This window comes from Eleutherodactylus coqui, chromosome 5, assembly GCF_035609145.1.
Source record: "Eleutherodactylus coqui strain aEleCoq1 chromosome 5, aEleCoq1.hap1, whole genome shotgun sequence".
Taxonomy (NCBI): Eukaryota; Metazoa; Chordata; class Amphibia; order Anura; family Eleutherodactylidae; genus Eleutherodactylus; species Eleutherodactylus coqui.
Genome location: NC_089841.1, coordinates 37,663,886 through 37,735,974, shown reverse-complemented (window position 1 = coordinate 37,735,974; position 72,089 = coordinate 37,663,886). Strand labels below are relative to the sequence as shown.

General features: G+C 44.7%; 2 protein-coding genes across 4 annotated transcripts in view; one reads left to right on the top strand and one right to left on the bottom strand.

Annotated features, from left to right (window-relative positions):
• Window positions 1-7,293, bottom strand: part of LOC136629089 (zinc finger protein 585A-like) — a 130,067-nt gene extending 122,774 nt beyond the window's left edge. For all 3 annotated transcript variants that reach the window (XM_066605209.1, XM_066605208.1, XM_066605207.1), the window contains exon 1: window positions 7,217-7,293. The gene's annotated coding sequence lies outside the window, so the exon portion shown is untranslated. The remainder of the gene's footprint in view (window positions 1-7,216) is intronic.
• A 19,395-nt stretch (window positions 7,294-26,688) lies between these two features.
• LOC136629092 (zinc finger protein 585A-like) lies at window positions 26,689-64,638 on the top strand. The gene is made up of 12 exons (XM_066605213.1): window positions 26,689-26,745; window positions 34,547-34,697; window positions 34,825-35,004; window positions 35,087-35,210; window positions 35,287-35,351; window positions 35,871-35,961; window positions 45,989-46,089; window positions 46,288-46,467; window positions 46,550-46,673; window positions 46,802-46,866; window positions 50,088-50,190; window positions 61,209-64,638. Exons 2-12 carry the CDS (start codon window positions 34,620-34,622, stop codon window positions 63,683-63,685), a joined length of 3,588 nt encoding a protein of 1,195 aa, XP_066461310.1. The 5' UTR covers window positions 26,689-26,745; window positions 34,547-34,619; the 3' UTR covers window positions 63,686-64,638.
• Window positions 64,639-72,089: the final 7,451 nt, after the last annotated feature.

Sequence of the window (72,089 nt, the reverse complement as noted above, 5' to 3'; positions counted from 1 at the left end):
GGCTGAGGCAGAATAAAAGTTGCGCTGTGATTGGTTGTTATTTCTCTTACTGCTGAGGTAACATGAAAGCTGCGCTGTGATTGGTTGTTATCTAGATATATAAAAACGAATGAATGTATGTCTGTCTGCCTTCGCAGCAACGCGCGACGGGCAAGCTAGTATACTATATATATACACTGCAGAGTGCATCATATACTATATATATATACACTGCAGAGTTCGTCATATACTATATATATACGGCAGAGTTCATCATATACTATATATGTACTGAATAGTACATCATATTATATATATACTGCATAGTACATCATATACTATATATATATATACACACACACACACACTGCAAAGTTCATCATATACTATATATATATATATATATATATACTAGCTTGCCCGTCGCGCGTTGCTGCGAAGACAGACAGACATACATTAATTCGTTTTTATATATCTAGATAACAACCAATCACAGCGCAGCTTTCGTGTTACCTCAGCAGTAAGAGAAATAACAACCAATCACAGCGCAACTTTTATTCTGCCTCAGCCATATAAAAAATAGCAACCAATCACAGCGCAGCTTTCATGTTACCTCTGCGGTATTATATATAGCAACCAATCACAGCGCAGCTTTCATGTTACCTCAGTGGTATAATATATAACAACCAATCACAGCACAGCTTTCATGTTACCTCAGCATTCTCAATATCCAGCAATTGTCTTGCGAAACGTTCGGCGGATGCATCATTTTCTGGTTGAACACTCATCCCGTTGGTCGTAATGCTTTTGCTTTCGTGCTTGAGATGGAAATCAAACGATCTTTGTCTGGGGGGCATAACTGTCGACGATGCTCGTACGCGCGCCACCTATCGTAGGATAGTTGTACTATGCCTATAATCTTCCCAGGAGTGTACTCAGCAACTTCCCAAAGTCTCATGGCAATTGGATGAATGGTGTAGTAATGCATAAAGGACCGACAGACAAACATACATTTATTTATATATATCAGGAAGTGAGAGAATTAGATTCCGTACGTAAAATTTGGACGCTAATTGTGTTGCGCTTAGAATTGAATAACGGAGTTGGGACCCATTAACTTTTCCTATTTATGGCATAATCAATGCCCGTGCCAAATTTCAAGTTTCTATGTGAGAAAATGACATTCCGTATGTAAAATGTGGACGCTAATTCTTTTGCGCATAGAATTGAATAATCGACTTGGGACCCATTAGCTTTTCCTATTTATAACATAATGAATGCCCTTGCCAAATTTCAAGTTTTTATGTGAGAAAATTACATTCCGTACGTAAAATTTGGACGCTAATTCTTTTGTGCATAGAATCGAATAATCGAGTTGGGACCCATTAGCGTTTCCTATTTATGACATATTCAATGCCCGTGCCAAATTTCATGTTTCTATGTGAGAAAATTACATTCCGTACGTAAAATTTGGACGCTAATTCTTTGGCGCATAGAATTGAATAATGGAGTTGGGACCCATTAACTTTTCCTATTCATGACATAATCAATGCTCGTGCCAAATTTCACGTTTGTATGACACCGGAAAGTGAGAAAATTACATTTTGTACGTAAAATTTGGACGCTTATTCTTTTGCGCATAGAATTAAATAATGGAGTTGGGACCCATTATCTTTTCCTATTTATGACATAATCAATGCTCGTGCCAAATTTTAAGTTTCTATGACATTGGGAAGCGAGAAAATTAGATTCCGTACGTAAAATTTGGACGCTAATTCTTTGGCGCATAGAATTGAATAATCGAGTTGGGACCCATTAGCTTTTCCTATTTATGACATAATCAATGCTCCTGCCAAATTTCACGTTTCTATTACATTGGGAAGCGAGAGAATTCGATTCCGTACGTAAAATTTGGACGCTAATTCTTTGGCGCATAGAATTGAATAATCGAGTTGGGACCGATTAACGTTTCCTATTTATGACATATTCAATGCCCGTGCCAAATTTCACGTTTCTATGACATTGGGAAGCGAGAAAATTAGTTTCCGTACGTAAAATTTGGACGCTAATTCTTTGGCGCATAGAATTGAATAATCGAGTTGGGACCCATTAGTGTTTCCTATTTATGACATAATCAATGCTCGTGCCAAATTTCAAGTTTCTATGACATTGGGAAGCGAGAAAATTAGATTCCGTACGTAAAATTTGGACGCTAATTCTTTGGCGCTTAGAATTGAATAATCGAGTTGGGACCCATTAGCTTTTCGTATTTATGACATAATCAATACTCGTGCCAAATTTCATGTTTCTACGACATTGGGAAGTGAGAGAATTAGTGGCAGCGATGGAAATCGAACGATCTACGTGGGGGGGGCGTAACTGTCGACGACGCTCGCACGCGCGCCATTTATCGTAGGATATTTGTACTATGCCTATAATCTTCCCAGGAGTGTACTTAACAACTTCCCAAAGTTTCATGGCGATCGGATGAATGGTGTAGTAGCGCATAAAGGACAAACAGACAGACACGCACGCACGCACGCACGCACACAGACATACATTCAATTTTATATATATAGATATATATATACACATACACACACACACTGCTGAGTTCATCATATACTATATATATACTGCAGAGTTTATCATGTACTATATATACGCTGCAGAGTTCATCATATACTATATATACGCTGCAGAGTTCATCATATACTATATATATACTGCAGAGTTCATCAGATACTATATATATACTGCAGAGTACATCAGATACTATATATATATATATACTGCAGAGTTCATCAGATACTATATATATACTGCAGAGTACATCAGATACTATATATATACTGCAGAGTACACCATATACTATATATATACTGCAGAGTTCATCATATACTATATATATACACTGCAGAGTTCATCATATTCTATATATACACTGCAGAGTTCATCATATACTATATATATACTGCATAGTACATAATATACTATATATATACAGCATAGTTCATCATATACTATGTATATATACACTGCAGTGTTCATCATATACAATATATATATATATATATATATATATATATACACACACTGCAGAGTTCATCATATACTATATATATATACACACTGCAGAGTGCATCATATACTATATATATATATATATATATATATACACTGCAGAGTTCATCATATACTATATATATACTGTATAGTACATAATATAACATATATATATATATATACACACTGCATAGTACATCATATACTATACATATACTGCAGAGATCATATACTATATATATACTGCATAGTACATAATATACTATATATATACAGCATAGTTCATCATATACTATGTATATACACACTGCAGAGTTCATCATATACTATATATATACACTGCAGAGTGCATCATATACTATATATATATATATATATATACACACTGCAGAGTTCGTCATATACTATATATATACTGCAGAGTTCATCATATACTATATATATACTGCAGAGTTCATCATATACTATATATATACACTGCAGAGCTCATCAGATACTAGATATACACTGCAGAGTTCATCATATACTAGATATATACTGCAGAGTTCATCATATATATATATACACTGCAGAGTACATCAGATACTATATATATATACTGCAGAGTTCATCAGATACTATATATACACTGCAGAGTTCATCAGATACTATATATATACTGCAGAGTTCATCATATACTATATATATATATATATATATATATATATATATATATACTACAGAGTACATCAGATACTATATATATATATACACTGCAAAGTTCATCATATACTATATACAGTATGTACTGCAGAGTTCATCATGTACTACCCTGTTTCCCCGAAAATAAGACGCGTCTTATATTAATTTTCGATCCCAAATATGCGCTACGTCTTATTTTCAGGGGGTGTCTTATTTCGCCGCGGCAAATCCGTCTGTGGCCGCTAATCCCTCAATTGGCCAGCTTTGTGGACGAAATTTCTCGGAAATCTCGTCCACATGGGACAGCGAATCTGTCACGGCAAAGCTGGGAGAAGCCGGTGTTGTGGTGCGGATTCACCGGCCACAGAAACGGAAAAGCGTGCAGCCAGGTCGCTTCAAAACAAGCGGCTGAGTGCCGTGGGTTTTGAAGCAGCGCTTTCCCAGCAGAAATCTCGCTGTTTATCGCTGTGGCCAAACTGCGAGATTTCCGCTGGAAATACGATCTGTGAGAACCCAGCCTTAAGAATCACACAGGGTGCCTGACTCACACACAGGGACATAAAAAAATAAGGGCTGTAAAGTAACATACCTGTCTGCAGACAGAAGTTCCTGTACCACTTGTAAGCAGGGATGGTATGGCAGCTTCTGGCCACCAGGGGGAGCTCATCACAGCAGACATGTACAGCAGGAACAGAACATACAGTATGGACTTTTCCAGCCAGCAAGGGGAGCTCACAACAGCACACTCGTACAGCACAGCAGGGACAGGATAACAGCAGACTGTCTGCAGATCTACCTATACATCTGGAGGTAGGAGACAACAGGGATGGCAGCAGGGGACGGGCCTCTCGACTTGCCTGCACATTTTACTATGCCTTACTATCGAGGGGTGCCTTATATTTGGGACTTCTGCAAATTTCAGGGGGTGCCTTATTTTCGGGGAAACACGGTATATATACGCTGCAGAGTTCATCATATACTATATATACGCTGCAGAGTTCATCATATACTATATATATACTGCAGAGTTCATCATATACTAGATATACACTGCAGAGTTCATCATATACTAGATATATACTGCAGAGTTCATCATATACTATATATACACTGCAGAGTACATCAGATACTATATATATATATACTGCAGAGTTCATCAGATACTATATATATACTGCAGAGTACATCAGATACTATATATATACACTGCAGAGTTCATCAGATACTATATATATACTGCAGAGTTCATCATATACTATATATATATATATATATATACACTGCAGAGTTCATCAGATACTATATATATACTGCAGAGTTCATCAGATACTATATATATACTGCAGAGCTCATCAGATACTATATATATATATATACTGCATAGTACATCATATACTATATATAGTGCAGTTCATCAGATACTAGATATACACTGCATAGTTCATCATATACTATATATATACTGCAGAGTTCATCATATACTATATATATATATATATACTGCAGAGTTCATCAGATACTATATATATATATACATACTGCAGAGTTCATCAGATACTATATATACACTGCAGAGTTCATCAGATACTATATATATACTGCAGAGTTCATCATATACTATATATATATATACTGCAGAGCTCATTAGATACTATATTTATACTGCAGTGTTCATCATATACTATATATATACTGCAGAGTTCATCATATACTATATATATACTGCAGAGTTCATCATATACTATATATATACTGCATAGTACATTATATAATATATATATACTGCATAGTAAATAATATACTATATATATATACTGCTGAGCTCATCATATACTATATATATATATATATATATATATATATATATACTGCAGAGTCCATCATATACTATATATACGCTGCAGAGTTTATCATATACTAGATATACACTGCAGAGTTCATCATATACTATATATACGCTGCAGGGTTTATCATATACTATATATATACTGCATAGTACATCATATACTAGATATACACTGCAGAGTTCATCATATACTATATACACGCTGCAGGGTTTATCATATACTATATATATACTGCATAGTACATCATATACTAGATATACACTGCAGAGTTCATCATATACTATATATATATATATATATATATATACACTGCAGAGTTCATCAGATACTATATATATATACTGCAGAGTTCATCATATACTATATATATATATACTGCAGAGCTCATTAGATACTATATTTATACTGCAGTGTTCATCATATACTATATATATACACTGCAGAGTTCATCATATACTATATATATACTGCAGAGTTCATCATATACTATATATATATATACTGCAGAGCTCATCATATACTATATATATACTGCAGAGTTCATCATATACTATATATATACTGCAGAGTTCATCATATACTATATATATACTGCATAGTACATTATATAATATATATATATACACTGCATAGTAAATATACTATATATATATATATATATACTGCTGAGTTCATCATATACTATATATATATATACTGCTGAGTTCATCATATACTATATATATATATATACTGCAGAGTTCATCAGATACTATATATATATACTGCAGAGTTCATCATATACTATATATATATATACTGCAGAGCTCATTAGATACTATATTTATACTGCAGTGTTCATCATATACTATATATATACTGCAGAGTTCATCATATACTATATATATACTGCAGAGTTCATCATATACTATATATATACTGCATAGTACATTATATAATATATATATATATACTGCATAGTAAATAATATACTATATATATATATATATATATATATATATACTGCAGAGTCCATCATATACTATATATACGCTGCAGAGTTTATCATATACTAGATATACGCTGCAGGGTTTATCATATACTATATATATACTGCATAGTACATCATATACTAGATATACACTGCAGAGTTCATCATATACTATATATACGCTGCAGGGTTTATCATATACTATATATATATACTGCATAGTACATCATATACTAGATATACACTGCAGAGTTCATCATATACTATATATATACTGCAGAGCTCATCAGATACTATATATATATACTGCAGAGTTCATCAGATACTATATATATATATATATATATATATATATACTGCAGAGTTCATCATATACTAGATATACACTGCAGAGTTCATCATATACTATATATATACTGCAGAGCTCATCAGATAGTATATATATATATATATACTGCAGAGTTCATCAGATACTATATATATATACTGCAGAGTTCATCAGATACTATATATATATACTGCAGAGTTCCAGGTTGTATTTTGTTGGGATTGAAAGAATGTTCAGAAGACAATAGAGATTTAATTAGTGCATCTTAAAAGGAGCCAACTGATGTGTATGAAAGGGTTAAAGACACGGGGCTTCACACAATAATAAGATACGTTCAGCTCTTACCTCGTGGGGTTTGTTTGTCTGGGATGTGAAGGGTCTAACGGGTGCTGATAACACGTGGGGAGGAGAAGGAGGGAAGCCCTACTCATTCCAGGAAGGGAAGTGACGTTTGCGTTCCACCTGCGGCAGTCATGCGTGTCACAGACCGGAAGTAGCCTGTATGGAGTACAGAGAAGACGCTTATGGATGTGAGGAGGGAATTCTAATCAGATTTGATGGGGAAATGAAGGACTGATCGGGCAGCACCACGAATATAGTATAAATCCATCAGATAGAACCTCTAGTGATATGCAGACACAGGAGTATTTTGTTCACATACATGTTCTGATTGTCCTGAATTTGGCTTTACCTCCACATGGTAAATGCCGGTCAGTCTTTGGAATATAAAGTAAAAGCAAGAATAAACAAAAACAAGAGGGGAATGGTATAAAGGACGAGGGATGAGGCAGGGCCTCTCATGGCTGTATAGGTCTTATGATGGGTGTTTACTCAGGTGGCCTCTGTAGGGAGTAGTAAGTAGTGTCTGCCTGTGCTCAGTGGGGTCTGCGTTGTGTGGGCGCCCTGTAAGACATCCTCACAACTTCCCAAACTAACCCATGTAGACCCTCTGGTACATTTGATGCGTATTTCCTGCGGCCGCGGGGTCTGCCCATCTGGGCTGTATTTCCTGCGGCCGCGGGGTCTGCCCATCTGGGCTGTATTTCCTGCGGCCGCGGGGTCTGCCCATCTGGGCTGTATTTCCTGCGGCCGCAGGGTCTGCCCATCTGGGCTGTATTTCCTGCGGCCGCGGGGTCTGCCCATCTGGGCTGTATTTCCTGCGGCCGCGGGGTCTGCCCACCTGGGCTGTATTTCCTGCGGCCGCGGGGTCTGCCCACCTGGGCTGTATTTCCTGCGGCCGCGGGGTCTGCCCATCTGGGCTGTATTTCTTGCGGCCGTGGGGTCTGCCCACCTGGGCTGGACAGTCTTTTTAATTGTTTTTATTTGTTTGCCCTTTCCCTCCTTCTTCTCTTCAATTGTAGCCTATGGCCCAGGTCGGGAGTGAACTCCAAATCCTGGCACTTTCCTGGCAGTCTCAACCTCCTTAACCCCTTAATGACATGGCCTATTTTGGTGTTGAGGACCAAGTGATTTTTTGGTATTTTTCCATCTCCATTTTTACAAAAACCATAACTTTTTTATTTTTCCATCGACGCGGCCGTATAAGGTCTTGTTTTTTGCGTGGCGAACTGTAGTTTTAATCGGTACCACTTTTGGGTACATAGACTATATCGTAAAACTTTTATTATTTTTTTTTATGATAACAGGGAGAGAAAACGCATCAATTCTGCCATAGATTTTTTTTTTACAGCGTAAGGCTGCATTTAGACGAACGTATATCGGCTCGGTTTTCACACCGAGCCGATATACGTTGTCCTCATGTGCAGGGGGGGGAGAATGGAAGAGCCAGGAGCAGGAACTGTGCTCCCGCCCCCTCTCTGCCTCCTCTCCGCCCCTCTGCACTATTTGCAATGGGGAGAGGCGGGCTGGGGGCGGGGCTATTTCACAGAACGTAGCCCCGCCCCCGGCCCGCCTCTCCCCATTGCAAATAGTGCAGAGGGGCGGAGAGGAGGCAGCGAGAGGGCGGGAGCTCAGTTCCTGCTCCTGGGCTCTTCCAGCCTCCCCCCCCCCCCCCCCCCCCCTGCACATGAGGACAACGTATATCGGCTCGGTGTGAAAACCGAGCCGATATATGTTCATGTGAATGCAGCCTTAATCATGCAGCATAAATGACACACTAAATTTTTTCTGCGAGTCAGTACGGTAACAACGATACCAAAATTGTTATATTTTTCATCAGATACTATATATATATATATATATATATATACTGCAGAGTTCATCATATACCAATATATATATATTGCAGAGTTAATCATATACCATATATATATATATATATATATATATATATATATATATATATATATATACACACTGCAGAGATCATCAGATACTATATATATACTGCAGAGTTCATCAGATACTAATATATATATATATATATTGCAGAGTTAATCATATACCATATATATATATATATATATATATATATATATATATATATATATATATACACACTGCACAGTTCATCAGATACTAATATATATATACTGCAGAGTTAATCAGATACTATATATATACACTGCAGAGTTAATCAGATTTTATATATATATATATATATACACACACTAGCTGATATACCCGGCTTCGTCCGACTTATTTTTGGTATTGGTGTTTACACGGAAAATCTTATGAAGTTGTGGTTACTTTAGAGATACTGAGGAAAAACATATGTTCACCATTTTGCATAGTTCTCTGCGTTAGCCAGGAAACACCACATGGAGGTAATCATGCGATGTTTTCTTTATATAACATGACATCGGGAAGTGAGAGAATTAGATTACGTACATAAAATTTAGACACTAATTCTTTTGCGCTTAGAATTGAATAACTGAGTTGGGACCCATTAGCTTTTCATACTTATGACACAATCAATGCTTGTGCCAAATTTCATGTTTCTATGACATTGGGAAGTGAGAGATTTAGATTATGTACGTAAAATTTGGACGCTAATTCTTTTGCGCATAGAATTGAATAATCGAGTTGGGACCCATTAGCGTTTCCTATTTATGACATAATCAATGCTCGTGCCAAATTTCCCGTTTCTATGACACCGGAAAGTGAAGAAATTACATTCCGCACGTAAAATTTCGACGCCAATTCTTTTGCACTAGAATTGAATAATCGAGCTGGGACCCAGTCGCTTTTCCTATTTATGACATAATCAATGCTCGTGCCAAATTTAAAGTTTCTATGACACCGGAAAGTGAGAAAATTAGATTCCGTGCGTAAAATTTCGGCGCTAATTCTTTTGCGCATAGAATTGAATAATGGAGTTGGGACCCATTAGCTTTTCCTATTTATGACATAATCAATGCTCCTGCCAAATTTCGAGTTTCTATGACACCGGGAAGTGAGAGAATTAGATTCCGTACGTAAAATTCTGACGCTAATTCTTTTGCGCTAGAATTGAATAATCGAGTTGGGACCCATTAGCTTTTCTTATTTTGGAGATAATCTATGCTTGTGCCAAAATTCATGTCTCTACTACATCGGGAAGTTGGAGAACTTTTGGCAAGTCAGTGAGTGAGTGAGTGAGTCAGTGAGTGAGTCAGTCAGTGAGTGAGTGAGTCAGTCAGTCAGTCAGTCAGTCAGTCAGTGAGTCAGTCAGTGAGTCAGTGAGTCAGTCAGTGAGTCAGTGAGTCAGTCAGTCAGTCAGTCAGTCAGTCAGTGAGTCAGTCAGTCAGTCAGTCAGTCAGTGAGTCAGTCAGTGAGTCAGTCAGTCAGTCAGTCAGTCAGTCAGTCAGTGAGTCAGTGAGTCAGTCAGTGAGTCAGTCAGTGAGTCAGTCAGTGAGTCAGTCAGTGAGTCAGTCAGTCAGTCAGTCAGTCAGTCAGTCAGTCAGTCAGTCAGTCAGTGATGGCTTTCGTCTTTATATATATAATTTATTACACTGCAGAGTTAATCAGATACTATATATATATATATATATATATATATATATATATATATATATATATATATATATATATATATATATACTGCAGAGTTCATCAGATACTATATATATAATGCAGAGTTCATCATAAACTATATATATATATATATATATATATATATACTGCAGAGTTCATCATATATATATATATATATACACACTGCAGAGTTCTTCATATACTATATATATACACTGCAGAGTTCATCATATACTATATATATATACTGCAGAGTTCATCATATACTTTTGTGAGGGTATATGTATATATTGCCATATATTTTTTATGCTTTTATACCTGTATGCAAGTTCTATTCAAAGCTAAAATGAGAAAAACTTGATATGTCACCTTACATCAGATATTCCAAAGGTTTGCAAGGCTGAGAGAGATGTGTCCAGAAATTCAGAGATGATACAGAACCGGATACGAAGGCCGCGTGCTTGGCTGTTTTCCCAGAGGCGCCGTATCAAGATAACGACTGTTTAACTACGTATATAACTATCACTGCCTCAGGCGGAAATGCGGACTTCACATATATGGTTATGCGGTGAATTTGAGCCAATGAGCCCATCACCCATTCCTAGTGACGTGACCAAAGGGTATAAGACCCCATGTAACCTGTAATAAAGTGCGCAGTTATGTCCCCGTGTGAGGAACTATACCAGACCTCCGTGTGTGGTGTCTCTTCTTTACCGCCGGCAGCGGGGCATTGGGGTGGGCCTGATTGGTGCTGTACGCAGAATTTTCCCTGACACTGCAGAGTTCATCATATACTATATATATACACTGCAGAGTACATCAGATACTATATATATATATATATATATATATATATATATACACACACACACACACACTGCAGAGTTCTTCATATACTGCAGAGTTCATCATATACTATATATATATATATATACACACACTGCAGAGTTCATCATATACTATATATATATATATACATACTGCAGAGTTCATCAAATACTATATATATACTGCAGAGTTTATCAGATACTATATGTATAGTGCAGAGTTCATCAGATACTCTATATATATATATATATACACACACACACTGCAGAGTTCATCAGATACTATATATATACTGCAGAGTTCATCATATACTATATATATATATATATATATACTGCAGAGCTCATCATATACTATATATATATATATATATATATATATATATATATATATATACTGCAGAGCTCATCAGATACTATATATATACTGCAGAGTTCATCATATAGTATATATATACACTGCAGAGTACATCAGATACTATATATATATACTGCAGAGTTCATCAGATACTATATATACACTGCAGAGTTCATCATATACTATATATATACTGCAGAGTTCATCATATACAATATATATATACTGCAGAGTTCATCATATACTTTATATATATATATATATATATATATATATATATATATATACACTGCAGAGTTCATCAGATACTATATATATACTGCAGAGTTCATCAGATACTATATATATACTGCAGAGTTCATCATATACTATATATATACTGCAGAGCTCATCAGATACTATATATATACTGCAGAGCTCATCATATACTATATATATATACTGCAGAGCTCATCAGATACTATATATATATATACACACTGCAGAGCTCATCATATACTATATATATACTGCAGAGCTCATCATATACTATATATATACTGCAGAGCTCATCATATACTATATATATACTGCAGAGCTCATCAGATACTATATATATACTGCAGAGTTCATCATATAGTATATATATACACTGCAGAGTACATCAGATACTATATATATATATATATATATACACTGCAGAGTTCATCATATACTATATATATACTGCAGAGTTCATCATATACTATATATATATATATATATATATATATACTGCAGAGTTCATCAGATACTATATATATACTGCAGAGCTCATCAGATAGTATATATACTGCAGAGTTCATCAGATACTATATGTATACTGCAGAGTTCATCAGATATTATTTATATACGGCAGAGTTCATCAGATACTATATATATATATATATATATATATATATATATATATATACACACATATATTCACACACACTGCAGAGTTCATCAGATACTATATATATACTGCAGAGTTCATCAGATACTATTTATATACGGCAGAGTTCATCAGATACTATATATATATATATATATATATATATATATATATATACACACACACTGCAGAGTTCATCAGATACTATATATACTGCAGAGTTCATCACATACTATATATATATATATATATATATATATATACTGCAGAGTTCATCAGATACTATATATATACATATATACACACACACTGCAGAGTTCATCAGATGCTATACATACACTGCAGAGTTCATCATATACTATATATATATATATATATATATATATATATATATATATATACTGCAGAGTTCATCAGATTCTATATATATACATATATACACACACACTGCAGAGTTCATCAGATACTATATATACTGCAGAGGTCATCACATACTATATATATACTGCAGAGTACATCAGATGCTATACATATACTGCAGAGTTCCTCAGATACTATATATATACTGTAGAGTTCATCAGATGATATATATATACTGCAGAGTTCATCAGATACTATATATATATATATATATATATACACTGCAGAGTTCATCAGATACTATATATATACACTGCAGAGTTCATGAGATACTATATATATATATATATATATATATACTGCAGAGTTCATCAAGTACTATATATATACTGCAGAGTTCATCATATACTATATATATATACTGCAGAGTTCATCAGATACTAGATGTACACTGCAGAGTTCATCATATACTATATATATATACTGCAGAGTTCATCATCTACTATATATATATATATATACTGCAGAGTTCATCATATACTATATATATACTGCAGAGTTCATCATATACTATATATATATATATATATATATATATATATACACTGCAGAGTTCATCATCTACTATATATATATATATACTGCAGAGTTCATCATATACTATATATATATATACTGCAGAGTTCATCATATACTATATATATATATATATATATATACACTGCAGAGTTCATCATCTACTATATATATATATATATATATATATACTGCAGAGTTCATAATCTACTATATATATATATATATATATATATACTGCAGAGTTCATCAAATACTATATATATACTGCAGAGTTCATCATATACTATATATATATACTGCAGAGTTCATCAGATACTATATATATATATATATATACTGCAGAGCTCATCAGATACTATATATATACTGCAGAGCTTATCAGATACTATATATATATACTGCAGAGTTCCAGGTTCTATTTTGTTGGGATTGAAAGAATGTTCAGAAGACAATAGACAATGATGAGATGTTCAGCTCTTACCTCGTGGCGTTTTTCTTCTGGGATGTGAAGAGTCTAACAGGTGCTGATAACACGTGGGGAGGAGGAGGAGGTAAGCCCTAGTCATTCAGGGGAGGGAACTGACGTGCACGCCTATTTGGGCGTTGAGGACCAAGCGATTTTTTTTTTTTTTGTGGTATTTTTCCATGTCCATTTTTCAAAAGCCATAACCTTCCCACAATGTACTTTGGTGGGGACATGTTATATCTGGTACAATGTACTTTGGTGGGGACATGTTATATCTGGTACAATGTACTTTGGTGGGGACATGTTATATCTGGTACAATGTACTTTGGTGGGGACATGTTATATCTGGTACAATGTACTTTTGTGGGGACATGGTATATCTGGTACAATGTACTTTTGTGGGGACATGTTATATCTGGTACAATGTACTTTGGTGGGGACATGTTATATCTGGTACAATGTACTTTGGTGGGGACATGTTATATCTGGTACAATGTACTTTGGTGGGGACATGTTATATCTGGTACAATGTACTTTGGTGGGGACATGTTATATCTGGTACAATGTACTTTTGTGGGGACATGGTATATCTGGTACAATGTACTTTTGTGGGGACATGTTATATCTGGTACAATGTACTTTTGTGGGGACATGTTAGATCTGGTACAATGTACTTTGGTGGGGACATGTCATATCTGGTACAATGTACTTTTGTGGGGACATGGTATATCTGGTACAATGTACTTTTGTGGGGACGTTATATCTGGTACAATGTACTTTTGTGGGGACATGTTAGATCTGGTACAATGTACTTTGGTGGGGACATGTCAGATCTGGTACAATGTACTTTGGTGGGGACATGTTATATCTGGTACAATGTACTTTTGTGGGGACGTTATATCTGGTACAATGTACTTTTGTGGGGACATGTTAGATCTGGTACAATGTACTTTGGTGGGGACATGTCAGATCTGGTACAATGTACTTTGGTGGGGACATGTCATATCTGGTACAATGTACTTTGGTGGGGACATGTCATATCTGGTACAATGTACTTTGGTGGGGACATGTCATATCTGGTACAATGTACTTTGGTGGGGACATGTCATATCTGGTACAATGTACTTTGGTGGGGACATGTCATATCTGGTACAATGTACTTTGGTGGGGACATGTCATATCTGGTACAATGTACTTTGGTGGGGACATGTCATATCTGGTACAATGTACTTTGGTGGGGACATGTTATATCTGGTACAATGTACTTTGGTGGGGACATGTTATATCTGGTACAATGTACTTTTGTCCAGATGCTTGAATATGGTTAGAATGACTTATAGTCACGGGTTGTGCATGATCTCATCAGGTGACCATGCACTACAATGTATTTTTGTGAAGACATGGTATGTCCTGTCAGATGTTATACAATATGCGTGTGCGTGATCATTTATATAACTGATCATGATTTATATAACAAATTACGTGTTTTATCATACTGCGCAGAAGCGGATATATTATATAATCACAAAGTAGTATATAAGGAGGGGAATCTCCAGGGGAATTCTGGGACTCAACTTGTGGCCTAGCAGACGTGCTGTCGTGTTCCCGGATTCCTCCTACCAATCGTACCTGGAGATCCCCCTATTGCGGAGTGATGCTACAATATCCGGTGATGTATTGATGCTTATCTTTGTTACCCATGTGATCTGTATGCTTTATAAGTTAATTAACCGTTTCACTTACATTTATATACTAAAGAGTAAATAAACTCATGTTTTATATCTGTTTTACCTCAAAACTGTCTCAGTTTTCTTAGTTTGTATGCTAATGAGGTTGTAGAATTGCTAAATCTTGAGCAGGTAAGACATGATCCCCCCACAGTCCCCCACTACAGCGCCACAAACAGTGCCCTCCACAGTACCCGCTCCACATGCCCCCCCACAGTGCCCCCCAGTCTCACCCCTACAGTGCCCTCCAAAGTAGCCCCCCTCCACAGCATTTTTCACAGTGCCCCCCCACAGTGCCCTCCACAGTACCCCCCCACAGTGCCCTCCACATGCCCCCCACAGTCCCCTCACCCACAGCGTCCCTATACAGTGCCCCCCCACAGTAACCCCCCCAGTGACCTCCCCTACAGTACCCTCCCACAGAGTCCCCCTTCACAGTGCCCCCCCCCTACAAGTACAGTGATACCTATATATAGATAACACAGGATCCACCATTCACAACAGACACAGCTCACCTCCTCCCCTCACTGCACAGGCAGGATTACACCGTGTGTGAAAAATTACTGTGACAGCACCACGCCAACCCCCCCAGCGCGGCAAATTACTGTCACAATCCCCCTCCAACCCTACGTGACAAATTACTGTGACAACACCACGCCAACCCCCCCAGCGCGGCAAATTACTGTCACAATCCCCCTCCAACCCTACGTGACAAATTACTGTGACAACCCCCCCCCCCCCAGCGACAAGTCTATGGGACAGCGCACCCCACCGCGACAAGTCTATGGGACAGCGCACCCCACCGCGACAAGTCTATGGGACAGCGCACCCCACCGCGACAAGTCTATGGGACAGCGCACCCCACCGCGACAAGTCTATGGGACAGCGCACCCCACCGCGACAAGTCTATGGGACAGCGCACCCCACCGCGACAAGTCTATGGGATAGCGCACCCCACCGCGACAAGTCTATGGGACAGCGCACCCCACCGCGACAAGTCTATGGGACAGCACCTCTACCCCCACGACAAGTCTATGGGACAGCACCTCTACCCCCACGACAAGTCTATGGGACAGCACCTCTACCCCCACGACAAGTCTATGGGACAGCACCTCTACCCCCGCGACAAGTCGATGTGACAGCACCCCTACCCCCGCGACAAGTCGATGTGACAGCACCCCTACCCCCGCGACAAGTCGATGCGACAGCACCCGCCAGCACCCCCCCCCGACTAGTAACAGCTCGCCCCCCCTCCGACTAGTAACAGCTCCGCGCCCGCACCCCCCACTAGTGACAGCTCGGTGACCGCCCCCCACTAGTGACAGCTTGCATCCCCCCTTCCCACGCGACAACTGACAGCTCGCGCTCGCACCGCCCCCCCCCCCCCCGCGACAACTGACAGCTCGCATAGGGGAGACTTGTCGTATCCAGGGACGACCGGAGGAGCAACACGGGGGGTGGGGGGGGGGGGGGAATAACTTCTGCATGGTAATGGGCAAACAGAAGTAATGACACTCATTCTTTATGGCCGGACAACCCCTTTAACAGGTTACTCCCTGTTCTACCCATCTTTTAAGGTCAGCCGAGTCTCTGAACGCCACCCAAGGCTGCCATGCTTTAGGTTCATCCGCCCCCAGTTCGTCACATCGCATGAGAGTATGGAGTTCCTCCACCCACATTCCCCTAGTGGGAACGGACGTGGAGCGCCAGAGCTTAGGGATGATCCTCCTCATTGCGGTTATGAAGAATTTTAAGAGGCCTGCCTGCCTACCTGGAAACAACGAGAGCAGGGCCAACTGTGGTGTCATCTTCACCCTTGCGTGGTTGATATGGTTAAAGAGAGTTGTCGCCTCCCTCCACAAGGTCGTGACTGGCGAACAGTCCCACCATATGTGGGTCATTGTGCCTCTGCTCTCGCTGCACCTCCAGCACGTAGGTGAGGTCTGAGGAAAAATCCTCTGGAGCTGATCAGGGGTCCTATACCACCTTGATACTATCTTAACCCCTTAGTGACCAAGCCTGTTTGCACCTTAATGACCAGGCCAAATTTTGCAAATCTGACACGTGTCACTTTAGCATGGAAAAACACCAGAAAACGTTTTGCATATCCAAGCGATTCTGACATTGTTTTTTCGCCACATGTTGTACTTCATCTAGGTGGAAAAAAAAGACCGATAGAATTTGTGTTTATTTATTAAAAGTGCCAAACTTGGGAACATTTTGAAAAAATCGTCATTTTTTCACATTTCCAACTGCAATATCTCAAATATGTGCAAAAATAATATAGAAATTTTTGCTAAGATATATATTTCCATCCGTTTACTTTATTTTTGGCAGACATTGGAAAAACCGATGTTTTTTACTAACCATTTAGGAGACGTACAAATTTAACATTACTTTTCAGCATTTTGAGGAACACTTTGTTTTCCTACACCAAGCCAAGATTGGAAAGGCTCATAGGCGTCAAAATGATAGATACCCCCACAAGTGACCCCATTTTAAAAACTACACCCTTTAAGGTATTCACTGAGGGGTGTCATGAGTATTTTAACCCCACAGTTTTTTTTAGGAGTCAATGCAATTTAGAAGAGAAAAACTAAAATTTCATATTTTTGCAAATATGTCATTTTAAAGACAGGACTTTTTTCTATAGTACACATGAAAATTAGGATTTGCACCCCAAATATGGATAACGGTGATCATATGACTGGAAACCGCATACAGCGGTCCCCAGTCATATCTCCCTGCACTCAGCTATCTGTGACAGCCGGGTGCAGGGAGATTTTGAATTTGCCGGGCTCGCCGGCCTTCTGCGCATGCGCGCCACATCGGCGCATGCGCAGAAGCCAGCGGGGGTCCCGACACTGGCCGGAGGACATCGGCGGACCTGAGGTGAAACTTTTCTTTTTTTACACTTTTTAGCACTTTTCCGCGATCGTCGTTATCCGTTGGATAACGGCGATTGCGGTATCGGGGACCGCTCACCGCGGTCCCTGCTGACATCTCCTGCCTCCCGGCTACCTACAGGAGCCGGGAGCCAGGAGATTTTAAGTCTCCCGCGCCGCCGGGCCTTCTGCGCATGCGGATGACGTAATGACAGCTACGGCGCCCGGAGCATCGGGACAGCGGGGAGCCGTGCGGCGGACCTCGGTGAGTAATTTCAGCTGCCCTGATGGATCCGATCCTTCAGGGCAGCTGAATCTTTAACTTTTTTTGCAGTTTTATTTACTTTTTTGCTATCGACGCTATCCATTGGATTGCGCCGATCGCAATGCCGGGGGGGGGGGGTCCGCACAGCCCGGGATGACAGCTCCATGCTGTCGGCTATCTGCGGACACCGACAGCATGGAGCTGTCATGTCCACAGCCCGAGGGGCTTTATTCTCTGTAGGACGCATGTTTTTACGCCCTCAGAGAATAAAGCCCACTTCGGGAGGACTTAAAAAGGCTATGGCGCGGTCGTTAAGGGGTTAAAGTTGGGGTCTTGAATCTTACCCGCAGAGGAGAGTTTATGAGTTAAGGTCCAAACCTTGGACCAGTCATCTTCCGTGAGATTCTCGCCTGGTTCTTCTTCCCAGGCCTCTATGTATCTCGCTGCCTCATCCCCCGTCTCTCGAGCCAGCAACATCTTGTATATCCTGGAGGTCGTGTGTGTCAGGTTTACGTGTGAGAAACAAAGCTGCTCAAATGCCGTGAGTGGCGCCGTCAGATTTTCCCTGGGTGTCAGCGAGCTCATAAATTCCCTAAGTTGTAAGTATTGAAGCCAGGACCCTGGCCGGGGTGTATTCTGTCCCAAGATTTCAGTCATGGATTTTAACCCCACCTGCGTCACGACATCTCTCAGTCTGGGGATCGGTTCATCCGGTAGGGCCAGGAGCCCCTGTTGTCTTAGTGTGATTTCAAATTGTGGGTTTGCTGTTAATGGCGTGAGGGGACCTGGTACAGAGACCAGACCGAATCTAGTAGCGAAGCCTGCCCAAGTCTTGACCAAATCAAGGCTCTGCTGCGGGAAGGGATAACCTCTATTAACTGCGTTAAACGCTTCCAGAGCTATTGGCGAAAGCTCATCATTGAATAGTTTGTAGAATCTGGATGTATAGCAATCTGGCCCAGGGCTTTTGCTCACCTTTAAGTTTTTAACGATGTCTGTCAGTTCCTGAGGGGCAAAATCTAGTTCCAAATCTCGCGCTTCCGTGGGTGTCAAGCTCTTGGGGGCATGATCAGTTAGATAAGAGTCTACCTCATTTTTGTGGTTCGTCGCGGTGGCTTGAGGGTGTACCTCGATGTTATATAACTTGTCATAATATCTCCTAAATTCTTGTAGTATGTCCATGGTGTTATGCACCATGTGTCCTGTACTAGACTGGATCTTGGTGATATATGTGAGCGGTGTCCTGGAGTGCAATGTCCTGGCTAGGTGTCTAACACACTTGTCCCCGTACTCAAAGGACCCTCTCTTTAATTTATCTCTAAGGGCCAGCGAGCGCTGGTCTAGAATCTCCAGGATTTGCTGTCGAGTAGCTGAGATGTCAGCTCATAGGACATCATTTTGTTGGCATTTATTGGCTGCCTCTTTAGTCCTCAACGTAGCCAGTAGGCTCAGAAGAGCCGCTGCTCTCTCTTTTTTAATTCTAGCCCCCTGAGATATCAATACTCCCTCAGCACACACTTCAGTGTTTCCCATTTTACTGGAACGGGGGTTTGGTCGTCCTGGTGGTTCAATTTGAACTCTTCGATTGTTTTCCTAATCTCCCCTACACAAATGGGATTTCTAAGGAGGTTATAGTTGAGTCTCCATTGGTGGCATCTAGGTGCCCCATCCCCCATCTCGCAAGGCCCCCAAAAACGGGCGAGTGGTCACTCCACAGAAGGTCCCCATGTGAGCTACTCGGGGTGCAATCCAGTAGACCATGTGAAACCATGAGATAGTCAATTCTGCTATAGGAATTGTGAGCCGCTGAGTGGAAGGTGTAATCTCGGACCTCTGGGTGCAAGATTCTCCAGAGGTCCACCAGGTGTAGGGCATCTAGTTTTTTCCTGAGTGCCCGAGTTGCCGTTCGAGAGACGGAGGACTTAGCCGAAGACGTGTCTATGCTAGGGTCCATTACCATGTTGAGGTCCCCCCCCCCCCCCCCCCCCTCCCCGGATGATTTTCGAGCCTTCTGCAAAGTCGGCCAGGATGTTCAGAGCTCTCGAAAGATATATATTAGCAAAAGTAATCACGATACCAGCTAGTTTAAGAAAAACGTATCTGCCCCCGAGTCTGTTAGGGAATCAATAGTCTGATTCTGAAGGGATCTGTGTAAGGCAATGGAGACTCCACCCGCCTTTCTTGAGGCACCGGGTCCATAAAACCAAAAAGGATAGTATGGGGAGGTGCATGTCGGCACACACCCTTTTTTTTTAAATGAGTCTCCTGGAGTAGAGCCACCATTACCTTCTTCCTAGGTAGGTGATACAGGAGTTGTCATCTTTTCTGCGGGCTGTTTAAGCCTTTGGTGTTATACGTGCAGAAAGTTAAGTTTGCTATTAAAACATTCTTATCAGGTGGATATGTGTGGGCCTCTTGTTTCTCCCCGGGAGAGTTGGCAGAGGGGGGGGGGGGGGGAGGAACACACATGAGGAGAGGGAGGGAGGGGGGAGATAGTACTTTCTAATAACATGAAACACATGTAATAAACAAAACAATTCAAAAAGAAAAGAGGAAAAACTTTTACGCACAAAGGAGAGCGGAGAGTCCTTAGGGGACTCCCGTTTAATAATGAGCTGCCCAAAGTTGGCAGTGGACAACAGCTTAACTAGCTGTTAACCCTAGGTGGGAAGGTGGAGGCTTAAAGGATGTACGCTCCCTCCCGCTCCCCGACCCACTATATACTTTAGCTTCCAACTAGCGGAATCATGGAACTAATATTATAACCTATGGACATTCCCAGACCCAACCCGAAACCGTCTTCTTTTTTCAAGTTAGGGCGAACGATCGCCGTCGTGCGGAGAAGGGAGGAAAGGATGAAGATGAGGCAAGAGAGAGGCAGACAGGATAAACGCAGAATGGAGCATGAAATGGAGATGTTTCAGCAAGCTCATTCCCCAGGCTCGCTTCTATTTCCTCTTTTCTCTCCTTGGTGTGACTCTCTGCGGCGGCTGGATCTTCTCATAGCCGTCTGCCAGGTGTTTCGGGGGGGCAGCAGCGGCAGGGAGCCCGCGGACGGCCAGTCCGGCAGCTGGACGGATGGCAGTTCAAGGGATCCCAGGAAATTCGGGAGGTCCCCTAGGCCTCTGAAGGTCGCAGACTTGCCGTTTTTGGAGGCGTGTAGCTGAAGTTGGAAGCCCCAGCGATACAGGTTTCCCCTCTCTTGAAGGAGCGTCAGCAAAGGCCTCAAGGCTCTACGCAGCTGCAGGGTACGGCGCGAAAGGTCTGGTAGGATCTGGATCTGAGCTCCTTTAAACGATAGGTCTTTCAAAGCACGTGTTTTTTGTAGGATCAAGTCCTTATCTTTGTAAAAGTGTATTCTACAGACTACATCTCTGGGTCTACTGGGTCGGTTGGTTTCGGGCCCAGCGACCTATGAATTCTGTCTATTTCTAGGGAGGTATCTGCAGGCCTTTTAAGTATGTTGTTGAAGGAGGTCTGAGCCCATGGTTCCAGTTGTGGCGGTTCGATTTCCTCTGTAAGTCCTCTGATTAGTAAATTATTTCTCCAATAGCGGTTTTCCAGATCGTCTATGAGGGTAAACAACTCCGAAATCTGTTGGGAGTGCGCATGTAGTTCCTGAGTGTGGGAGTCAAGGGTTTCGACGACCTTCTCATGTGCTTCTTCTACAGTCTCCACTCTCTGGCCCACCTGCCGAATTTCTTGTTGTAGGGCCGCGACATCTTTTTTGCGAGCAGACTCAAGCTGCTGGAACAATGTGTCAATGTAATTCTGAGTCGGCATGGCCCTTAGATGTTTCTTCCAGTCCCATTTGTCTTCATCTTCAGATGTGGTGTAGGGGCCAGGGGAAGGGCCCTGGTTAGCTTGTCTTGTGGTGGGTGTTTTCCCCACGTGGCTGTTGGATGCTTTGGCAAAAGCTTGCGCCTGATCAGTCGAGTCGATATATGGTCTCTGGCCTTTAGGCCCTGCTGCAGCCTGTGAGTTTGAGGGTTTGGCTCTCCGAGTGTGGTCGTCTCTTTGCGGGAGAGGAGTGGGTGGCTGCTTTGGGAGCATTGGAGCGGTATGCTCGTTATCGTGGGGACTATTTACTGTACACTGAAGTAAAGAGTCTTTTTCTGCGTTATGTGTTGAGGTCCTGCAGGGTGGAGGGGGATGGGTCTTTCCTGGGGGTGCATCATGCAGCTGTATTACACTCCATGACTCCTGCGTCTCTGGGCTGTCTATGATTGAACGATCTCTTGAAGTGGTGCCGTGGCGACTGCTGCTCGCGATCGTCGCCCTCTGTACTGTTGGGGGTCTTCCCCCTTGAGAACTGTTGCGGGGGTTCTCTAGGTGGGCTCATGTTGCTGAGGTCTGGGTTCACAGTCCTGCGACTCTCAGTCTTACTCTGTGGGGGAGGGTATCGGGGTTCTCCCTGTGAGTCTTGTGTCTCTGTTTCTGGCTCCTGGGGGTCGCCCCTCTCTTCTGGCTCTGCCTCTCCATTATCCCCCGCCATTTCGTCCCCCTCAGATGCAGCTGCCGGGTCCCGCCACACTTCCTCCCTCCGCTCCTCCGGCGGCCTTCCTTTACCTCGCTCTCTGCTGGTGTTCCCTCTCTGTCTCCTCCGCTTAGCCGATCCCCGCTACCGTGATCTTGGGTGTCAGCAGGTTCACCACCAGCTCTCCTCGGCAGCTTTCCCCTCAGCGGCCGCTCCTGTTCTGAATCGGAGCCCACGTGATCTGCCGGCGCCATCTTGTGTGTGGCAGTGCGGGACTCTTCTCCGGCAGATCTCCGGAGGAACGCCGCAATACCTCTCCTGGAGTCTTCTGCTGCTGACCGCGGGGTGCCTCTTTGCTTCCCCCTCGCCATGGGGTTTAGTAGCTGGGTCTGGGTCATCCAAAAGGCTGGGTTTTATGGGTCAGTAGCGGGAGCCAAGCCGCCACACGTCTAACTCCCTCATCAGCTGGCCACGCCCCCCGACAAAGGATTATTTTAACAAAAAACAAACAAACAAGGCATATATATTGGCCCTGTGGTCTTAAAAATGGAAGATGCTTTCGGTATTATTGTACCTGGATGCCACCGGAAGCTAGAGATTGGACACGACTTGCATGGAAGAATGCCCCTGTCACGCCCCTGGCTTCCGATGGGCTGCATAGATGTTCGGGGGGGCAGCCGGGAAGAAACTTCTTTGGCCAGGGACCATACCCCCCGCCGCGCCGTCCCTCACTTCCCCGCTGCGGGCGGGAGCGCCGTCCCTCACTTCCCCGCTGCGGGCGGGAGCGCCGTCGTTCACATCTTCGCTGCGGGCGGGAGCGCCGTCCCTCACTTCCCCGCTGCGGGCGGGAGCGCCGTCCCTCACCTCCCCGCTGCGGGCGGGAGCGCCGTCCCTCACCTCCCCGCTGCGGGCGGGAGCGCCGTCCCTCACCTCCCCGCTGCGGGCGGGAGCGCCGTCCCTCACCTCCCCGCTGCGGGCGGGAGCGCCGTCCCTCACCTCCCCGCTGCGGGCGGGAGCGCCGTCCCTCACCTCCCCGCTGCGAGCGGGAGCGCCGTCCCTCACCTCCCCGCTGCGGGCGGGAGCGCCGTCCCTCACCTCCCCGCTGCGGGCGGGAGCGCCGTCCCTCACCTCCCCGCTGCGGGCGGGAGCGCCGTCCCTCACCTCCCGGCTGCGGGCGGGAGCGCCGTCCCTCACCTCCCCGCTGCGGGCGGCAGCGCCGTCCCTCACCTCCCCGCTGCGGGCGGGAGCGCCGTCCCTCACCTCCCCGCTGCGGGCGGGAGCGCCGTCCCTCACCTCCCTGCTTCTTTCCCCCTGTGGCTCCCGCCCTGTGCAACCTGTGACCGCTGTCACTCGCCTCACTGCTGCTCTCCCGGCAGACTGGCACCCGAACTCTTGTTCCCTAATTGTCTGACGAGGCTCTGGCGATGCAGAACTGCCCCGTGTACATTGTCAGCGGCAGAGGCGCAGCAATGCAGGTGCCAGTCCACTAGCAACAGCTGCAGGAGCTGAGTGGCAGCGCTCCCGACTGCAGCGGCCAAGGGCTGAATGTGGCCGCACATGGCAGTACAGCGGCGGGGAGAGCAAATAAGCTGATCCCCCTCAGTGTCCTTCCTGCCGCACTACAGCCAAAGGGAAGCTAGGGGGCGTTCACTTTACCGAAAACTCTCAGCCCTTAGCTTCTGGTGGCATCAACGTACAACAGTACTGGAGCTATCTATATAATGTGTACAGTGTGGCAAAGCTGTGTATATAATGTGTACGGTGTAGTAGAGCTGTGTATATAATGTGTACGGTGTAGTAGAGCTGTGTATATAATGTGTACGGTGTAGCAGAGCTGTGTATATAATGTGTACGGTGTAGTAGAGCTGTGTATATAATGTGTACGGTGTAGCAAAGCTGTGTATATAATGTGTATGGTGTAGCAGAGCTGTGTGTGTAATGTGTGAGGTGTAGCAGACCTATCTATATAATGTGTACGGTGTAGTAGAGCTGTGTATATAATGTGTACGGTGTAGTAGAGCTGTGTATATAATGTGTACGGTGTAGTAGAGCTGTGTATATAATGTGTACGGTGTAGCAGAGCTGTGTATATAATGTGTACGGTGTAGCAGAGCTGTGTATATAATGTGTACGGTGTAGCAGAGCTGTGTATATAATGTGTACGGTGTAGCAGAGCTGTGTATATAATGTGTATGGTGTAGCAGAGCTGTGTATATAATGTGTACGGTGTAGCAGAGCTGTGTATATAATGTGTACGGTGTAGCAAAGCTGTGTATATAATGTGTACGGTGTAGCAGAGCTGTGTATATAATGTATACGGTGTAGTAGAGCTGTGCATATAATGTGTACGGTGTAGCAGAGCTGTGTATATAATGTGTACGGTGTAGTAGAGCTGTGTATATAATGTGTACGGTGTAGTAGAGCTGTGTATATAATGTGTATGGTGTAGCAGTGCTGTGTATATAATGTGTACGGTGTAGGTGAGCTGTGTATATAATGTGTACGGTGTAGCAGAGCTGTGTATGTAATGTGTAGTCTGGTAAGTTGTATACAGCAGGCAGCAGAGGGTTTTCCTCTCATTCGGCCGCCTGCAGACGAGCGGGTCGGATCCGGCAGCGAGAAATCTCGCCGCGCGATCCGACCCCAGAGCCTGCAGGGGCGAGCGCGTACTCACCCGCGCCTGGCGGCCCCGGCTCTTTGATGTGCCGGCTGCCGCGCAGCCGGCGCATGCGCAGACCGGAGCCGGCGGCCAGGTGAGTGCGTGCTCCGCACAAAATTAGAACATGCCGCGGTTTGTTTGCCGCGCGAGATTTCGCGCGGCCAAACCGCGGCCGTCTGCATAGGAGTGCGTATTGTAATGCACTCCTATGCAGACTTTCAGCGGCGGAAATCCCGCGGGAAATCCCGCGGCGGGATTTCCGCTCGTCTGCAGGCGGCCGAAGGGTCACATCTCTATTAGCGGCTCATGTGGAGCTCAGCAGAGTCCTGTGTACACTGATCACCCCCTGGTCATGTGACCCCTGACTCCTCCCACACAGATGACTGATCACATGACCGTGACATCATCGCAGGTCCTGGAAGCTGCTGTTTGCTCTGCAGGTGGAGGTCTGTGTGTCCCTCATGGTAGGTTATTATTAACTCTTCACTCCCTGTGTGAGATAAGCTCCCATAGGCACCACATGATTGCAGGGCGGCCAATGGGGTGACAGATGGAGCCTCTCCCTCTTTTATCTGGCACGGTCCATATAGCGCAGCATCCAAAGTGTTAAATGACTGGGATCTGAGTTCTTGCTGATCTCGGCCATTAGTATGGGGGGTCATCTGTACAATACAGCTTCCAGCCAGAAGGGACGGTGCGGGAATAGTTACTGGGAGCGACCATTACTACACGGAACAACATGGCGGCTTACAGGAGCTATATAGCTTCCCGGGGCCAACTATTAGAGCGCAGGGGGGAGCGGGACGTACTATTATGGGGCAGGGGGGAGTGGTACATACTATTATGGCGCAGGGTGGAGCAGTACATACTATTATGGGGCAGGGTGGAGCGGTACATACTATTATGGGGCAGGGGGGAGCGGTACATACTATTATGGGGCAGGGTGGAGCGGTACATCCTATTATGGGGCAGGGTGGAGCGGTACATACTATTATGGGGCAGGGTGGAGCGGTACATACTATTATGGGGCAGGGTGGAGCGGTACATACTATTATGGGGCAGGGCGGAGCGGGACATACTATTATGGGGCAGGGTGGAGCGGCACATACTATTATGGTACAGGGTGGTGCGGTACATACTATTATGGGGCAGGGGGGAGTGGTACATACTATTATGGGGCAGGGTGGAGCGGTACATACTATTATGGGGCAGGGGGGAGTGGTACATACTATTATGGGGCAGGGGGGAGTGGTACATACTATTATGGGGCAGGGGGGAGTGGTACATACTATTATGGGGCAGGGGGGAGCGGTACATACTATTATGGGGCAGGGGGGAGTGGTACATACTATTATGGGGCAGGGGGGAGTGGTACATACTATAATGGGGCAGGGGGGAGTGGTACATACTATTATGGTGCAGGGGGGAGTGGTACATACTATTATGGGGCAGGGTGGAGGGGGAAATACTATTATGGGGCAGGGGGAGTGGTACATACTATTATGGTGCAGGGGGGAGTGGTACATACTATTATGGGGCAGGGTGGAGGGGGAAATACTATTATGGTGCATGGGGGAGCGGTACATACTATTATGGGGCAGGGCGGAGCGGTACATACTATTATGGGGCAGGGTGGAGGGGGAAATACTATTATGGTGCATGGGGGAGCGGTACATACTATTATGGTGCAGGGGGGAGTGGTACATACTATTATGGGGCAGGGGGGAGTGGTACATACTATTATGGGGCAGGGGGGAGCGGTACATACTATTATGGGGCAGGGGGGAGTGGTACATACTATTATGGGGCAGGGTGGAGCGGTACATACTATTATGGAGCGGTACATACTATTATGGGGCAGGGTGGAGCGGTACATACTATTATGGGGCAGGGTGGAGCGGTACATACTATTATGGGGCAGGGTGGAGCGGTACATACTATTATGGGGCAGGGTGGAGCGGTACATACTAATATGGGGCAGGGTGGAGCGGTACATACTATTATAGTGCAGGGTGGAGCGGTACATACTATTATGGTGCAGGGTGGAGCCGTACATACTATTATGGTGCAGGTTGGAGCCGTATATACTATTATGGGGCAGGGTGGAGCGGTACATACTATTATGGGGCAGGGTGGAGCGGTACATACTATTATGGGGCAGGGTGGAGCAATACATACTATTATGGAGCAGTACATACTATTATGGGGCAGGGCGGAGCGGTACATACTATTATGGGGCAGGGGGGAATGATACATACTATTATGGGGCAGGGGGGAGTGGTACATAGTATTATGGTGCAGAGGGGAGTGGTACATACTATTAGGGGGCAGTGTGGAGCGGTACATACTAATATGGTGCATGAGGGAGCGGTACATACTATTATGGGGCAGGGCGGAGCGGTACATACTATTATGGGGCAGGGTGGAGTGGTATATACTATTATGGGGCAGGGGGAGCGGTACATACTATTATGGGGCAGGGGTACATACTATTATGGTGCATGGGGGAGCGGTACATACTATTATGGGGCAGGGTGGAGCGGTACATACTATTATGGGGCAGGGTGGAGCGGTACATACTATTATGGGGCAGGGTGGAGCGGTACATACTATTATGGGGCAGGGCGGAGCGGGACATACTATTATGGGGCAGGGTGGAGCGGTACATACTATTATAGTGCAGGGTGGAGCGGTACATACTATTATGGTGCAGGGTGGAGCCGTACATACTATTATGGGGCAGGGGGGAGCGGTACATAATATTATGGGGCAGGGTGGAGCGGTACATAATATTATGGGGCAGGGTGGAGCAGTACATACTATTATGGGGCAGGGTGGAGCGGTACATACTATTATGGCGCAGGGTGGAGCGGTACATACTATTATGGTGCAGGATGGAGTGGTACATACTATTATGGGGCAGGGTGGAGCGGTACATACTATTATGGGGCAGGGTGGAGCGGTACATACTGTTATGGTGCAGGGTGGAGCGGTACATACTATTATGGGGCAGGGTAACATAGTAACATAGTATGTAAGGCCGAATGAAGACATTGTCCATCTAGTCCAGCCTGTCTATCCTACTGTGTTGATCCAGAGGAAGGCAAAAAACCCCAAGGCCAGAAGTCAATTAGCCCTTTTGGGGAAAAAATTCCTTCCCGACTCCCTAATGGCAATCAGACTGTTCCCTGGATCAACCCCTAATAGTTCCTACCTGCCTATATACCAGGATTGACACTTAACCTAAAATTTATATCCTGTAATATCCTTCTCCAGAAAGACATCAAGTCCCCTTTTAAACTCCTCTATGGATTTTGCCATCACCACTTCCTCCGGTAGAGAGTTCCACAGTCTAACTGCTCTTACAGTAAAGAACCCCTTTCTGTGTTGGTGATGAAACCTACTTTCCTCTAATCGTAGCGGATGTCCTCTTGTTACCGTCATGGTCCTGGGTGTAAACAGATCGCGGGAGAGATCCATGTGTTGTCCCCTCATGTACTTATACATGGTTATTTGGTCGCCTCTTAACCTCCTTTTTTCTAGAGTAAATAGTCCCAATTTGGATAGCCTCTCTGGGTATTCCAGTCCCGTCATTCCATGTATTAGTTTAGTCGCTCTTCTTTGAACCCCCTCAAGCACTGTGACATCTTTCCTGAGCACCGGTGTCCAGAATTGTACGCAGTATTCCATGTGAGGCCTGACAAGTGCCTTATATAGTGGGAGGATAATGTTCTCGTCCTTCGCCCCTATACCTCTTTTGATGCACCCCAAGACTTTATTTGCCTTTGCAGCAGCTGACTGGCATTGGTTACTCCAGTTTAGTCTATTATCCACTAATACCCCCAGATCCTTTTCCATATCACTTTTCCCTAGTGGTACCCCATTAAGTGAATATTTGTGACATCCGTTCCTCCTGCCCATGTGCATAACCTTACATTTATCAACATTGAACTTCATTTGCCATTTTTCTGCCCAATCCCCCAGCTTATCCAGGTCCGTTTGTAGCCGCACATTGTCCTCCGTTGCATTAATTATATTGTATAATTTTGTGTCATCTGCAAATATTGATATTTTGCTGTGCAGCCCCTCTATCAGGTCATTAATAAATATGTTGAACAGAGTGGGGCCTAATACTGAACCCTGTGGCACCCCGCTAGCGACTGTGGTCCAATCAGAGTACGAACCATTTATTACCACCCTCTGCTTTCTATCGTTGAGCCAATTTTTTACCCACTTACACACGTTTTCGCCCAGTCCGAGCTGCCTCATTTTGTATATTAGCCTATTATGTGGCACGGTGTCAAAGGCTTTAGAGAAGTCCAGATATACAAGATCAATAGATTCTCCCTGATCCAGCTTAGAGCTTACTTCATCGTAGAAACTGATCAGATTTGTCTGACATGAGCGACCCTTCATGAATCCATGCTGGTGAGGAGTTATTCCCTTAATCTCCTTGAGGTACTCATCGATGGCGTCTCTCAGAATCCCCTCGAAAATTTTTCCCGTTACTGAAGTGAGACTTACTGGCCTGTAGTTACCAGGCTCACTTTTGCTCCCTTTTTTGTAAATTGGAACCACGTTGGCAATGCGCCAGTCCAATGGTACTACTCCGGTCTTGATAGTGTCTAGAAATATTAGGTATAGCGGCCTAGCTATCTCGTCACTTAGTTCCTTTAGTATCCTTGGGTGTAATCCATCTGGGCCCGGTGATTTATCAATTTTAGTTTTCTTTAGACGCTTCCGCACCTCCTCCTGCGTTAGGTATGAGATATTTTGTGAGGGGTTCGTTTTATTCCCCTGCATCTCGTGTGGCATTTCCTTTTCTTTGGTGAACACACTTGAGAAGAAGCTGTTTAGTAGATTTGCTTTCCCTTCGTCATCATCAATGATTTCTCCTGCATTGTTTTTTAAAGGGCCAGCGCTCTCCCTGCAAATCCTTTTGCTGTTTATGTAGTTGAAAAATAGCTTCGGGTTGTTTCTGCTCTCTTTTGCGATCCGTCTTTCTGCTTCCTCCTTGGCAGTTTTAATCGTATCTTTGCATATTTTATTTTTTTCCCTGTATGATTTTAGCGCTTCTTCGCTGCCTTGTTGCGGTACATACTATTATGGGGCAGGGTGGAGCGGTACATACTATTATGGGGCAGGGTGGAGCGGTACATACTATTATGGGGCAGGGCGGAGCGGTACATACTATTATGGGGCAGGGCGGAGCGGTACATACTATTATGGGGCAGGGGGGAGTGGTACATAGTATTATGGTGCAGAGGGGAGTGGTACATACTATTAGGGGGCAGTGTGGAGCGGTACATACTAATATGGTGCATGAGGGAGCGGTACATACTATTATGGGGCAGGGCGGAGCGGTACATACTATTATGGGGCAGGGTGGAGTGGTATATACTATTATGGGGCAGGGGGAGCGGTACATACTATTATGGGGCAGGGGTACATACTATTATGGTGCATGGGGGAGCGGTACATACTATTATGGGGCAGGGTGGAGCGGTACATACTATTATGGGGCAGGGTGGAGCGGTACATACTATTATGGGGCAGGGTGGAGCGGGACATACTATTATGGGGCAGGGTGGAGCGGTACATACTATTATGGTGCAGGGTGGAGCGGTGCATATTATTATGGTGCAGGGTGGAGCGGTACATACTATTATGGCGCAGGGTGGAGCAGTACATACTATTATGGGGCAGGGTGGAGCGGTACATACTATTATGGGGCAGGGGGGAGCGGTACATACTATTATGGGGCAGGGTGGAGCGGTACATACTATTATGGGGCAGGGTGGAGCGGTACATACTATTATGGGGCAGGGTGGAGCGGTACATACTATTATGGGGCAGGGTGGAGCGGGACATACTATTATGGGGCAGGGTGGAGCGGCACATACTATTATGGTACAGGGTGGTGCGGTACATACTATTATGGGGCAGGGGGGAGTGGTACATACTATTATGGGGCAGGGTGGAGCGGTACATACTATTATGGTGCAGGGTGGAGCGGTACATAGTATTATGGGGCAGCGGGGAGTGGTACATACTATTATGGGGCAGGGGGGAGCGATACATACTATTATGGTGCATGAGGGAGCGGTACATACTATTATGGGGCAGGGCGGAGCGGTACATACTATTATGGGGCAGGGTGGAGTGGTATATACTATTATGGGGCAGGGGGAGCGGTACATACTATTATGGGGCAGGGGTACATACTATTATGGTGCATGGGGGAGCGGTACATACTATTATGGGGCAGGGTGGAGCGGTACATACTATTATGGGGCAGGGTGGAGCGGTACATACTATTATGGGGCAGGGTGGAGCGGTACATACTATTATGGGGCAGGGTGGAGCGGTACATACTATTATGGGGCAGGGTGGAGCGGTACATACTATTATGGGGCAGGGTGGAGCGGTACATACTATTATGGGGCAGGGTGGAGCGGTACATACTATTATGGGGCAGGGTGGAGCGGTACATACTATTATGGGGCAGGGTGGAGCGGTACATACTATTATGGGGCAGGGTGGAGCGGTACATACTATTATGGTACAGGGTGGTGCGGTACATACTATTATGGGGCAGGGGGGAGTGGTACATACTATTATGGGGCAGGGTGGAGCGGTACATACTATTATGGTGCAGGGTGGAGCGGTACATAGTATTATGGGGCAGCGGGGAGTGGTACATACTATTATGGGGCAGGGGGGAGCGATACATACTATTATGGTGCATGAGGGAGCGGTACATACTATTATGGGGCAGGGCGGAGCGGTACATACTATTATGGGGCAGGGTGGAGTGGTATATACTATTATGGGGCAGGGGGAGCGGTACATACTATTATGGGGCAGGGGTACATACTATTATGGTGCATGGGGGAGCGGTACATACTATTATGGGGCAGGGTGGAGCGGTACATACTATTATGGGGCAGGGTGGAGCGGTACATACTATTATGGGGCAGGGTGGAGCGGTACATACTATTATGGGGCAGGGTGGAGCGGTACATACTATTATGGGGCAGGGTGGAGCGGTACATACTATTATGGGGCAGGGTGGAGCGGTACATACTATTATGGGGCAGGGTGGAGCGGTACATACTATTATGGGGCAGGGTGGAGCGGTACATACTATTATGGGGCAGGGTGGAGCGGTACATACTATTATGGGGCAGGGTGGAGCGGTACATACTATTATGGGGCAGGGTGGAGCGGTACATACTATTATGGAGCAGTACATACTATTATGGGGCAGGGCGGAGCGGTACATACTATTATGGGGCAGGGGGGAGTGGTACATACTATTATGGGGCAGGGGGGAGTGGTACATAGTATTATGGTGCAGAGGGGAGTGGTACATACTATTAGGGGGCAGTGTGGAGCGGTACATACTAATATGGTGCATGAGGGAGCGGTACATACTATTATGGGGCAGGGCGGAGCGGTACATACTATTATGGGGCAGGGTGGAGTGGTATATACTATTATGGGGCAGGGGGAGCGGTACATACTATTATGGGGCAGGGGTACATACTATTATGGTGCATGGGGGAGCGGTACATACTATTATGGGGCAGGGCGGAGCGGTACATACTATTATGGGGCAGGGTGGAGCGGTACATACTATTATGGGGCAGGGTGGAGCGGTACATACTATTATAGGGAAGGGTGGAGCGGTACATACTATTATGGGGCAGGGTGGAGCGGTACATACTATTATGGGGCAGGGGGGAGCGGTACATACTATTATGGGGCAGGGGGGGAGCGGTACATACTATTATGGGGCAGGGGGGGAGCGGTACATACTATTATGGGGCAGGGGGGGAGCGGTACATACTATTATGGGGCAGGGGGGGAGCGGTACATACTATTATGGGGCAGGGGGGGAGCGGTACATACTATAATGGGGCAGGGTGGGGTGGTACATACTATTATGGGGCAGGGGGGGAGCGGTACATACTAATATGGTACATGTGGGGAGCGGTACATACTAATATGGTGCATGGGGGGAGCGGTGCATACTAATATGGTGCATGGGGGGAGCGGTACATACTAATATGGTACATGTGGGGAGCGGTACATACTAATATGGTGCATGGGGGGAGCGGTGCATACTAATATGGTACATGTGGAGAGCAGTACATAGTAATATGGGGCAGGGTTTGTAACCTCTCACTCTTTATGTTGAGGTATTGGTTTTTTTTTTACATTTCTGTCGCTCTCACATTGCCTCATTTTCTTTTCCTTTAGGTCTCTTCAATATACGAACATCCTTTTAGATATCTGCTATGCAACTGAATTCTCCTTATTTGACCTATCAAGAATGAAGGATGACATGAACAATATGGCAGAGAGTATATTAAATTTCACCCTAGAATTAATCTTCCAGCTTACTGGAGAGGTGAGAGATTCTGATGATGTCACATTACATCATTCTTATCTATGGTAATAACAGATGATGTCACTGGAGAGGTGATGGACTCTGGAAATGTCTGTAGTGATATTTATTACTGTCTCCCCATATACAGGATTACACAGTAGTGAAGAAGACCTCTAGTGATGGCTGTCGGGCCCCTGTGTGTGATGGATGGGGAAGACCCCTGAGCCCAATCACGCGGCCCCCACCTCACCCCCTGATACATGAGGACATCAATGTACAGAAGATTCTAGAACTCACCAACAAGATGATTGAGCTGCTGACTGGAGAGGTGACGCTGCAGGGCATGCTGGGACATTATACAGTAACAGCACTGGAGGCTTCTGGGTAATGACTGTATATTGTGTTGTCAGGTTCCTATAAGGTGTCAGGATGTCGCTGTCTATTTCTCCATGGAGGAGTGGGAGTATTTAGAGGGACACAAGGATCTGTACAAGGGCGCCATGATGGAGACCCGCCAGCCGCTCCCATCACCAGGTAATAGACAGGACTAAATACACTTTATTATCTGTATGTAAAGAATGACTTCTGTGTCTGTCTGTGTTTCCTTCAGTTCCATCCAGTAAGAGAGGCCCACCAGAGAGATGTCCCCGTCCTCTTCTTCCACAGGACCACCAGGTAGATGGAGATGTCTCTCTGATCTGTAGAAGGCTGTGAAGCTCTTGTCTTTAGTCTTATTAGATGTCTTCTACTTGTGTGATGAGGCCGGTGGAGATGGCAGGATTACCGCTGACCAGAGACATTACATGTTGTCTGGATCTTCTCCCAGTTTTCTGTCGGTGGAGACTGCTGGTGGGAATAAGGAGCCAACAGGTTGGATTTATATCTATCTGCTCCTTTATGTCCCCCGAGACAAACAGCGGATGTGTCTGGTAGACGCTGATCTCCTCCACTGAGACAACGTGCAGCGTGTCTAGCCATGCCGGATATACATGTGTGTGAGGTTCCTGAGGGTGTCATTGAGCCACCATCTAATATATATATCCAGCTTCTAAACCTGCAGCTATGTGGCTCAGATAACTACTCCTGTCAGGTCATTTTGGTCATCATGATGATTAATGAAGTTTTCTTGCAATGTAAAACCTTCCACATGACTTCTCCAACCGCCTGCTGACTTTTACAATATTTGTCCCACAGCTTTTGTATCAGGATGTCGATCTGACCAATAATAATACTACAGAGACAAATGTGAGGGGCGATCAGCGGTGTAAAGAGGAGATTCCTACAGGTAACCGCCCAGGGGAGTAGTAACCACTAAATACAGCAGAGAGGAGTCACAGATTCTCCTCAGTCAGCGGCTGCAGATGGGTTATTCTGTGGTCTGTGGGATTATTGGGGATGACAGATCCTGCAGTCCGGGCCCCGTCCTCCCAGCTGGTTCATCCTATAAGCCTGTTAGTGGCAGTAGATATCTGACCCTGGCAATGGTCGGCTCTGCTGCAGCTAGAAACGCCTTGGATTAGCTCAGGTTTATGAGATATATTAACTATTCTTAAAGTAAAACTACAATCGTACATATGATGTAATACAAGCTACTTGTAGCTCAGGATCTGTCAAGATGTTCCTCTGATTATGAATAACACGCTTTACCTGTTAAAACCTCAATTACACAATGAAAACTGGACATTAGCTGCGGGACGCCGTTTCTTTACTGCCATTTGTATGACTCTACAGGTGTTTCGCGCGTCATGTTCCACCAGTAATCTGCTAGCATTGACGGCCTCCATTTCCCTTGGCAGCGCCTCCCTATACCAGAGATGTCCTGATGGAAGCGATCGCCGTGCTCATCGCTTACAGAACCACAGTTGTCAGGGAAAAAGTCCATGTGGGAATGTAAAATCTGTATCTTTAGATGGGCTGCGGCCCATTTTTCATAACCTGCCAGCATATTGTCCGGCAGTTCTTTGTAATTCTCAGCTTTGTAGTTCCCACGAAAATTCTTTGCTACCATCCTGGAAGAATTCCAAGCCTCTTTTTCATCACCACAGAGTACATCATCGAAATGTGTATCCGTGAAGAGCCTGGAGATCTGTGGACCACCAACATCTCTTCTTTAACTTTGGCCTCCCTGTAAAGCTGGTAGTATGATATGGTTGTGGTCAACTAGGGACGTACTTACAACAGGACCCTTATTCTCCACACACCTCTCACTAATAATGGGCATATATATATTGCAATCGTTCATATAGGAACTACACAATCAGCAATGATTCCCCCAATAGCCTTGGGAAGCCTTGGCCCTTATTAAAAATGGCTCCGAGAACCTTGCCCCCATCCAGTGACGCCATGACGTCCTCGCGCTGTTCCGACGAACCCCGACATGCATACATCAGACGCTGAGGAGGCACTACGGTATGCAAGCTAGCGAATAGGAGAAGGAATCTAACAGAATGGGCGGTGTTAGGCTGGCGATCCCCATGGCAATAAGGGTAAACAATTTTGAGCATAAGGCACTGAGTAAGTCTGAAATGTTCATATTTCGATCACGTATGTGGGACAACTCTGATATTAGTGCAAGTGTGGCATTGGTGTGGATTACGTATCATCAGCATTTTAAATAACGAAGCATGTCATAAATGACTAATGTTGTCAGGATCATACCAATGGGAGGAGTTGAGTAAGTCCCAACCCATGGGTGGACCACAAAACATCATATATGCCACGAGGCACTAAGATGGTTGATACTCTAGTCCAGCATCAGGGCTATGAGTGTGTTTTTTATTTTTATCTATCTGAATGGAAGCTTATGGAGGCGAAATCTCTCTAGGGAGGCAATATCAGCTTATTTAGTTAGTGAGAGCAGACAGAATTATATTTACTGAGACGTTTGCCAGGAACTAGTGGAAAACAGGCGCTATTTTAATAAGCTCCAGGCGTTGGGTTATCCCATAACCTGGGCTTTAATCACACAGTTGCCAGAGATATTGATACTTTCCCCTCGTCATTCTGACAGCATACACCTGGAGGTTGTCCGCTGGACACCTGTTGGGACAGGAAGCGGAAAATACAAAAGGTAACTCCCACCACCAGCTCACCAGTGTCTTCCTGTCCCTACAGGACAGTCCAAGCGGAGCCTTCAGGTGTATGCCGGAGGAGAACGAAGAAAAAGGAAACTCCAAGCAACCTGTCTGCCCTGTGGGGACGTCTCTCTGTGCGGCTTGACAGAGTCTGCGCGGGTGAGACCCTATGAGGGGACCCTCACCCGCAGGATTTACCCAGCACCTACTTCCTCTGTAAGGAAATCCTCCCCCAGTGCGCTGCCCAGAGGGTAGCTGGCTGGCGGAATGACCCCTGGTACCTGAGCAGGAAGGGCTCGGAACGGCAGAGCAGAGGCAGCCTGTGGTGTGCGCTTCCCTTCGGGATCCAGCAGACCCATCAGGGCGGAAAGTATGGCGTCTCCTCTAAGGTCCCATCCGCGGTGGACGGGGATGGGTTAATGACAGCAGGAGGGGCTCGGGCGCGGGTCCAGACAGCTGTGCACGTGGTCTGCAGGGACAACAGCGCGGTATGTGCTCCTTCCTGGCATGCGTCCCAGAGTGTGTGCAGCGTATCCCCCGGGTGCGGCGTGGCGGCAAGACGTCAGTGCTGCCGCGTCACATGGGAGGGGCGGAGCCTCACTCGGGGCGTGTCGGCGCCAAATTCAAAAATGTAAAAGGCTGGATTTCCTCTGCATGTCACCTGTCTGCACCTTAAGCACAAGATGTCAGCCAGGAAGACACTGAGAGCGGTCTACCTGTAAGTAGACCTCCTTATGTGGGTTTTTTCCGGGGGGGGGGTGGAGAAAAATGTTAAGGTGCTGGAAGTTTGACTTTGCTGTCTCCGTTTCTTAGGATAGAGATGCTCAAAAGAATAGAGAGGCCAAAAAACGGATACGTAAATGTCCGGTCTGCTTACGGTGGCTAGAGGAGAGCCATGCAAAGCCGCTGTGTATGGTTTGTACGGCGAAGGTGGTCCGAGAAGAGGGCCCCTCTGCCATGACGGACATCCGGTCCGTAATTCGTGAGGAAATTGAAGCCTCTCTCTCCTCTCTTCCGCCCCCCATGAAAAGGGAGAGGCGGATGCATACAGAAGAGTCTGACTCTGAGGAGGGACACTTGGAAGACTCCCCCTCGGAATCTATGCTGCCAACGGAAGACGTGAAAAAATACTTCTTCTCATCGGCGGATCTGCGTCATCTGTTAAATGCCGTCAGACGCACCATGCAGGTGGAGGAAGAGGTGCCGCAGCAGCCATCGTTCCAGGATAGTCTGTTTCGGGGGCTCCAACCTCAACCTAAACCCACATTCCCGGTAAATGACATTCTGAAGCAGTTAATTCTGACAGAATGGAAGCAGGCGGAGCAAAAATTCTTCCTGTCAAAAGAATTCAGGGACCGTATGGTCTTCGCATCAGACAACATCGATTTCCTGGAAACCACCCCCAAGGTGGACCTGGCCGTGGCCAGGGTTTCGAAAAAAGCAGCCCTCCCCTTTGAGGACGTCTCACAATTGCGGGATCCACTGGACGCCAAGGTGGATTCGGCAATGAAAAAAGCCTGGGAGATCGCAGCCCTGACCATTAAGGCTAATATCACGGCCACGTCGGTGGCAAGGTCCATGACAGTCTGGCTGGACCAGCTCCAGACGCTGGTCACCCAGAGGGGTTCCAGGGAAGACATCTCCAGCTGCCTTTCCCACCTCCAACAAGCAACCGGATTTCTGGTGGATGCCTCTCTGGAGTCTGTGAGGTTCGGAGCCCGTTCAGCGGCCCTCTCTAATACAGCCAGGAGAGCCGTCTGGGTCAAGGCCTGGGCGAGCGATAACACATCAAAGAACAGGCTCTGCGCCCAGCCCTTCCAAGGGCATAGGATCTTTGGGCCTTCTCTGGATACCCTTTTGGAAAAAGCATCAGACAAGATGGGCTACCCACGGAGAAGTCCTTCAAGTGGCCTCCCTCCTCCTACCCTCCATCCTTTATTCCCCCCAGGACATACAGGGGAAAAGGAAAGACTGGACGCTGGTCCTACCCCAAGGGTGGAAAGGGTAAGATACCGCCCTCAAGAACCCTACTGGTTGGGGGTAGGCTGATGGGGTTCGCCCTCAGATGGAAGGAGGTGACCTCTAATCCCTGGGCCCTACGCCTAGTTACGGAGGGCTACAAAATCGAATTTTCCTCCTCCCCTCCTCAGAGGTTCGTGGTCACCGCCTGCCAGTCGCCCTCGTCTGCTCAGGCCCTCCAGCTGGGGGTGCAGGAGCTGTTATCCTTAGGGGCCATCATTCGGCTTTCCACAGAAGAGCAGTTCAGGGGTTGCTACTCCCCCCTATTCCTTGTTTAAAAGCCCAACGGGTCTTATAGGACCATTATTAATCTGAAATTTCTGAACAGGTCCATCTCGTACAAAAGATTCAAGATGGAATCGGTGCGGTCAGCAATCCCCTTAATCGCACCGGATAGCGTCATGGCCACCATGGACTTAAAGGACGCCTACTACCACGTCCCCATTCACGCAGTTTTCCAGCAGTTTCTGCAGTTCGCTCTGGTGGTTGATGGATCAGTCTCACACTTCCAGTTTACATGCCTGCCGTTTGGGATCTCTTCCGCACCTCGGGTGTTTTCCAAGTTAGTGTTGGAGATGGTGGCGGCACTAAGGACAAACGAAGTGTTGATCGTCCCGTACCAAGATGATTTCCTGATCATAGCAGGATCAGCTACAGAGCTCCGGTCCCATATCGATCTCGCTCTCCGCCTGTTCGAATCATTGGGCTGGATCGTCAACACCGTTAAGTCTAGTCTCCTTCCCGAACAAAAAAAAAATCCTGGGGGTTATGTTAGACTCTCACCTCCAGTGCTCGTCCCTCCCCCTGGAGAGGCAGAAGGCGATCCTGGATGAGTGTCGGGCACTTTCTCTCTCCCCTAAAGTCTCCATTAGGAGAGGCATGAGGGTCCTTGGCCTCATGACATCCTGCATCGGGGTACTCCCTTGGGCCCAATTTCACTGTAGAACCCTCCAGGACTTCATCCTGAGTAGCTGGGATAAGTCACCCGCTTCCCTGGATCAGCTAATTCTGACTGTAGTCATTTGGTACACACTGGTGAGCCGGTGGTGGGAGTTGCCTTTTGTGTTTTTCCGCTTCCTGTCCCAACAGGTGTCCAGCGGACAACCTCCAGGTGTATGCTGTCAGGATGACTTCAAGAAAGGGAATTAACAGGAAGGACCTAATTCCTGTCTTTATAGAGGGCTGCCGCACCAATTAATCCCCTGTAAGAGACACTGACTCGTGGATAATGTGCCCCTGCTCCACTCCCTTTTTTTCCTCTTATCACTGCATTATCCACACATTGCAGTACTAGCTGATATTTGGAATGATACCTACTATATGGCCTCTAGAGACTAGTTTTAAGTAGGCACTGGCTATCAGCCGTAACCTTTGGGCTTACACCCTACTTTGGTCACCAATCAAATTATTGCCAGAGACACTGACCCTTTGAAACGGTCTACCCATACCAATTAGCTATCTGTCAGGGACACTGATATATTGATGGAGCTTTTTCCTCCATGTGCACAGTTGCACTTTTCTATGCATCGCAGCATTCTCTAATCATACGGCCGCTATATATCTATCTTTATGTGCATAACTGCACTTTCCTATACATTGCAACACTTTGCAACTATACGGCTGCTATATATATAATCAGCAACTGTGAAGCCCCTATTTATTCTTGGCAATGGACTGAGTCTTGGATACTCTATGTGTATATAATTCTTGATGGTCCATGTACATACTTCCTGATGATCCATGGGATCCACGGGGAAACATGTTGAAGTAAAAAGTTGAAATAAACACACACAAGTCAGAATAATCAAAATAAGTGGAAATACGCATTTAAATCCACTATTTTTGAAGGAGTACCCAATTGAAACACCAATGACCATATGATGCTCCTGTATTTTAGACTAGTAGTCACGAGAGACGTCTTGGCTTTATTGTCTGAGTGTCCCTGAGTGAATTTATACCGAATAGATATATAAGCTGATATTAGGCCTATAAGACAGATCCAGTATCTGTGTCTTCTCAATCACTACTAGGACACCCTAAATTTGGGGTCACAGCCGACAAACTCAGTCCGTTACCCACTAAGTTTTTTTTCTGCTTTGTTTTGTTAGGTGTGCCCTTATGTGCTACATGTTTTTTTTAACCATATTTAATAAAAATGTACAATTTTATTCGTCTATACTGTGAAGGGTGGCCAACGAGGGGCGCACTTACACCAGGTTCCAGTGCGGTCCTTTGTGGCCATTCTCTCCTTTTGACATGTGCTACTCTGTCTCGGCTGTCCTGCTCACACAGGAAATAACAGAACTTTGTATAACCTGGCTGAAGTCCAAGCACTACAGCTACAATTATCAGATCGCCCCAGACCCGCCATTTGTGTTCCTCATAGTTGATTTTTACAAGAAGGCGCTTTATGTTTTCATAGCATTCTTTCATCTGTTTTTCAACTCCTATAGGAACAGAGGGTAATGTATTGCCAATAAGTAACAAAACTACTTTCACACTCGTCTTGGAAGAGTCTATGACAGGTTGTCCCATGTAAAAGCACCCTAAGACTGTGGTTCATCTGTGGGATGTAGACTGGAATCTAAGAATATAAGAATCATATCTCCGGAATCGAGAAAAAATACCGAGTCCAACGCATCCACTTCCATGTTTGTACGGCCTTTGAGTCGGCCAAAACGGATATCATCTGAATGAATAATCTCTCCTCTGCCATGTTTGATCTCTGTCATTGCTTCCCTCTAGGAATCCCTTCTGGGGAGACATGACCAAAGTATTGTATTGTATAATCATCCGGACATTTCCTGCATCCAATCAGCCGGCCTCCCTCTGATGTCACCGTTAGTGTTGGGGGAACTGAAACGTCATATCACTGCCCGCCGCCGCTGCTCACTTGCTGCTGAGGCTGCAGTCATGCATCTCTGCCCTTCACGCTCTACACACCTTTCCTCTGTTCACAATCAGTCTCCTGTCCGTAGGGTTCATGCACATTCCTGCCCGGCTTCTTAACCTCTTAAGGACCAAGCTGTTTTCAACCTTAATAACCAGACACTTTTTAGGGATTTTACCCATGTGGTGGTTTAACTGCCCTATTATTTACATTCAGCTACCACAATTATTTTTTCTGAGTGTTTTTTTTTTGTGACATGTAGGGCCCTCTTTCAATATTTTTTTTCGCTTTTTAATTTTAAAAAAGATTTTTTTTTTTTAAACAGTTATTTATTTTTTAATTGTATTTACGCTAAAATAAAGTATAGGAACAGGTTCCTCATTTTACTTTGACATTTTGATATATAATATGTATGGTTTTGGATTATAGAGCACATACAGTGATGGTTTTGGTTGGCATCAGCTTTGGGTTATTTTCTTTTTTTTATGTATATATTTTTATTTTAATCTGTTAGTTTTTATACTAAGTTTATTAAAAAAAAAAAAAAATTACATAAATATCTATGTCCCCCATGACGTCATATAGCACCTCCTGGGGGACAGTCACATTTTTATTTTTTTTTAACTTTTTCCCATTGTAGCTGGAGCATCTATAGGAGCCGCATTTACAGGGAAATCATCCCCTGTAGTAAAAATAGTCACTGGCAGAGCTGATCAGGAAAATCTTCTGCGCCAGGATATCCCGGCGGTCATGTGATCGCCAGCTCACATAATAGAAGCTATACTTCCACTTTCACTTCTTAGTACATAGCACTCATTGAACACTGTGTACTAGAGAAAAGAGAAGGCAGAAGGGGTTAAAAATCAGTCCTTCCTTCTCCTTTGGGTTCTCAGCTGTGACTAAGGCCTCATGTCCACGGGGAAAATAAGAATTAAAATCCGCAGCGGATTTTAACTCTTCTCCCGCGCGCGGATCCGCACCCCATAGGGATGCATTGACCACCCGCGGGTAGATAAATACCCGCGGATCGTCAATAAAAGTGATTTAAAAAAAAAAGGAGCATGAAAAAATCTGGACCATGCTCCATTTTCATGCGGGTCTCCCGCGGGGACGGCTCCCGCGGGCTTCTATTGAAGCCTATGGAAGCCGTCCGGATCCGCGGGAGACCTAAAATAGGAATTTAAAAGAATTTACTCACCCGCAGCGGGCCGGGAAGGTCTTCTCTTCCTCACGGCCGCATCTCCCTTGCTTCGGCTCGGCGGATGTGCCCGGCGCATGCGCGCGGCACGTCGACGACGTGCCGGCGACGTGCCGCCGGCGTGAGGAATTCATCCGCCGGCCGAAAAAGAAGATCCGGCCCTGAGGAAGAGCAGAGCTTCTCCGCCCGCTACGGATAGGTAAATTCTTATTTTCAGCGCTCATGTCCGCGGGGCAGGAGGGACCCGCTACGGATTCTACATGTAGAATCCGTAGCGGGCCCGATTTTCCCCGTGGACATGAGGCCTCACTGTGATTGCAGAAGCAGGGGCTTTAATTCCCTTCCGTATTTTGGCTGTGATTAAAGCCCAGGACGAAGCCCGGTAAATTTACTGAGCTTGGTACTTAATGGGTTAAAGAGACAATGTGCGCTCCCTTTACTCGTCTCGTTCCAATCCGTATTCTGCACTTCCTATATTAGGCATCCCCCCCTAGTCTGTGTGTCTAAGCAGTTTGCTCTCATCCTGCTATTTGTAATAAAGCCCGTGTTTGTCTGTTCTGGTTTTGACCCTTACCTGTACTGACTATCCTAACTTCCGCTCTGTCTTGTCTGCCCCCTACTAGTGGGGTGCCACCTTTTCTCCTAACAGACAGCACCCTGGGTGCTAAGGATAAGGAAGGCACTCAACAACAATATATTAGTGATAGTGAGAAGTTGTGTGAGGACAGCCAGCTTTTGGAGTGAGCTACGGAGGTGGTGGAGGTGGATGTGGTTGCCAAGATGCATAGCTGTGGTAGTGGAGGTGGTGGTAAACGTGGTGATAGGGGTAGTTATGGAGGTGGATATGGTGAGGGGGAGCAAGGAGCCCATGAGACATCAGAACAGACTGAGAGAAGTGGTGGAGATAATGAGGACGATGTTGACGATGATGATGTGGTTGTGAACAGGATGTGGGAACCAGGTGATGACATTGTCAGAGGAGGAGGGTAGTGGTGGTACCGGCAGTGATAATGAGCTGAGTTGAGGTTGGGCCAGAACGTCTTCTAAACCTCCCCGGAGAAGGCCTGTTGGTATGATCTGCTCAGGAGTGGTGACTGCGACACTACTGCTGTTGGTGAAGGCTTCAGAAGAAATCCTGCCAGAGGGGGCAAACTGGGGGGTTGGTGGGAATACAAGCTCTACTCCGCCATGCAGCATTTCTTCTGTAGCTCCCCGGAGGAACGAAATATGGCACTGTGACAGATCTACAAGCAGAGAGTAAGACATGGTTAGGGCACAAATGTAGGGACTGCGGGTCTACCTGATCGCATGGAGCGGCATCACAAGGGCACATGGGGCAATCAGTATGCCCCACAATGTGAACAAGACCTTGCTGCTGCTCCAAATCCATGTCATCTGTCTAGTAGCCAGGCCTCATCCACAGGCAGTCCAGTCTTGTTGTCATCATCACTGTCATCTGGTAGTTCTCCTCCCCTGTCCTGGCAGTTATCCATACTGGCATCTATGGCCAACAAACACTATGTGCCCAGTTATCTAGTTGTCGTCAGCTGAAATCGCAGCTGGCCAAGTTGTTGCATCCTGTAGCTCCTGGGCCGAAAAAAATAAAAAAATAAAAATAAATATATATATATATATATATAATTAATACGCTTCCATGCTATTTTCTAACGTGTATATATATTTTAGACACTTTATAATTGATCCTTAGACACTGATGACTGTTCTAATACATATACTTCATGGATCTTGTATATTATATGTAATGACATCACATGCTGCTGGTGCTTGACAAAACCTCATTTGAGTTGAAGCGTTATTTGTGTAGATGGCAGCGGCAATACTAGTGTGTATGTCCTGTATTTCATTGATTGTCTACAGTGGTCACATGTATATACTGACATCACCATTGTGCCCAGTGATTGGATGTAGTGATCATGGGAAGATCTGATATCCTAAAACATGGAGGAATCGCCCTGGCAAGATATCATTCCCATGTTCAATCCATACAAATAGAGAAGAGAAAATCTACACTTTATTATCTCCCCAACTGTTTCTCCTCCGTACCTCCTGGAATTGTATATTGTTATGTTGGATTTTTCTGGATTTAGTATTGGTTCATATTTCTATTCAGGTGTATACACCATAGGATCAAGGATGGAGAAGGACAGGAACAAGATGGCGGAGAGAATAATAAATCTCACCCTAGAGATGATATTGCAGCTTCCTGGAGAGGTGAGAGATTTTGATGATGTCACATTACATCATTCTTATCTATGGTAATAACAGATGATGTCACTGGGGAGGTGAGAGATTCTGATGATGTCACATTACATCATTCTTATCTATGGTAATAACAGATGATGTCACTGGAGAGGTGATGGGCTCTGGAAATGTCTGTAGCAATACTTATTAATGTCTCCTCATAAACAGAATTACACAATAGCGAAGAAGACCTCTAGTGATTGCTGTCGGGCTGCTGTGTGTGAAGGATGGGGAAGAACCCCGAGCCCAATCATGGGGCCCCCACCTCACCCCCTGATATATGAGGACATCAATGTACAGAAGATTCTAGAACTCACCAACAAGATGATTGAGCTGCTGACTGGAGAGGTGACGCTGCAGGGAATGCTGGGACATTATACAGTAACAGCACTGGAGGCTTCTGGGTAATGACTGTATATTGTGTTGTCAGGTTCCTATAAGGTGTCAGGATGTCGCTGTCTATTTCTCCATGGGGGAGTGGGAATATTTAGAAGGACACAAGGATCTGTACAAGGAGGCCATGATGGAGACCCGCCAGCCGCTCCCATCACCAGGTAATAGACAGGACTAAATACACGGGGACTTTATTTTTTTTAAAATTCGTTTTGTTTATTGAAAAACACGGGGACTTTATTATCTGTATGTAAAGAATGACTTCAGTGTCTGTCTGTGTTTTCTCCAGTTCCATCCAGTAAGAGAAGCCCACCAGAGAGATGTCCCCGTCCTCTTCTTCCACAGGACCATCAGGTAGATGGAGATGTCCCTCTGATCTGTAGAAGGCTGTGAAGCGCTTGTCTTCAGTCTTTATTATACACCCTTTGTAAAAAATAAAAAAAATCCCGCCCCTTGAAGAAGTAATTTTGCTGCAATACTCGGATGCAGTTACATCTCAAGAAGATATAGATATAATTATAGTTTTAGCATGATTAGATGATCAGTCTTGTCACCTGAGGCACTCGGTGGTTCCATCCTTGGCCTCTAAGAGGTTCTCCAGGGCTACTTGTGTGTAGTGGATCTCTTTTCCCGCTTGTGTAGAGCTTGTTGATCACTAGACGCCTCTATGACGCAATGAAAGAGATTTTGGCCAGTTGACAGAGTATGATAGGGGGCACATTATTGGAATGCCAGAAGCTGGACAGTCATAATGACAAATTTCCCGTCAACTGGGCCATTCTGACCAGAATGTTAGGAGGTGTTGGGACTAGTGAATGTGTAAGGATGCACACAAGACGACTGGGCTCAGGACGCCCTCAACAGCCCAGACAAGGAGAGGATCTTCTGATAACTCAGCATGCCTAACTAGCTTTTACTGTTTTGTTGTCGGCAATCTAGAGACAGGTGGCTCCATCGTTACAGATCCCTGTGTCTGTCTGAACCATTTCCAGGCGCTTGGCTGAAGTACATTCAGTATCAAGTTGCCCAATAGGTATACCTTCTTTGATCCACCAGCACCTCAGTTTGTGGTAGTGTTGTGAATTATGAAACTAGACTGCTATGGAGTGGAATCGGGTTGTTTTCAGCAACAAATCCAGGTTTTGTTCGGACATTGATGAAAGCTGTATTCATGTTTAAAGACATAGGGATGAAGGCTTCTGCTGAGGAGCAGCACACTGCCCCCTGCTGGTGTGATGGTCTGGAAGCCATCATCTATGGCAGTCGATCAGCCCCAGTAGTGGTACAAGAGACAATGACCGCTCAACTATATGTTCAGGACATCCTGCAGCCATGTCAGCTTCCAATAGACAGTGCTAGGCTTTACACAGTAAGGATGTGACAGGAATGCCTCCACAACATTGCCACACTTCCATTGCCTGCGCGGTCACCTGATTTATTGCCAATAGAAGATATATAGGACCATCTGGAATGCCAACTTTGACACTCAGTAAGGCCTCATGTCCACGGCATGCACAGATTGTTCATGCGGATATCCGCAGTGGATTCACTGTGAGTCCTCGTTAAAAGGATTTTTTATTGCTTGCCAGAGATCGTGGCTCGCGTTTTTCCGGGATGTACGTGGATGCCTTGCGATCACCCACGCGGAAAAAATCTGCAACCCATCTCCCAGCCTTTTCCCCACCTCACTAATTGATTTTAACCTTCAAATCCGCAGTGAATCCGCAAATGTATTTAATTGTATTTGGGATGCACTGTGGATTTTAAGCTTCCATAGAGATGAATGGAGCCGCATCCGCACATGAGCCAGGATAAAACATAGCCCTGATGTCCACTTGCATGCACGGATTCCACTGCTGAGTCCCGCAGTCGTATCCATGCCCGCGGACATGGAGAGGAAAAGACAGTTTCCTACCTCTGCGGATCTAGTGCGAGTCTCCTCTGAGCAGGACAGAACTTTTTTTTTTCAGCGTGGCACATGCGCAGTGCTTTCTTCTTTGTTTTCAAATCTCCTGCTTTCCCGCGGATCCGCGGCACAGCCACAGTTACAATTGCAGGTGTGCCGCGCATCGGATGGCTTCCATTGACTTCAATGGAAGCCATTCCTGTGGGATCAACAGGCAAATGGAGCATGCTGCGATTTCTTCCCACGCATGGATTCACATGCCAGGGAAAAAAATCCCATCCGCATTCTTTAAATTGCTGTGTGGATGCTAATGCATCCCTATGGGCGTCAAGAGTTGCGGATCTCCTGCCATGGAGACGTGTGGCTTTCATAATTAAAATCTGCCCGTGGACATTAAGCCTTATTATTATTTAAAATCAAATCTGCCGGTGTTAAATGAAGTGTGGATGCCCCATGCTTCTCTATGGGTGGGTTGAACTGCGGATCACCTGTGCAGATTTTGCAAATCAAATATGCCCGTGGACATTGGGCTTTTAGGCCTCATGTTCACGGGAAAAATCAGGCCCGCTACGGATTCTTCATGTAGACTCTGTAGCGGGTCCCTCCTGCCCTGCGGACATGAGGCATTAAAATAAGAATAAACTCACCTGCTGCGGGCCGTGCATGTCTTCCCTTCTTCGCGAACGGATCTTCTTTCTTCGGCCCGGCGGATGTGCTCGGCATGCCGGCTGCGTGCCGCGCATGCGCCGGGCACATCCGCCGGGCCGAAGAAAGAAGATCCTGCCGCGAAGGAAGGAAGATCTGCATCGTCCGGAGCAGGTGAGTTTAATTCAGGCACGGGTCTCCTGCGGATGAGCGTACGGCTTCCATAGGCTTCAATAGAAGCCTGCGGGAGACCCGCACCTAAATGGGGCATGTTCATTTTTTTTTTTTTCATGCTCCAGAAATTTTTTAATTCACTTTTATTGACCATCTGCGGGTATTTATCTACCCGCGGGTGGTCAATGCATCCCTATGGGACGCGGATCTGCGTGTGGGTGATCCGCTGCGGATTTTGATTCTTTTTTTCCCCGTGGACATGAGGCCTTAGAGAAAATGTGGTGCGATATGCTGGGGGATGCCATACGGAACCTGTATTGTTCAATGCCTGTATCACATCTGGTATCCAAGCTAGAGGTGGCCCAGTGGGGTACTAGTGCCTCCATGCCCGCCTGTATGACATCTTGTATCCAAGCTAGAGGTGGCCCAACAGGGTACTAGAGCCTCCATGCCCGCCCGTATCGCATCTTGTATCCAAGCTAGAGGCGGCCCTACGGGGTACTAAAGCCTGCTTTTGCTCTGATATTTTAATCACTTACTTACATTAGACTCGTACGGAGAAAGTTTCACTCAATTCTGACAACTCCTTCTAGGGGAGGGATTGGTTTTTAACAAGGAGTGTGTTTTATTCTAGTTTAATGAGGATTGTAGACAGGTTGCTAAGGTTGTCATTGAGCCGCCATCTAACATCTATGTCCGGCTTCTAGACCTGGAGCTCTGTGGCTCAGATAACTACTCCTGTCAGGTCACTTTTGGTCATCATGATGATTAATGATCTTTTCTTATCATGTAAAACCTTCCACATGACTTCTCCAACCGCCTGCTGACTTTTACAATATTTGTCTCACAGCTTTTGTATCAGGATGAAGATCTGACCGATATGAATACTACAGAGACAAATGTGAGGGGCGATCAGCGGTGTAAAGAGGAGATTCCTATAGGTAACCGCTCAGGTGAGTAGTAACCACTAAATACAGCAGAGAGGAGTCACAGATTCTCCTCAGTCAGCGGCTGCAGATATGTTATTCTGTGGTCTGTGGGATTATTGGGGATGACAGATCCTGCAGTCCGGGCCCCGTCCTCCCAGCTGGTTCATCCTGTAAGCCTGTTAGTAGATATGAGTCTGCAGGCCCCCAGTCATCAGGGCACTAGGACTACTGACTTGTAGTAATTTGACTATTTTGGCTGACCATCATTTTAAAAATTATATACAAATTATCATGTTCCTGATGGCCGATGGAAGACTGTCTGCTGAATGTCATCTGTCAGGTTGGATTTTTTTCATCTGCTGTTAGCAAAATCTACATATGTGGCATGATCAGACACATACAACTTATCATTTTTCACAAGACCTCTTCCCGATCTGCCAGTTTGGTGAAACATGAGTGAGCGCGAATGAGCAGAGAAGCGTGAAGAGTGTTGTTTAGTTGAATTTCGTTTCTTTTTACGTTACATTGTATATCCCCACTAGAATGTGCTCCATGCTTGGCAATGCCATCCAGTCTGCATCTTGTGTGATGTATGCAGTCCTTGAATAGCTGATCGAAGGTGCATACTGTTGCGCAAGATGCATGCACTTGGAAGCCCAGAGCCTGGATCTAAATGAGCAGCTTGCAACACGGAGATCCATTGACAGCATGGAAAGGAGTTTGCTGCTCACTGTACGGACACTCACTGGGGTAGATGTGGGGATGGATGGTAGTTCAGGAGAGCAGCATGGGCAGGCAGCTAGCTGGGTGACAGAAGGAGTAGAAGGAAGAGAACCAGGGAGGCCAGTCCTGAACTGGCTCACCCCAACAAGTTTGAAAAGTCGGCAGATGAGGGGGATGTCATTACAAAGCTAGCACTACTGCAGCACGATATGGCCTTTGACTGTCGGGGATGTCTGCTCCAGTAAAGAGGGAAACGGAAGTGCAAGGCAGGCTAGACAGCTGCTGGTAGTGGGAGGCTCAATTATTAGGGGGACGGACAGGGCAATATGCCACATAGACTGGGATCATCGAGCGGTGTGTTGTGTTCCTGGCACTCAAGTTTGATCCATTGGAGATCAGGTTGACGGATTACTGGGAAGAGCTGTCATTATAGACATCTGCACCAATGAATAAGTCAGAGGTTGATGGAGGACCCTTAAAAATGATTTCATGGATCTACGATGTAAGCTTAGGGCAAGGTCCTACTAGGTAGTTTTCTCAGAAATACTACCTGTACTACAGGCCACGCCAGAAAGGAAGTGGGAGATTAGGGAGATAAACAAGTGGCTCAAGAGGTGGTGTAAGCACAAGAGGTTTGGGTTCCTGGAGAACTCGTCTGACTTTGCTGTCGGCTGCAGACTGTACCATAGGGACGGACTGCATTTCAAGGAGGAGGGTGCAGCTGTGCTGGCGTGGAAGATGGCTAGAAGGCTGGAGGAGTGTTTAAATTGGGCACCAGGGGAAAGGGTAACAAGATAAATAGTGGAAAGACAGAATGGAAATGTGTGTCGAGCGCGAAGGGCGTACAGTTTGTACTGACAGATCAGCAAATAGGACCATGAGTGGCATAACGAGTACAAATAATAACTGCAACCATATAAACTGTATGGCCACGATTGCAAGAAGTTTAATCAGTGAAGTGGATGAGCTTGAAGCGAGAAAGTCTCAAGAAAACTATGATATAGTGGGAAATACGGAAGCATGGCTTGATGATAAATGCGACTGGCGGTGAATTTACAGGGTTACAACCTATTCAGAGACTGTGAAAACCGGAAAGGGGGAGGGGTATATCTGTATGTTAAATCCTACTTATTGCCAAGACTACGAGAAGATAAAGGAGATGAACACACGGTATCTTTATGGGTAGAAATACAGGGAGAAAAGACTAATAATATCCTGATATGGGTTTTCTATAGGCCACCAAAAATAACAGAAGAAACTGAAACATTATTATTAAGGCAGACAGAAGAGGTGTCAAACTGTAATGAAGTCATTATTATGGGGGACTTTAATTATCCGGCTATAACATGGGAAAACGAAACCTGCAAATCTCACAAGGCTGATAAGTTCTTGAGAACAATTAAAGATAACTACCTTACCCAACTTGTGCGGGAGCCAACTAGAGGGAGGGCCACTCTAAACTTATTATTAACCAACAAACCAGACGGAATCATGGGGGTGCAGGTTGAGGGACACTTGGGAAATAATTAGCAGAATATAATAAATTTCCAGCTGTCATTCAATAGGAAGCCTTATCAGGGAGGGACAAAAATACTAAACTTTAGTAAAGCAAAATTTCATCAGCTCAGGATTACTCTCTGTAATGTTAAATTGGACAATGTCCTCAAAAATAACAGTGCAGGTGTCAAATGGGAGAAGTTTAAAAATACAATAATTACCTCATGTGAGCAGTGCATACCCTTTAAAAATAAAAGAACTACAAGACTGTAAGGGGGGCAATAGGTGAAAAAAAGAAAGCATTTAAATTACCAAAACAAGAAGTTAGTGAAGAAACGCTAAAATCATACAGGGGAAAAAAACAAACGATGTAAGGAAAAGATAAAAACTGACAAGAAGAAGGCAGAGAGACTGATTGCCAAAGAGAGCAAAAATAACCCTACACTATTTTTCAGTTATATAAACAGTAAAAGAATTTGTACTGAAAGCACTGGCCCTTTAATAAATAATGCAGGAGAAACCATAGAAGACGATGTGGGGAAGGCAAATCTATTAAATAGTTTTTCTTTTGCGAATTTATAACTTATTGAATGCCCAGCCTGACTTATCAGTCCCCTCGTACATTCGGAACTAGGAAAGAGAGCTGTTGATGACACTCACAGAGAAGCAGAGGCATAGGATTTATACATTAAACATAAATCTTCAATTTCTAGTAGTTTTCAGGAATCTGGATTCAAGATCCTCATGCGCTGGTACAGGGTGCCCTCTTGCTTGGGATATTACCTTCCTTTTCCCCCTATGTGTTAGAGATGTGGAGGAGAACAGGGTACAATGTTACACATATTTTGGGATTGTCCAGTGTTGGCTAGTTTTTGGTTGAAGTGTGACGAAACGCCTCCAAATTCGCAAGCTTCGTTCTACCCAATTCACCGGGGCTGTTCCTGCTGCACCTCAATGACATACCTCTGGCCAAAGGTCGGTGGTGCGCCATCTGGTGAACGCAGAAAGAGCCTGTATTCTTAGGTCATGGCGGCAGAGTGTGTCTCCCTCCATAGCTGTCTTGTGGTTTACCAAAGCTTTGCCACTTGCTATTGGGTTACAATACAAGGCTTATCGCAATTTTACTTTTCCTTTCTTCCTCCTCTTTCCACCCTTTTGTGTTTTTGTTTTGTTTTTTCCCTCTCTCTTCTCTTCGTGTCTGTGGTATTCTTCTCATTTGTCATTTTACTATTTCCCCCAGTTAGCAGTTTATAGTGGGAGAATATCTTTTTCTAACAAGAGAATAGATAGAGTTTGTAGACTGGGTGAAACTACCTACAGGTGGAGGTTTGACAAGGAGTGGATTGGGGACTTCCCCTTAAAGAGGTCCCCCTCCCCATCTCTCAGGAGTTGGAAACCCTCTACCAAGCAAAATCACATATTATCCTTGCAATTAGCTACTTAATAGTTCAGCAGCCCAACTCGGTGGATTTAACACATTTGCTTCGCTGTTTTGTTATGTGTATCTAGTAATGGAATTCTGTACACCATTTCTGTTATGGCGTGTTAATATTTCTGCAAATTTAAGAGTGATAAACTTGTTTTGAAAAATGGAAAATCTTATGAATAAAAAAATTTTATTTAAAAAAATAGCTTTTTATCTCGTATATTCACGAGAGAAAAAGAAATGTTACAAGCGATGCAAGGGGATAAAATGGACCCCCCCACTAAGTATCGCCTGCCTAATGCAGGAGGAAGTGCAGAGACGGCTAACAAAAGATTAAAATCAACAAATCGCTGGGCCTAGATGGAATCCACCAATGGGTTCTAAGGGAACTAAGTGACGTGATAGACCGCTATTTTTTATATTTAGGGACACTATTAAGACCGGGGTTGTACCATTGGATTGGCGCATTACCAATGTGGTTCCAATATACAGAAAGGGATCGAAAAGAGAGCCTGGTAACTACAGGCCGGTAAGTCTCACTTCAATAATTGGAAAAATATTCAAGGGGTTTCTGAGAGATGCTATCCTGGAATATCTCAAGTAAGAAAAGGGTATAACTCCTCATCAGCATGGGTTCATGAGGGGTCGATGATGTCAAACCAACTTGATCAGCTTCTGCAATGAAGTAAGTTCTAGGCTGGACCTGGGAGAGTCTATTGATCTTGTATATCTGGATTTCGCTAAAGCATTTGACACTGTGCCATAAATTGGTTGATTTATATAAAATGAGGCAGCTCGGTCTGGGCGAAAATGTGTGCAGTTGGGTAACGAATAGGTTCAGATATAAAAAGCAGAGGGTGGTAATAAATGGTTCATATTCTGATTGGGTCACCGTTGCTAGTGGGGGCCACAGGGTTCAGTATTAGGCCCCATTCTGTTCAATATATTTATCAACAACCTGATAGAGGGACTGCACAGTAAAATATTGATATTTGCAGACGATACTAAATTATACTAGATAATTAATAAAACGGAGGACAATGTACAGCTGCACATGGACCTAGATAGATAAACTGGACGCTTGGGTTGAAAAATTGCAAATTAAGTTCAACATTGATCATTGTAAGGCCATGCACATGGGCAGGAGAAACGGATGTATATACACTACCGTTCAAAAGTTTGGGGTCACATTGAAATGTCCTTATTTTTGAAGGAAAAGCACTGTACTTTTCAATGAAGATAACTTTAAACTAGTCCTAACTTTAAACAAATGCACTCTATACATTGCTAATGTGGTAAATGACTATTCTAGCTGCAAATGCCTGGTTTTTTGTGCAAAATCTACAAAGGTGAATAGAGGCCCATTTCCAGCAACTATCACTCCAGTGTTCTAATGGTACAATGTGTTTGCTCATTGGCTCAGAAGGCTAATTGATGATTAGAAAACCCTTGTGCAATCATGTTCACACATCTGAAAACAGTCTAGCTCGTTACAGAAGCTACAAAACTGACCTTCCTGTGAGCAGATTGAGTTTCTGGAGCATCACATTTGTGGGGTCAATTAAACGCTCAAAATGGCCAGAAAAAGAGAACTTTCATCTGAAACTCGACAGTCTATTCTTGTTCTTAGAAATGAAGGCTATTCCATGCGAGAAATTGCTAAGAAATTGAAGATTTCCTACAACGGTGTGTACTACTCCCTTCAGAGGACAGCACAAACAGGCTCTAACCAGAGTAGAAAAAGAAGTGGGAGGCCGCGTTGCACAACTAAGCAAGAAGATAAGCACAATAGAGTCTCTAGTTTGAGAATCAGACGCCTCACAGGTACCCAACTGGCATCTTCATTAAATAGTACCCGCAAAACACCAGTGTCAACATCTACAGTGAAGAGGCGGCTGCGGGATTTTGGGCTTCAGGGCAGAGTGGCAAAGAAAAAGCCATATCTGAGACTGGCCAATAAAAGAAAAAGATTAAGATGGGCAAAAGAACACAGACATTGGACAGAGGAAGACTGGAAAAAAGTGTTGTGGACGGATGAATCCAAGTTTGAGGTGTTTGGATCACAAAGAAGAACGTTTGTGAGACGCAGAACAAATGAAAAGATGCTGGAAGAATGCCTGACGCCATCTGTTAAGCATGGTGGAGGTAATGTGATGGTCTGGGGTTGCTTTGGTGCTGGTAAGGTGGGAGATTTGTACAGGGTAAAAGGGATTCTGAATAAGGAAGGCTATCACTCCATTTTGCAACGCCATGCCATACCCAGTGGACAGCGCTTGATTGGAACCAATTTCATCCTACAACAGGACAATGACCCTAAACACACCTCCAAATTGTGCAAGAACTATTTACAGCAGAAGCAGGCAGCTGGTATTCTATCGGTAATGGAGTGGCCAGCGCAGTCACCAGATCTGAACCCCATTGAGCTGTTGTGGGAGCAGCTTGACCGTATGGTACGCCAGAAGTGCCCATCCAACCAATCCAACTTGTGGGAGATGCTTCTAGAAGCGTGGGGTGCAATTTCACAAGCTTACCTGAACAAATTAACAGCTAGAATGTCAAAGGTGTGCAATGCTGTAATTGCTGCAAAAGGAGGATTCTTTGACGAAAGCAAAGTTTGATGTAAAAACAATGTTATTTCAAATACAAATCATTATTTCTAACCTTGTCAATGTCTTGACTCTATTTTCTATTCATTTCACAACGCATGGTGGTGAATAAGTGTGACTTTTCATGGAAAACACAAAATTGTTTGGGTGACCCCAAACTTTTGAACGGTAGTGTATACATATACACTAAATGGGGTACTGCTAGGGAAAAGTGATATGGAAAAAGACCTGGGGGTACTAGTTGACTGTAGACTTAACTGGCGCAATCAATGCCAGTCAGCTGCTGCAAAGGCAAATAAAGTCTTGGGGTGCATTAAAAGAGGCATAGGGGCGAGGGATGAGAACATTATCCTTCCATTATATAAGGCACTTGTCAGGCCCCACATGGAATACTGCGTACAATTCTGGTCACCGGTGCTCAGGAAAGATGTTGCAGTGCTTGAGGGGGTCCAAAGAAGGGCAACTAAATCTTCTATATATTTGTCAATATTTGTTTGGGCATCGCGCACAAACGGTACGACCGACTGACATGCAATTTTGCACATAGTATAAGCTCGACATAGAGAAGGTTATAGGCTAAAAAAAATTAGACATTTTGTTGTCTTGGCAACCTTGTTTGCATTTTTTGCCTTTGCTTGAATTTTAATGCAGCAACCCCCAAATTTGCTTTCACCAATAGACTCTATGTACTTGATTTAGTATTTCTGGTTGTTTCCAACAAGTATTTCCCACTAAGAGTCCTACTGAGCATTGAAAATTTATGTTTCAGGAAATATGTCCCCAGACAGGAATACATGGAGCAAATTTATGCACACCGGCCCTCATTTATCAAAACTGTCTAACAGTAAATCAACAAACAGTAAAAAACAGTTTTAGTTGCCCAGTGAAACCAATCAGAGAGCAGATTTTGCTTTACCTCAGTACTAAGAGAATTAAATACTGTTGCCCAGAGCAGCTTTCATTTTGTCTCGGCACTAAGAGCATTGAAAATTATGCCAATCAGAGCCATCGCTTCCTGGAGGCAGGATTTATGAATGCTGCAACCAGAAAGTGATGTTCTGTTGGCATCCGAAGCATGCAGGACGCGCGGTGGAGCTACAGAACTTTGCAGCCCTGCAGAAGCGACCCTCCTGTTACGTAATATATTGATTTACTTTTTTATGTGGGCTAACTAGGGCTTATTTTTCCGGTATGGCTTCTATTTCCAGCCTCCACGAAAATAGCCAAAAGTCAGAGTAGGGCATATTTTCAGGGTAGGTCTTATTTTTAGGGAAACCCGGTGTGTAGTTTAATCTGACATGCTGATGGTCAGACAGTACATATGAATGATTGGACCTACAATTAATTGGATCCATTCTGACCAATCCTTATCTCATGTATGACCCATGTAACAACTAGTCACACTTGGTTATAACACTGCTAATCCATCTCACACTAGCTGGTTACTGAACTGATGAGTTACATCTCAGTGTGGCTACGATGTTTGTGTAGTGCGGCCACCAGTCACACTCAGGCAAGTTAGTTTAAGAGCTCTGCATTTTCTGGCTGCCTGCAGCTTGGGCTGATAGATTCCTCTTTAATAGCTGACCTGCTGCACCAGCTTATTGTATGTAGGTGCCAAGGAAATCACAATGGTTAACAGGGCTTGGAAAGAGAGATTATAGCGCAAGGGAAAGTGGGGCTTGGAAAGAGAGATTATAGCGCAAGGGAAAGTGGAGGAAGAGTGGAGCTGCCTCAGCATTGTGTGAGTGTTACGCTATTGGAAAACAGGGTTGAAAAAAATGGGTTAATAAAGTGGCTAGTTATTAAAGGGATATTCCAAGGCCAAAGTCAAATTCCAAAATAGTCATAAATCATCTACAGTGTCATAGATAGACCATCCATTACCTCCATTACCATCCTCCGCTTTTTCTGTTCTCCTCTTCCTTCTGCAGCATCTGCTGTTCTTTGTTGTTTACACTAATACTTCCTGTTTACAGTCTTCCTGTGCTTCTCTACATCTCCCATAATCCCCTGGGCTGCATCTTTACCTGCTCACTTTGTATCCCCCGCCCACACACAGCTCATGAATACTAAATCCCACCCCCTAAACCAACAATGATCATTTAGCTGCTCTCATAGTTTCACAAAGCTGATTCAGAGGTAGAGCCTGTATCACCGTCACCAGCTATAGCTGCAATTGTGATATAAGTTCCTACAAGAGAACCATCGTAGTGTGCCGTGCCGCATCATGCTGTGAAATACTGTGTGACTGGACGCATCCAGCGCTGGCTCTGATTGGCTCAGGCGGCTGTCACTCAGCCAATTAGAACAATCTCTCGCTGGAAGCGGGGATTTAGAATCTCCGTTACCAGCAAAAGTTCCTCTGAAGGCTGACTAGTCCCGAGAGCGGACGGCAACATCACCTGCAAGGTGAGTATTGATTTTTTTTTGTTGTTGACTCTGGCAGTGTAGCTAGGACGTTTAGCGCTGCCAAAAGCCGGGTACCAAGTTCTGCTGCGTTTTTTGGCAGCACTGAAACCGCTGCCCATTAATTCCAATGGGCAACACAGGGTGGAAAACGTCCAACAATAGAACATGCAACGCTGTCAAAGCAAAGCATGCGTTTACAGCCTTATGGGAGCAGCCCCATTGAAATGAATGGGTGCGTTCAGCGTTTAGCGCAGCGCTGAAAATGAAGCGCTAAATGCTGTACAAAAATGCATGTGTGAGGGAGGCCTAAGCTGGCATTTCCAGCTTCCTTGGCTACGTTTCAGCTATGCTGAAAACGCAGCCAAAATGCATGCCAACGCTGCTGAAAACGCAGCATTTTTGCAAACGCCTGTGTGAGGGATGCCTTAGGACAGTGGTGGCGAACCTATGGCATGCGTGCCAGAGGCAGCATGTAGAGCCCTCCCTGCTGGCACGCATTGCCGTTGGCCGCTCACCACGTTATTGAATACCGGCAGGGGCCGCGGCTCTCCTGACGGTATTTACTAAGCAGCGCTACTAGCTGTGCTGATCCCGGAGCACATTGTGACGTCAGTGTGCTGCCGGGATCCTCCTCTTCCGACGCCTCCTACTTCGTTCCGCGAGAGCAGTAGGAGGAGGCGTCCAGCAGGCATATTAACTTTTTCCACACCACTTCTGCCCTATTCAGCAATTCCAGCAACCTGATTGGTTGTTTGGTGAATCAGCCAACCCAAACAACCAATCAGGTTTCTGGAATTGCTGGTGGGCTGTCACTGTGCTACTGGGGGGCCGCTCCGGGGGGTCACTGTGCTACTGGGGGGCCGCTACGGGGGTCACTGTGCTACTGGGGGGCCACTACGGGAGGTCACTGTGCTACTGGGGGGCCGCTACGGGGGGTCACTGTCCTACTAGGGGGCCGCTGCTGGGGGTCACTGTGCTACTGGGGGGCCACTGTAGAGTGTCACTGTACTACTAAGAGGCTGCTGCGGGGGGTCACTGTGCTTCTAGGGGGCTGCTGCGGGGGGGGGGGGTCACTGTGCTACTGGGGGGGGCGCTGCAGAGGGTCAGTGTGCTACTGGGGGGGCCGCTGCGGGGGGTCACTGTGCTACTGGTGGGACCGCTGCGGGGGGGTCACTGTGCTACTGGGGGGCCGCTGCGGGGCTCACTGTGCTACTAGCGGGCCGCAGAGGGGGGGTCACTCTGCTACTGGGGGTCCGCAGAGGGAGGGGGGGGTCACTGTGCTACTTTGGGGCCACTGCGGGGGGGGGGGAGGTAGGGTCACTGTGCTACTGGGGGGCCACTGCGCGGGTCACTCTGCTACTGGAGTCCTATGCCAAAACTTTTCTTCAAGACAATACACATACGGTTCCTCTGTAAGCACTTCCTACATTCCTTTGGGACCTCAATTTGGTATTGTATGCTTTCCATAGTCTTGTGTCCCCTGATGGAACAACAGAGAAAAGAGGATTTTTGTCTTACTGTAAAATGCCTTTCTTGTAGTCTTTTATTGAGGGACCTCGCATCCTACTATTTTTTTTCTCAGTTGTAGCACGTTCTTGGGTGGCTTTGTTCTGTTTTTTTAAGCTTGTACTTCTACTGCTGGTATAAAGGCTATTTACCCAAGTGCCTATAATCTGGGTATGACCTGCATAGGGGAGCCAACTTTTTTTTCTCAGTGTCATGCCTACTAGTAGTAGCAGCCCACATCCATGGTCTTGTGTCCCCAATAAAGGCTATGATAAAGAGGTTATACTTAAAGGGCAAAATGTTTCCTTGTATGTACCTTAAACTTGGGGATCTACCAAGAATGGGAACCTGAGCCTTGTGGAGGGCGGTGCTGTAAAATCTTTTGAATGTCCCTTTTTCAGATCCCTCAGAGGCCGCATATGATTGATGATAGACACAATTCGTTACTTATAAGGCCAGATTATCACATTAAGTTTTTACAGCTATTGTTTATGCAGATTCAGATGTTTTTGACCAACTCCAAAAACACAGATTGTAATAAGTTATTCAATGATTTTCCTTTTATCATCCTATTTTGCGTTAACTTTAAATAAATAAAATTACTTCTCACTTCTACTCTGATAAATTATGAACTTATAAAGATGGAGGCTTCACCACAGAAGGGGAAAACTGCAAGAGAACATCCTGTGGCCAAACATCATGCTTTACTGGTCCTCACTGTGAGCTTTATTGAATTATGATCTGTTTTTCCACCACTGTCTTGGTTAGTAAATGCTATGTGACTTGTAATTAGTAATGAAATGTAAGGTTATTAAATGCAATTTTAAGGTTTTTTAAAAAATAAAAAGTAAAATCAGCTTTATTCTTGGCAGATAACAGTATCGGGAGCTTAGAGGGGTGTCTGATGGCTGTAGATTGTAAAGCAGAGGATTGTGGTATCACACAAGATACATGTAAAGGACCTGCTATTATCCCAGATGCTCCATCATCTGATCCATCACAGACTGACAAGCAGAAGAAAAATCCCAAAAGAGGAGAACATCAAAGGGCTCACATGGGGAAGAAGTCCTTTTCATGTTCAGAATGTGGGAAAAGTTTTAGAGATAAATCAAGACTTGTCAGACATCAGAGAATTCATACAGGAGAAAAGCCCTTTTCATGTTCAGAATGTGGGAAATGTTTTGGATACAAACCAAAATTTGTCAAACATCAAGGAATTCACATGGGAGAGAAGCCATTTCCATGTTCAGAATGTAAAAAATGTTTTAGACTAAAATCACAACTTGTCAGACATCAGAGATTTCACACAGGAAAGAAGCCATTTTCATGTTTAGAATGTGGGAAATGTTTTGGATACAAACAAGAATTTGTCAAACATCAAGGAATTCACACAGGAGAGAAGCCATTTTCATGTTCAGAATGTGGGAAAAGTTTTAGACTAAAATCACAACTTGTCAGACATCAGAGAATTCACACAGGAGAGAAGCCGTTTTCATGTTCTGAATGTGATAAATGTTTTAGAGACAAATCAAAACTTGTCATACATCACAGAATTCACACAGGAGAGAAGCCATTTTTATGTTCAGAATGTGGAAAATGTTTTAAAGACACACCAGAGCTTGTCAGACATCAGAAAATTCACACAGGAGAGAAGCCGTTTTCATGTTCTGAATGTGATAAATGTTTTAGAGACAAACCACAACTTGTCAAACATTTGAGAAGTCACACAGGAGAGAAGGCATTTTCATGTTCAGAATGTGGCAAATGTTTTTTACTGAAATTACAACTCCTCAGACATCAAAGAGTTCACACTGGAGTGAAGCCATTTTCATGTTCAGAATGTGGGAAATGTTTTGGATACAAACAAGAATTTGTCAAACATCAAGGAATTCACACGGGAGAGAAGCCATTTCCATGTTCAGAATGTGGAAAATGTTTTAGACTAAAACCACAACTTGTCAGACATCAGAGATTTCACACAGGAGAGAAGCCATTTTCATGTTTAGAATGTGGGAAATGTTTTGGATACAAACAAGAATTTGTCAAACATCAAGGAATTCACACAGGAGAGAAGCCATTTTCATGTTCAGAATGTGGGAAAAGTTTTAGACTAAAATCAGAACTTGTCAGACATCAGAAAATTCACACAGGAGAGAAACCATTTTCATGTTCAGAATGTGGAAAATGTTTTAGAGACAAATCAAAACTTGTCATACATCACAGAATTCACACAGGAGAGAAGCCATTTTTATGTTCAGAATGTGGAAAATGTTTTAAAGACACACCAGAGCTTGTCAGACATCAGAAAATTCACACAGGAGAGAAGCCGTTTTCATGTTCTGAATGTGATAAATGTTTTAGAGACAAACCACAACTTGTCAAACATTTGAGAAGTCACACAGGAGAGAAGCCATTTTCATGTTCAGAATGTGGCAAATGTTTTTTACTGAAATTACAACTCCTCAGACATCAAAGAGTTCACACTGGAGTGAAGCCATTTTCATGTTCAGAATGTGGCAAATGTTTTTTCCTGAAATTACAACTTGTCAGACATCAGAAAAGTCACAGAGGAGAGAAGCCATTTTCATGTTCAGAATGTGGCAAATGTTTTAGACTGAAATCACAACTTGTCGTACATCAGAGAAGTTACACAGGAGAGAAACCATTTTCATGTTCAGAATGTGGGACATGTTTTAGAGAGAAAGCAAAACTTGTCCGACATCAGAAAAGTCACACAGGAGAGAAACCATTTTCTTGTACAGAATGTGGGAAATGTTTTGGAGATAAATCAAGACTTGTCAGACATCAGAGAACTCACACAGGGGAAAAGCCATTTTCATGTTCAGAATGTGGGAAATGCTTTTCTATTAAATCTGATGTTGTCAGACATCAGAGAAAGCACACAGGAGAGAAGCCATTTTCATGTTTTGAATGTGGAAAATGTTTTGCAGATAAAACACAACTTGTCATACATCAGAGAAGTCACACAGGAGAGAAGCCATTTTCATGTTCACAATGTGGGAAATGTTTTGCAGATAAATCAAAACTTGTCAGACATCAGAGAACTCACACAGGAAAGAAGCCATTTTCATGTTCAGATTGTGGGAAATGCTTTTTTATTAAATCTGATGTTGTTAGACATCAGAGAAAGCACACAGGAGAGAAGCCATTTTTATGTACAGAATGTGGGAAATGTTTTGGAGATAAATCAAAACTTGTCCAACATCAGAGAAGTCACACAAGAGAGAAGTCATTTTCATGTTTAGAATGTGGGAAATCTTTTACCCGCAAGGCATATTTTCTTAAACATGAAGGAAGTCGCACATGTTATTGCGTAAAAAAAAATTGACTCTTCATCTTACAAAATGCTTTCCAGTTTTCTAAAAATTAGGGGGGCTTAATGAGATGGGACATCTCTCCTGCGGCCCGACAGATTTACTATAATTTGCACCAAAAAGTATTGAACATTACAACACAAATATACACCATCAGGTGAAAACTTTATTTTCCACGAACTTTGATTGCCAAAGAATGTGACTTTTTTAAATTTTATTTCTATTTTTGAGATTTAAGAATCTTTATTTGTATAGCGCCAACTTATTCCGAAGCGCTTTCAAGCATGGGATAACACAGACAATACAACAATTACATGTGATATACAATCAGTTTGAAACAAATGCGGTAGAGGTGATATAGGAGGTACAGGGGGGGGGGGTAGATAAGGCATGGAGGAACACAGGCAGTACAGGAATTACATGTGGAAATGAGTTATTAGGGAGCAAATGGGGGTGGAGTGGTAAAGAGGTGCAAGGGTAGAGGTCATATGCGATAGGCAGGGGGGAATGTGTGGGGAGCCACCATATGGAGGGGCAGGGTGACTAGGTGAGGACATTTGGTGCGCCTCCTATGAAGAGGCTAGTTTTTAAGGCACGTCGGAAATTTCATGCATCGGGGATTGTCTGGATGCCTTGGGCTAGAGTGTTCCAGAGTATCGGTGCTGCTCTGGTGAAGTCCTGGAGGCGAGCATGTGAGGTTCGTTTTAGAGGGGTGTTTAGTCGGAGTGTATTAGCAAAGTGGAGTGCGAGCTAGGTGGTGTACTGACAGAAGGGAAGCGATGTACGGTGGAGTGGGGAGGAACGGGGGGGGGGAGATCTCTCTCCCCCCTGCTCACTCCCGCAACTCACCGCTTACCCCCGCCGGGGGTAAAAACTGCAATTCTGTTTCTATTTTTATTTTTACAGCATTCAACGTGTGGTATCAGTAACATGTTCATTTTGTTGTTTGGGTCAGTAAGATTACAGCAGTAGCAAATTAGTGTTTTAATTACATTTTCACAATAAAAACACTTCACAAAAATTTGCATTAACCGTTTCCAAGATGTATGTCATGTTCTGGAATGCTGACTATTCCATAGGTGATAAGGTACTGGAGCAGTCAGGACAAACAGAGCGATCCGGATTATATAGGGAAAGCTGATTGGCTGTCAAAGCTGTCAACACAGCAGCAGACAATAAACCAACCATCTCAGCCTACAGCAGCTGGGATTTATTATCCTTAGAAAGGGAACCGCTCTTTTTTTTTCTCACAGGAAGGGTCCACTTATTCAGTGGCTTTAGTAAGAGATGTGGAAGTATAGAGTGTTTTCTCAGTACTCTCTGCACTCCTCACACAGCATGCAAGTTGGCGCATGCGCTCTTTGCCTCTTCACCCTGCAGTTTTGAGAGGGAGGCAAACACCACTGGTTTAGGGATGGAGAAGACTGTAATTTTCAAAATGTGGGTAAGGAGGCAGATTCCTTTCACACTTTTGTAGCTGACGTGTTGTCTCATTCTGTTCACCCCTCCTCCAGCTGGGTCACAGAGCTCCCCTTTCTGGGCCTCCTTCCCCTAGCACTAGTGCTCCCATTCTTTACGCTATACGCTGAGCAGCAGTGGAGTCCCCACAAGGAGAATAGGAGTGGAATTGGAAGCGTTTACACTGCTTTGGATTTGGCCCGCAATTCTTGAAATACAAAGTAACATAGTATGTTAGGCCGAAAAAAGCCCCAGTAGGTAGAAACCAATTTATCCTCATTCTTTGGGGAAAATATTCCTTCCTGACTCCATAACGGCAGTTAGATTAACCCCTGGATCAACATTTGAGATCAACAACCCTTCTGGTTATTTAATGTTTATATCCTGTAATGTTGTACTGCTCTAAAATGACATCTAGTCCCCTTTTAAACTCCCCTATTGATTTTGCCTTCACCACTTTCTCGGGCAGAGAGTTCCACAGTCTCACTGCTCTTACAGTAAATAACCCCCTTCTATGTTGGTGATGAAACCTGCTTTCTTCTAGACGTAGCGGATGCCCTCTTGTTACCGTCATAGTCCTGGGTATAAGCAGATCATGGAAGAGATCCTTGTATTGTCCCCTCATGTATTTATACATAGTGATTTGGTCGCACCTTAACCATCTTTTTTCCAGGGAAAATAGTCCCAATTTTGATAGCCTCCCTGGGTATTCCAGTCCCGTCATTCCATGTATTAGTTTAGTTGCCCTTCTTTGAACCGCCTCCAGCACTGTAACATCTTTCCTGAGCACCGTGACCAGAATTGTACGCAGTATTCCATGTGAGGCCTGACAAGTGCCTTACATAGTGGGAGGATAATGTTGTAGTCCCTCGCCCCTATACCTATTTTAATGCACCCCAAAACGTTATTTGCCTTCACAACAGCTGACTGGCATTGGATCCAAATTATTTATAAATCTCCAACAGCCAATGTAGCAGCAAGTGGTATACTGTCATCTAAATTCCCATTATCCCGTGCTAATATACATGGCTGCCCTCTATCCCCGGCCATATTTGCCATAGCAATAGAAGCACTGGCAATAAGACAGCTTTGCACCCTGGAAATTACGGGGTTTTGGTGGGAAGGGCAAGAAAGTGTAGTAGGCCTGTATGCAGATGACGTGATCCTACGTCTTCAAGTCCTGGGACAATCCTTTCTCCAAGCTATTAACAAAAATACATTCTGTCAATTTTCAGGGCTCCATATTAACTGGCCCAAATCTGCCATCATGTATACCACTCGAGACTCACCCAATGAGTCTCTTTTGCCTCCAAGTATGGCCTGTCGGTGGTCTCCAGGTGTAAATATTTGGGAATCGCTATGGTATATGATCATGAATAGGCTATTGTTGAGACCTTTTCCCACTGCAAGAATTAGTTGAAACAAAACTTAAATTATGGTCTATACTACCTCTCACTATGGAAGATTGAATCAATTAGATCAAAATGGTATATAGTCAAAATGCTTATATACCCTACAACATATGCCAGGTAAGGTTCTGCTAAGTTTCTTTCAATTTTTGAACTCCATTATCACAGTATTTATTTGGGGTTCTTCTCGCTTCAAATTTAAGTTGTCCACTTTATAGAGACCCAAAGACCAAGCTGGGATGGCTTTATCCGATTTTAAACTGTACTATCTAATGGTCCACTTGTGTAACCTAAAACCCTGGTTTACGGAGGAAGAACTACCCCTTGCTGACCACTACATGGCTGGGTTAGGATTTGCCTAATTTCCTGGAACACCCAGAATTGACCAATTGGCCTTGTCTGTTTGGCGTATTGCTAAGAACATTCAGCATTTCATAGATGTATCAGCTCTTCAACAATGGCATAATACTGCTGTACCCTCCTTACAATTCATACAGGACTCTAGGTACTGGACCAGGTTGGGAATAAACATATTGAAGGATGTATATAAGGATAATGTGTTGGTAACATTTACCCAAGTATGGGAAAACCTAAAAACACCTCCTCTCCAGCTGTTCAGATATTTTCAATTGCGCCACGCTCTAAATGCCAAATTCCCTCCCTGCCTAACTACAATTTCTATCCTACAATAGGCATATTAAAATTTCAGTAGAATCAAGTTCAAAATACAATAGTTGGTCAGCAGCACACACTTTTTACCAAAAACTGGGAAGTGAAATAAGATAACACCCTAGGTGAGGATCCTGGCTTTGGATCCAAGCAGAACTCACAAATAGAAAAATCCAAGAGCAGCATACGTGTTGCAAAAATTCATATCACTAGTGATGCTTGTTCATTTCTCCATACCACAGACAATGATGTGATTATTCTCAAAAAGAGAAACCACATAATCTTGTAGATATGATATCTTTTGGCCAGCAAAAATATATGATGTTAATGTGAGCTTCCGAACCATTGCAGGGTTCTTCAGGCTTTTAAATACCCTTTACACTTGTTCCCTGAGTTATTTGATCGCCTGTGGGGTGCTCGGATTTTCACCAAGCTTGATCTGCGTGGTGCTTATAACTTGATACGCATCCGCGAGGGAGATGAGTGGAAGACAGCTTTCAATACCTCAGACGGACACTACGAATACTTGGTGATGCCCTTTGGTCTGGTAAACGCTCCAGGCGTCTTTCAGGAATTTGTAAAATATATTTTCAGAGATCTCATTCATCAATGTGTCGCTGTGTATTTGGACGATATCTTGATTTTTTTTCCCCCCAAATATACCCTCGCACTGGAAGCAGGTTCGCTCGGTGCTCCAGTGACTAAGGGAGAATCGTTTGTTTGCTAAATTAGAGAAGTGCGTTTTTGAACGGGAGTTCCTTCCCTTTTTGGGGTATATTGCCCAATTCCCTCCCTGCCTAACTAAAATTTCTAACTATCCTACAATAGGCATATTAAAATCTCAGTAGAATAAAGTTCAAAATACAATAGTTGGTCAGCAGCACACACTTTTTACCAAAAACTGGGAAGTGAAATAAGATAACACCCTAGGTGAGGATCCTGGCTTTGGATCCAAGCAGAACTCACAAATAGAAAAATCCAAGAGCAGCATACGTGTTGCAAAAATTCATATCACTAGTGATGCTTGTTCATTTCTCCATACCACAGACAATGATGTGATTATTCTCAAAAAGAGAAACCACATAATCTTGTAGATATGATATCTTTTGGCTAGCAAAAATATATGATGTTAATGTGAGCTTCCGAACCATTGCAGGGTTCTTCAGGCTTTTAAATACCCTTTACACTTGTTCCCTGAGTTATTTGATCGCCTGTGGGGTGCTCGGATTTTCACCAAGCTTGATCTGCGTGGTGCTTATAACTTGATACGCATCCGCGAGGGAGATGAGTGGAAGACAGCTTTCAATACCTCAGACGGACACTACGAATACTTGGTGATGCCCTTTGGTCTGGTTAACCCTCCAGGCGTCTTTCAGGAATTTGTAAAATATATTTTCAGAGATCTCATTCATCAATGTGTCGCTGTGTATTTGGACGATATCTTGATTTTTTTTCCCCCCAAATATACCCTCGCACTGGAGGCAGGTTCGCTCGGTGCTCCAGTGACTAAGGGAGAATCATTTGTTTGCTAAATTAGAGAAGTACGTTTTTGAACGGGAGTTCCTTCCCTTTTTGGGGTATATTGTTTTCAAACAGGGTTTGGAGATGGATCCTAAAAATGTCTCTGCAGTGCTGAATTGGCCTCGACCCTCTGGCCCTCGGGCAATCCAGTGATTCCTGGGCTTTGCAAACTACAACTGACAGTTTATCCCACACTTCTCCTCCCTTACTTCTCCCATTTCTGTTCTCACACATAAGGGAGCTAATACCAAGCAGTGGTCCCTGGAGGCAGAGTCTGCTTTTCAAGCTCTAAAGGTAGCCTTCTTGTCTGCCTCCGAGCTGCACCGACGAGGTGGTACAAAGCAGTTCATTCTGGAGGTCGATGCTTAATCCTCGGGTGCAGGGGCAGCCCTACTGCAAAAAGGGGCGTCTGGCAAAAAGGTGACATACGTTTTTTTCTCGAAGTCATTTTCCATGGCAGAGTGGAATTACTCTATAGGGGACCGCAAGTTATTGGCTATCAAGATGGCTCTGGAATTTTGGCGGTATCTGCTGGAGGGAGCCTTGCATCCCATCAAGGTTAAGCTGGAGAAGTCAATCGCTTCCATGAAGAGGTTGCTGATTGCAGGCGTTGGTCCTCACCACAGTTTGTCCCAGGGGATAAAGTGTGGCTTTCCTTCAAACACTTGAGGCTGAAAGTTCCATCTTTTAAGCTCGCCCTACGATTTCTGGGTCCCTTTGGAGTGTTGGAGAGAATTCTGTTTGTTATAGGCTGCGACTCCCTCCCTGCATTTCCCCGATTCCTTCCATGTCTCTCTTCTCAAACCACATGTGCGCAATAGATTTTCCACAACTCCCAGACTCTGGTTAGTTCAGAGAACATCTTCAAGGTGAAAAATATTATTGATGTTGTGACATCCTTGGGTTATAACTGAATATTCAGCTCCAGTATCAATCATAAAGTTCACAGAATGACCCCATATATTTACTCTGACCATAGGTTCCTTGGGGCCCAGCAGATAGAAACCTGGTCATCCTCATTCAGCATTCTCATCATACATCAGAACAATAGGAGCGAAAGAAGATGGAGGTTGGGGGGGGGGGGGGGCAGGCCTGAGTGGCTCTGCCATGTGCTCATCTCTGATAGCAGACATTTTGGGCCTGGCCCCTTCCTCCTCTTCCTGTATGAGCAGAGGAAGTGGGGGGGGGGGGCAGTCTCCAGTGACCATGCTTCCTGCACCTTCTGCATTGGCCTCTATCAAGGGGGAGGTGTTGGGGCCTACTCTCCTGTACATATGAAGGAGGTGGGTTGTTTTGTGCATTGTATGGCGGTTGGACTGGATTGCTGCAGGCCATCTTTTTAAAAAATTTTTAACAGTTCTTTGTTCTCCAGCCATTGTGCGCTGTAACTTTCTTCCAATGTCACTATTAGCACCCAGTCTGTGCCTCCAGAAATGTGGGATTATGGTCTGTCAGGAACTCCCTAAAATTTGACAATCCCCTTTCTGATAATTTTTAATTAACATTCCTATTTGCTTAAATTTATAATAAAGACAGTAATTCGCTTCATTACAAGTTTCTATTCAATTAATGCAAGCGAGTACGGCTGCGAGAATTCCTACATTAGAAGATTAACACACATTCCCACCTCCCTTCTACCTGCTGGACTGTCTAGCTGAAAGGGAGGACCGATGGGCTAAAGTCAAACTGCAGCTTTATCAGAGGTGTGTGAGGATCAAGCATTTTTTTTAACCATTTGTAATCTACACAGAGCTTGTATCACATCAAGCCATTTGTAAATGTGACTCCATTCAATGCTAATGTAGGCACCCATCATTGCACTACCAGTGCATGCATTGGGATGCCAGGTAATAGGTACATCAATGAGAGGTGGGAAGCCCATGCCTGGTGTGGAGTTAAGATGGTGCTTGGGTTGCTATCTAAGGTATTGTTACAGCAGATTCTAAAATGGCTGCTGGGCCATGACTGGCACTGAAATGGCCACCAGGGACATGACCTGACTGGGCGATGGTAAAGGGTGGGTCAAGAATACTACATTCTAAACACGTATCAAGATATGCAGACTGCTATTGGCCACAATAACCACATGGCCAGCTAGGGGTGGGAAAAATAGAGAGAAAACATCATCCATGACACAGCAAGGGTGGTGCCCTCAGATGGTGAAGAAGGGCTGGCCTTCCTTTGTCTTTCACATAAAGCACATGTAAAAAAATCACCATCTTGTAACTTCAACTATCTTTCTTTTACTTTTTATCACCTACTTAAACATTCTTCATCGGGTCTCTGCAAATTTGAGCAATCGTCTTTCAGCCAAAATTCCTTCATTATTATCTAACACATTTTTTTTCAAACCTTGTCTAAGCATCAGTCAATTTTCCATCAAGCTCTTCATTCTCTACACATGCCTGCTAAGGCAACAGTTTGCACTATTTCTTCTGCGATGAACATCTTATCTACATCAAGTTAAAGTTAGCTTAAAGGGGTTCTGACATGAATAATTTTTTTATGCTTTAGCAGCCATTGTTCCCTGGTCTGCCTAATGGACCCAGGGAACCCATGGGTTAATGGCTGCTAAAGCATAAAAATCTTATACTTACCTGTTCTTCTGTTGTTGTTGACATCAGGGGGTCATCTCCCGGCAGCATATTAGCACTTTCTGCTTAGGTTAAGCAGCCTGACTAGAGCCACCTGATTGGTGCACGCTGTGCAGTCACATGGTGCCGAAGAGCCAATCAGGTGGCTCTAATCAGCAGCGCTGCTTAACCTAAGCAGAAAGTGCTAGTATGCCTCCCGGCAGGCAGTCTTCTTCCTCCAGCAGCCGCGCCGCTCCGGGATCGCGCGCATGCGCAGTGGAGAGGTGCCCTCTGACAGGAGTCAGGACGGGCTGCGTCTCCACTGCGCATGCGCAGCACTACGGAGTTCAGCCGGACGGACGGGCCGCCCACAGCAAGCACTGCTTGTGACGTGCTTGCTGTGGCGGTCCGTCCGTTGACCTCGGAAGTGCCTGACGGACGGACCAGAGCAGGAAGCGGTCTTTTTGACCGCTCCTGCTCTGCTTTAAAGGCACAGAAGAAGATGCCGGCTGGAGGGGACATGCCTGGCGATCGGGCCAGGCCAGGCAAGGTGAGTACAATTTTTTCTTTTTCATGTCAGAACCCCTTTAACCCCGTACAGATAAAAGGCTACATTTCGTCGTCTACTTTTACATCACTAACTGTACAATACCATTTACTGAAATTCTGCAACATACATTCCAAAGGTGATACTTGAGATAGTATTCAAATCCTTGGTAGATCCCATCTGCCAAGCTTATTTACTTCAGAATAGCAAGGTTAATTGCAAATATCTACGAACCGTGCTA

What these genes read in the sequence shown, in the direction of transcription:
- LOC136629092 (XM_066605213.1), top strand. Translation starts at nt 34,620, where the DNA reads ATGAAGGATGACATGAACAATATGGCAGAGAGTATATTAAATTTCACC. An exon ending in CCAGCCGCTCCCATCACCAG is followed by an intron (nt 35,211 to 35,286) that starts GTAATAGACAGG and finishes TGTTTCCTTCAG; the next exon opens with TTCCATCCAGTAAGAGAGGC. An exon ending in TTGAGCTGCTGACTGGAGAG is followed by an intron (nt 46,468 to 46,549) that starts GTGACGCTGCAG and finishes TTGTGTTGTCAG; the next exon opens with GTTCCTATAAGGTGTCAGGA.